Below are 60,948 nucleotides of genomic sequence, written 5' to 3' on the forward strand. Positions count from 1 at the left end.
GAACCCATTAAGGATTGCCCCACCCACCACCCTCTAAAATGAGTTGGTATATGGACCCTCCAGACATGAAAGTCATGTGTCCCTTTATATCCCTGCAATACGTTGACATAACTCAAGTTGGCATTTTTGGAAGTTTCGCCCTCTTTGTAGTACGGTAAGTTAATACATTAAATTATTAATACTTTTATGTAGTACCCCGCATTGCCCACAAGGCCGTGAAAATGTTTTTGACCAATATCCGAGGTGTATTAGAAGATTAAGTGAAATTAATAATGCCCCCATATCCTGCTAAATATGGTGATATATACCCTATGTGCTTACTGCCCTCTATATTCAACCCTAGAGGGTACTTAAGTTAGGTTTTGGTAGGGCTGTGCGGTTGTGTTGCTGAGAATTTGAAAATGGACCAATATACCATCTATAGTCAAGCCTAGGAGGTACTTAAGTTAGGTTTTGGTAGGGATGTGCGGTTGTGTCGCTGAGAATTGTCAAAATGGACCCAATGTACCAACTTTTCAAGAATAATGCAGGGGAATAATGAAACCATAGCTATATAACAAAAGTCCAAATCTTAACCGAAATTTAAAAATAAAAAAAAAAGTTGGGTCCCACAGCGGAAAATCAGGGTCACAGATATAACAAATGCCTGAAAATTTAACGCATCTTCGGTCATTTACTGAGACCCCCAACTCCCCCACCCCTCCCCGCGGTAGTCAAGTCCACTCAATGGCCAATATCTTATGACTTTCCCAATCTCCCAAAATGTTTTACATGTAGGCCTACTATGCCTACACCAAATTCACCTATGGTAGTACCATCATGGAAATGAAATAAACTGGCAACATGAGAGTAAACAAGAAAAATATATATACAGTATATGGTTTCAAAAATCATTGGAAGTTGATGAAAACTTGATGTAATATAAAGGTATTGTTTATGTGTAGTAATAGTCCTAGCTCTACGTGTATGATCTCTGGTATGATGTATATACTAAACTCTTTGTGCAAATATTAACATAAGTATTAAAATATAGAACTCTTGTCAGAGATAGTCCTCCAATAAAACACAATGCATGTGAACTATGTATGTAAGCCTCAGGGAATGCTTTTAAAATAGCATAGCTAGATCCTGTTTAGCTACATCACTTCCCTATCTACATGTACAAATGTACATCACATGATATAATATAATATGAGGTTATTGATCCTAATGCTACTAGGAAGTGCTCTACCTCTTATATGATATGCACATGATAATAATCAATTGAAGACTTGATGTGCATGATTTTTGTGCAATTACAGGTAGATCATGTGTATAGAATTGCCATGTTTACAAATTTCAGTGCATACCTGATTGAGATTTCAAATCCCATGAGCCCAAGTCCTAATACATGATAAATTTTAATACATTTTTATTTCATGGGTATGTAGTATTGTTTCATTAGTAAATCTGGTTTTGAATAATGGAAATTGTGTAATTACAAAAATAGGCACCCAGAGTAATTTTCAAACTTCACTTTAACCATTCTATATGTTATGTAATGTTCACCATCACTCCCTTTCACTGTTGATATAAATTGTCAACAATGTTATGCAACAGATCCCTTCCACACAAACAAGACAACAAATAAAATTGCTGTACCAAGTGATCTAGACCCTATTCGCCCTTTGCACAGATCCGCCATCTTGCTACCAAAACAAGGTTCTACCTACTATAATGCATGGGCAAAAAGAGCATTTTTATTGTGTGACCCTTAAGGGTATCCGTAGGGAGAACACTTTGTTTTACGGCCAGGTCTGGCCAGATGCATGTTTGTTCGCAGTCTACAGGTGTAACTAGGTTGTTGTATATTCTATAATTTTCCTGGTGTGTTAACTGTGATTACATCTAGACACCAGTTTATTTTTTATTTGAACGGGACCCTAATTTAATGAGAAAAACGCCAAAAAGAGAGGCCCGGCAAAAGCCGATTTGCAGACAATTTTGTAGCTACAGACAGCTCGTATTCCATATAACAACTACGGAAACCAATCAGTGCCAGAAGTGTTGATTTATATTTCATCCACTTAGGTTTGGCTTAACCCACTAAAAGGTAAAACTTTAAGGCTGATCATTTTAATTATAAATGTAGTGTGTGTAAAAGTATATTTCTCAAAATGGAGGAGAGCGCCTATGACTATTGTCCGTTCTGTCTACATGGTCTATGATAATTATTTTCTTACCGAAATATATTCACTTAACACAGACCACGGTTGCCAAACAAATGAGGGCAAACCGCGGGTCAAATCATTGAAAAGTCGCCTAATATTTTTTTTTATCAACCGTTGGTTTCTATGAGATAAAAACTACCAGAAGTCGCGTAAGCCAATGTTGAGAAGTCATGCAATATTTTTCTTAACCATCAATTGGTGTCTATAGGACAGGAAATTGTCGCGAGGAAAATCTTCAAAACTCATCCTATTGACCTAGGCCTATTACATCGCGGGTTTGGCAACCCTGCAATATATACAGTTATATAACATCGCACCGCATTGTGAGGTGAACGAACTGAATGTTGACATTGTATTCAGTATTTAAAACAAGAACTGTCTTTAACCAGACAATGCGGTTGGTATAAAACATAGCGTGTGATATCATGATATCAACTTCAAAATCTAAAAACAAAAGTAAAGAAATAATTTAGGCTTAAATAAATAAACAGCGACAGCAGGTGCTATCTTGTCAATAATGATAAGAGGAACATGAAAAAAACCAGCAGAGAGCATGCACCCCAGTAAAGAGTTAAATAAAGCAAGGAAAAATCATAATGTGCAGAAGGCCTACTTTTCGGATGATATTCACAGAAACAAAAATAAAGAACTAAAGATCTAAAAACAAAAGTAAAGAAAATGAGGGCGAAATAAATAAACAGCGTACAGCATGTGATGACTTGTCAATAACGATAAGAGGAGCATGTACCTCAATAAAGAGTTTAAATAAAACAAGGAAAATCATAATGTGTAGAGGCCTACTTTTCGGATGATATTCACTGAAACAGAAAAAAGAAATAAGTTTAAAGAATTATATATGTTAAGATTAGATAATGAACAATCATACATAAAAATGTGACAGGTGTCTGATGATATTTATACACTTCGAGCAAAAAATAAAGAACTACTTAACACGCGACATAAATAAATAGCCATATTTTATGAACGAACTGAATGTTGACATTGCGGACCAGGATTTGAAACAAGAACTGTTTTCAAAAAGAAAACGCGGTTGGTATAAAAACATAGCGTGTGCTATCATGATATAAACTTCAAAATCTAAAAACACAAGTAAAGAAATAATTCAGGGCGAAATAAATAAACAGCGGACAGCAGGTGCTATCTTGTCAATAATGATAAGAGGAACATGAAAAAACCCAGCAGAGAGCATGCACCCCAGTAAAGAGTTAAATAAAGCAAGGCAAAATCATAATGTGCAGGAGGCCTACTTTTCGGATGATATTCACAGAAACAAAAATAAAGAACTACGTTAGTACGCTTAAAAAATTATATAATTTGAAATTAAATAATGCAAAATCATACATAAAAATGTGACATGTGTCTGATGATAATTATACACTTCGACCAAAAATTAAAAAAATACTTAACACGCGACATAAATAAACAGCCATCTATCAAGAATGACAAGAGGAACATGAAAAAAAAAAAACCTAATATATGAGAGCATGCACCCCAATAAAGAATTGCTTTAAAATAAAACAATGAAAAATCATGACATGTGAAATGTATGTTGATACACTTATAAATAATACTCAAGGGTGAAATAAAAACACCTTATCTACCGATATTTCCACAGTTAAACATACTCAGTGATCACTTGTACTAAAACAAAAATAAAGAAATACTTCACAAATGATAAGAGGAACACATAAAAAATAAATAAGCGAGCATGTCAAAAAAAAAATTAGTAAAAGATAAAATAATGATAAAACGTACAAGAAGGGGCAAAATATTTGTCGCAAAAACTTATTAAATGCTCATTTGCTCTAAGATATTTAATGTTTGCAATTTACTCCTAGTTTATCATTTATTTATTATTTATCTAGGCTTATATATCTTTTATTTATTTAGCGTAAGTGAAAAACTGTCAGGAGAAAGTGCTCAATTCTTTATTGAATAGCGTTCTAGTAGTTGTACAGAAAATAACAGTTAAATGTTACATGTTTTTAGTAGTAACTGGCAGTTTCATGCTGCACACGCCCATATAGGATGGCAACAATCATCAGACTGATAAAACAAGTTCATTTTACAACAAAAAACATTATTGATCAAGAGAATACATAAAATCAATTATTGATTACAACAAATCAGTTCTGTGCTGGAGGTGTTGTCAGGTGAAAAGTTGCTAGGTGATGCTGAATTGTTCCAGTTTGTGCTTATTTCTGTGCCTGCAATTGGAGATGAGTTCGGAGCGCTTGTTAAGAGTTAAGTTTCTTTTATTTATTTATCTATTAATTTATCTATTTATCAATTTATTTCAATATCATTATTATTAAGTGCCTATTTATAATGATATTTAAATCTATCAACATTATGCTTACGTCATCCAGGAGTTATTATCCCACTTGAAATCGCCATATAAACACAAATTAATAAAGAAATACCCAATGGGTGAAATAAAAGCATGATCTATCTTTTCAAGAATGAAAAGAGGATATAAAAATATAACAGAGCATGTCCTATAAACATGATAAAGAATTATTTAAAATCGCATAAATGTGAAACATGTAATATGACATATACTTAAGGGATCTGAATGAATAAGCGTTTCGACAGTATTTTTGTGGGAAATGAGAGCACATCAGACATATCGAATTGCATTCTGAATACTGAAGAATGTCTTTCTCATATCAAATAATTTTTGATATATAACAGTCCTCGAAGTAAATTTTATAAATCTAATGACATATTCTTAAAGTGTATGTAGCTGGGAGGAAAAGACGAAGATCAATTGAAAATTTTGACCTTTCATATTGAAGATATGGATTTTATTTCCCAAAAAAGACCTTTTGGGGAAATCCATATCTTCAATACGAAAAGGTCAAAATTTTCAATTGATCGTCGGCCTTTCCTCCCAGCTACATATACTTAAAGAATGTATCATTAAATTTATAAAATTTACTTCGAGGACTGTTATATATCAAAAATATCAATTTTAATGATTTGTCATAAAATGTGTATTACATTGCGTAATTTCAAAAATCAAAATTATTTGATATCAGGACATTCTTAGTATTCAGAATGCAATTCGATATGTCTGATGTGCTCTAATGTCCCACAATAAATACTGTCCAAACGTTCATACCCCAGCCCTTAACATAAAACAAAATAAAACGGTCATGATAATATGACATTAAGGGCGTAACACCACTAATGAAGCGCCTTGGTTGAAATGCACGTGAAAATTAATGTCTTTCTTTGCTCAATTTGAGGCCTTTTTGGCTCTCATAGTTGCCTGATGTACCCGTTACATTTTATTAAGAAACAAGGTAGTATAGTTTCTTCCATTGATTTTGCAATAGCGCTCCAGGAGGGGGGCTCAGAGGGCTTTCAGATTTATGCGGTGGGGGGCTTAATGGCTAAAATCGCCAAAAACCGCCTGATTTTACATATCCCTCTAGCGTTGGTTGTCAGTAGATTGCAGTCACTCCTCATCAAGTGTTGACAAAGACAACAGTGGTTGTTGAAACGCATACAGTAAGTGCATTTTCTTGGATCAGATACTACGAACTCTGGTTTACTAGTTTACTCTACCGATCCTGATGAATTTGTTCAATCAATAACGATATCTGGGGACCAATCACAAGCCAGATTCATTTAAAGATGCATTACATCATGACCAATTTTAGTTAGGCCAGAAATTGGCCTAACTCTCCATAGAATCCCGTGTTAAAAAGTTATCCCAATCCAAAGTCAGTAGTCCACTTGGGAAGCTAACAAACAGAGGGCGACGGTGACTGAAAAGATTAGATGTGAAAATCTATCAATTGTGCACAAATAAGTTTCAAGCTTAAATGCAATAGCCAGAAGCACAATTGGCAAGTGGAGTAATGGAGAAGTCTAGCTACACCCTGGAAGGAAAAAAACAGTATTTGAAACGAGGAAATGTGCAATATGACTTAATGTAATACATTAGAAAAGGCTTAAAAGGCAACTATTAGGCCCTGATTCATATTTAATCATCATTTAGGCCTGTAAATTAGATTGTCTGTGTAAATTTAGCAGGATCCGACTTTTTATGACGACTTTCAAAATGTGTTACATTTCAGAAACACCAAGCTGTTTGTGAGGTGGCATTAGCTGTATGGGTTATAGGTTGAACTTTTTACAATATTTCTGGAAAAAAAATCCTGAAATCCATATATTAATTTTTACAATGGATGTCGTCATCTGACCTTCTGCTTGCAGACAGGGGAAGTTTTGAAGAACTGAGTTGTTTTCCGGCCCCTGTCTGTACAGAAAGTCAGTGGGGGTTATTTACTGGTGTGCACCCTAAAAGGCCCTTGTCATAACCAACGGCGGCGGCAGGATTTTTCCTGTGCATGAGGGTTTAGGGAAAATTAAATTATATGTCTAAACTTGAGGTTGCATGTGTAAAACATGGTCTTTTTTTAACGCATGTTTGGGGTATTGAAATGATATTTTTTTGGCTTGCACAATCATGGTAAAGATCCATGTCATACATAAGAGATTATAGGACATACAATACTTGGTAGGCCTAATGATAATGCGTAAACTTTGTACCTGTGTTAGGGAACTGAAATCAGACTGAAAACACAAACGCTATTCGAGGCTCTGTCTCACCAGTTGCATTTACAAGGCCCTTGTTATAACCAGTGGTGGCGGATGATTTTTTCTGGGGGAAGGGTCACACAAGGTTCTGAACAGAAACGCCACATACGGACCAACCCACACTACCGAGAACCGCGAATGCCGAGAACCGCGAAAGCCGAGAACCGCTCTAGTTTTTCTTGCTTTTCTAGCAACACGCCAGAAGGCCTTTGCCAAGCATTCGCAATAATTAAAGCACGCGTACATACACACAACACACACTTTGCGGGTAAAACCTCATTTTGAGATGACCATGCAAGGGGTCAATACCGGGGGTCAATAGTGTACATGTATAGTATACTGTCTTTCAAGTTTCATTATTTTCATCCTCAAAACATTCTTTCCAATGAAACAGGTATTGCTCTTGTTAACGTTACAGTGAAAATGTGCATTTTGTTTTGTTTTGATCAAAATGTTTTAAAAAACATTGAAATGTCAAGTTATACCGTAGAAAGGTCATGAAATTAATAAAAAAAAAATTCCAAATTCTTTCTTTGTATAAAAGAAAACCATTTAACAAATGTTCTCAAAATGTTTTTAAAATGTTATTGTAAAATAGTTTTTGCAAATTAAATGTTTTACCAAAACATTTAAAAGCAACCTTTTCTGACTAAAACATTTAGTGTTTACTGGGTTAAGTTTACATCCCAGGTCCCCGGTGCGTGGCGTCGGTCATCTGTTGGGGGGGGGGGGGCACTGACCATCCGACTGATTGGGGCCCAATTTTTCTTATGGGATTTTCTAAATTTTCAGATCGATTGCCCTATGACGCTACGCCACTGCCATGTCCGATGAGAGCTAAATTTTTTAATTTTTATACAATGTTTTAGTACTGTTGCATTCAAAACTGCACAAAAGTAGTTTCTGTAAACTTGCCAACTACTAACAAAAAACATGTTGTTTCGAATTGGTACATATATGTAAAACTTGTCACCCAGTTGTTTTGTGTACTAATCATCATTTTACAAATTTTTAGTTGGGAAAGAACAAATGGAGAACAACTGAGCACACAAATCTCCACAATCTTAACTACCTTTTTTATGGATTTTTACCAACAATGTACAAAATAAATAAATTACCGAAATGAGAATCATTAACACCTCACGGTGTGCAACTCATTTCACTACCAGCCAGTTTCAACTGCACTTTTTACATATTCCTGTATCAGACTAAACCATATTATGCATAAATTGGGACTCAGCACGGCTGGAAAAAATGCAATTCTTCCCGGGAACATCATCAAAATTTCCCTCCAAAGTTTGCAAAATTTCCCTCCAGTATTGAAAATGTTCCCATTATTTCTTATGTATTTCTTTGTTTAGAAGACAAAAATTTCCCTCCAAATAGCAAAATTTCCTGGGAACATGGTTCCCAAGTTCCACACTTTTTCCAGGCATGATTGGGAGAGCCGGATTAGTTTAGCCTGGTTTGTAAGAACATTAAGATTTTCTAATTTTGCTGATTAATTTGATTATTAATTGATGAAATACCACCTAGGGGTTGGTATTAGCACTTATTTTTATGAAATTAATAACTGCATCAGAATTGCTTTTCATAAAATTAATATCTGCATCAGAAAATCTCATTGTTTCAACAAACCTGCCAAGCCAACTAACCAAACTCATTCTCATGAAATTTGTATTTATTTTATTTATTCAAAGAAAAAAAAATGGAACAAAACCAAAACTGAACCTAACAGGTAAGGAGCCATAGCCTTGGGTCCATGCAGGAAACAAGTTAGCCCAAATATAATGTCAAATGTTAGACCTGGTCTAACTTATTTTGTGCATACCAACCAAGTGAGCTCTAGTGTACACCGTAACTTAAACCATACTGAGGATCTTACTTCAAAATGAGAGTTAAGATTCACACAAATCTTTTTACAATCTTTACAAGAATCGATTTGTGGATTTGCCACAAATTCTAGCCCTACTATTTCAAACATGGATTTCAATATTTTTGAGCACTATTTTTAAAGGTCATGATTAATTTCCTTTTTTTTTTACTACATGTACATGTTTTGAAAAAGAATATAATTTTTTTATAATCTTAAAATCTCTTTGCAGGCACTGCATATCAATCTTGGCGTAACATTTCCTCTGTTGGTGTACTATGTCCATTAGTGCAGCATGTCTGATTGTCCACAGCTAATCCTCCAATGATTTTATTGCCATTCATAAGAGCCGCCATCTTCAAATGTCTCTTCTTCCTCCATGCAAGGAACATTTTCCTATACTTATGTACGGCAAATTGAAATATATTAACTAGAAACACCCAGCTGACAAGATACAACCCAATAGCACCGATCTTAAACCCCAATCGCGGTCTTGGATGAGTCAACTCACAGTACAGAAAATATGATCCGATGCAAGCACGGCACACAAAAAATGTCAGCATAAAAACCAAATCGTTGACTTCGTAGAGGTATGAGTCTTTCCATCCACTTTCTTTCATAAAATACCTCAACTGCAGCATTGGGTTGCTCATCTCGCTGCCGAAGATGGTAGCACCGACTTCAGTTCCTGACACACCAAAACCTAGTGCCATTAGGAGCATTCCAATGGAGAGAACGTGATGGGCCAGCATGGTAGCACTTTCACTATTAAAATACCACACGCACCAGCCAAAGTCAAAAAGGAAGTATCCTAGACATATAACGATGGTTAGCGTTTCATACAGTGTTGATTTACCACCTGTAAGAGAAGAACACAATGTTTAATTCAATGAGATTACAATGTACAATGCACCTAAAAAGAACACAATGTCAAATATGTCAATTTCATTGAGTTGAAAAGGAGTAAAATAATTTTACTGATTTGCTCTGACAACAGAAAGCATAGCACTTTGCTCTAAAGTTAAGTAAAATCATCTGTTTTCTGTCAAGAATTATGTTGATAGGGATTACTTCTGCCAGTTTGGAAGTACTGCACCCTGTGTTCCATTTAACTTGTTCAATTTCGATGATAATTCTATAAATATAAAGTGGAACTCTTTGACACTTGAAACTGAACATCTGATTTAGCAAACTTCCTATTTATTTATTTAATCTTTCTTTAACCAGGGTAGCCCCTTCCATAACTGGTGCTGATCTCCAAGGGGCCCTGAGTGACAATTCACAATATACATAAACTAGCGAAGTGATTACTAAATCGGGTACAACTCTACTAGTCTCATTTCAAGACTGCCCTACCTCAACCATAAACCCTAGCTCTAAACTCTGTAAACAAAACTGGATTCAACTTCAAGTCTAGCAAGTTGTATTCAGTCCAGCAATTGTACCCAACTAGCTAACTTATATTACTGTAATTAGTATCTTCAGATGGCCTTTAGTATCAAAATATTGTCTTTTTTCTTTTTGAAAATTGGCAATTGTTTGCTGTAATATTGGAAATCATACTTCCCGGGAGTAAGTGGCGTGTAGCAAACCTCAAGATTGGGGTGGGGAATGGTTATCTTACCTGGGTGAGTAAATGGCCATGGATTATAATGGAACCCAAAGACGTATGACATAATAACAATGGCTGTGGCGTGCACAAATGTCACCATACGGCAATTCCATTCAGGGCTCTTCTGAGGCCAAGCAATGCTCATTACATTATACAGGGTGAACCAAAAGAATAGCATGGATGTTACTGCTGCAGTGATCATGGTTGTTGTCAACTCCATGGCGACAAGTGTGGAATATGGTCCCCTAAAAAAAGAAAAGAAAAAAATGCATATGTGACGTGTCATGTCAAAAGGCAGGTTATCAATTTTGAGGTTTTTCCATATCTTTAATATAGAGAAATTTTGCTCCACAACGCCGTTTTCCCCAATTAAATGGGGCATTCCTAAGCGAAGATATTGAGTGCGTAAGTTATGGTATTAGAAAATTGCAAATTGAGATATCGGCCTTTAAAAATATTATTGACAATGTTGAGAGTAGGAATTACCTCAAATTATGGATTTTTACCAACAATGTACAAATTATGTCTCAAAAAATACAAGATGCCAGTTATATTCCAGTCTTAAACTATCAGACATTATTTTGAACATTAATAACATCACAAATTCACAACAAACCCAAATTGTGAAAAAATCACACCCGGGCAGATTTGTGGCTATTTCTCCATTTACGATCCTGCCCAAAAGTGTCTCCTTTTGACATGACACGTCACATATTTAATTGTTGCAAAATTTAAAAAGACACCCAAATTTGCATTTGAATTCGCCTTTTAAACCTATTGCATGACACGGTCACGGAAAACATAACTGACTGGGTGAAAGACTTCTTGACAGCTGACTGGGTGAAAGACTTCTTGACAGGAAGAACACAGCGGGTCATCATTGATGGAGTGGCATCTGATCCAGCCAAGGTGATGTTTGGAGTACCCCAGGGTACAGTGTTTGGGCCAATAGGCTTCTTATTCTACATAAACGATCTGCCAGCGAAGCTGTCTGCGGAAGTTCGATTGTTTGCAGATGATTGTCTGCTGTATGCTCCGGTTAAGAATGGGAATAAATCCTCCATCCTTCAAGAAGATCTTCATACACTGGAAGAGTGGTAGAATACCTGGTTAATGTCTTTCAACCCAAAGAAATGTGTTACCATGACCATTGGGATGAGAAACCCCCCACAACAGAGCTACAGTAACTGAGAGTGTAATTCTACACATCCATACCTTGGTGTTACCTAGAGGATTGTATGTTATTGTATAGTATGTTACAGTTAGTTATATATCATTATACCATTATATCATTCCAGATCTTGGTCATTGTTAAAGTCCACAATAAAGAACAAGACAAGACAGGACAAGACAACAAATACTAGTAGTAGTTATTAATGACCAAGACATATTCCAGCTTGCTCAAGTCAAGACCCTCAACGCCTTCAGTATCAAAATGCCAGGCATAGCATGCCCGATTACTTCGTGTGACTACGTCACACCAGATGACGCCACACCTGAACTCACTATTGCGCTACTCAATCTTCATGGCAAACAACACGACACGCCACCCCAACCAGGTGGTGCAAAAACTGAAAAGGTTAAACGCCCTACAGTGTCTCTCGGGGGCACATCAGAGGAATGGACATATTTCCTCTCCAGATGGAATGACTACAAAACTGCAACCAAAATAACTGGTGCAAACATTGTAATCCAGCTCCTTGAATGCTGCGATGACCCCCTCCGCAAGGATTTAACACGCACAAATGGGGGCATCACACTCACTAGGAAACCTGAAGAGGATGTCTTGAAAGCCATGAAAACACTCGCTGTTCGTCAAGAAAATATCATGGTTTCACGTGTCCAGCTACATGACATGCGACAAGACAGAGATGAGCCGATACGGGACATTGCCGCCCGTCTTGGGGGCCAGGCAGGGGTGTGCGATTTCATGGTGCCCTGCCCAAATTGAAACCAGAACGTTGACTATAGTGAGCATGTACTACAGGACGCCATCTCTCGTGGCATCAGCAACGAGGAAATTCAACTGGAGCTCCTTGGGGAGCAGAAACAGAACATGACTTTAGAAGAAACTGTCAGCTACATAGAGGCAAAAGAGAGCGGGAAACGATCCGCCACCCGCCTACAAGGTAACATAGCCTCCACTGCTGCCACAAGTAGCTACCGCTCAATGAAGAAGGCAGATAACACTCATCAAAGACACATTTGCAACTATTGTGGTCGTAAAGAGTCACATGGCACACGTCACAAGGACCGTGAGCAGTCATGCCCTGCATTTGGCCATGTGTGTGGAAAATGCAGTGTTCGGGGCCACTTTGACGCAGTTTGCCGCGGTGGCGGCCGCAAAGGACATTCCAAAGAACCTACTAATCAGAGAAAAGGCACGACAGACACAGAAAGCGCCATATTTGACACACTTTGCAGCATTGACAATGACTCTAATGTGTTTAATGACTCTAATCTGAGTACCTTTCCTGATAACCTATGTAGTTTAGATGCAGGAGGTAGTCCTGTGATCAATCTTGACCATCATGTCAATGATCAGGTTATCGCAACCAACACTTTGACCTGGGGAAATCACATCTTGGAAACCTGCATGAAAGCGCAACGTGTCTTGGGGCTAGTGAGGCGCAACCTATGGGGGTGTACAGAGGAAGTTAAGGATGCACACAGGATCACTGAAGTGTTACATGGCCAAAATTGAGTTTTCATCATTAATGTCATCTTCAAACCGTATTTTATCTTGTCATTAATAGATTTTAAAGAAATCTTAAAATTTGAACCATAAGAAAAGCTATTTTAAAGACCCTTTTTCATTAAAAATTCGTCAAAATGCAAAAGCAAATAAATCATTGTTTTCCCATAATATATCGCGTTCTCGAAACGCTGTACTGCGGCGTACAGCTAGCAAAGACACGCATTACATGATAAACTGGATGGGCGAGGTGATTGCTGATTGAGGCGCTGGAGTCGCCAATCGCGATAACTACCGTATTTTATCGTATTGATCTCTTCCAAGGTAGGTAAAGCTTGCACCATTGCATTATGTAAACTGCGGGCCGACAGACCACCACCGTCCCCATCCTAGAATCAGTAGGCCTACTCGATAAATTTCGCCAAAAAAAGTGCTGATATAGTGGTATAAATTATAGGTTTTTTATATGAACATAATTCAGTGAATCTTTTGTTTGTTTTTATTTTGTTTTTCAAGTTTCATTCTGAACTTGAAAAGATGAAATTTATCTGTAAGAAGTAGTTACCCGTAAGAAGCCCTGTAATGATGACGCAATCTGGTAGATACGATAGAAAACATAGGCCCTAAATATTTTGCTAGTAGGCTAGACTTAGCCCGTACATCATTAGGCTTATTGTTTTATGTTTAAAAATTTGTTTTATTTCATTCATTCATTCATTCATTCATTCATTCATTCATTCATTCATTCATTCATCATTCATTTCATTGTTATTATTTGATTTACCAAGTTGGTGTAGTTGGACAAGAATATATAGGCCTATTATATTAGCTTATATTTATGCAGTCCCAGCCTTGGTTCTGGGGCCTCTCGGTCGTTCAGTCTCGTCTTAATTTTGAAGACCATAAAAATAGGCAAGCAGTTACTACCGCGCCCTGAATAATGTTTCAAAGTGTTATTAAAACACGGATTTAAGATTTGTTTTCAAACGTTCTCTCTCCTGATTGATTATGATTGCGATAAAAGCTTTTGGTTTTACAACACTTTTTATGTAATGTTTTGGCGAATGCCTTTTTATTTGCAATGTTTGCCTGGTTTTCAACTTTCACGCTTATAATGTTTTCTGCATACTTTAAAAGGTAAACTGCTTTAAAGCATTTTTTCGTGAATGTTTTCATGCAGTGTTTTAAAACGCTCTTTACAGCATGATGCCTATACGGTAGGCCTACTGCCGCTGCATAAACCACAATCTAATTTAAAGCCACAAGTGTTCCGTTTTCTACTTTTGAAATTCGGTTTTGTTAGGCTATGTCAATTTCCGTGTTTTTCAGTTTTCTTGTGACCTCTCCGTGTTTTGCCCGCTTAACATAATATATAGGCCTCCTTTTTGTCCGTTTTACAAGAAGTTTATTCAAGACATATTACAACTTTTACCCCAATTTTTACACGTTTATTTGATTGAAAACAACAACAGACACACTTTTTTTAAAATTTTTGTTGTTGTATTTTATTCACTTTTTATGCGGTACAAAATATTTTACAACTTTATTGTAGCTTTAGGCCTAATAGGCCTATGACCTTTGTATGTGTTTGACATTCCGTAAAAAGTTAAAAATAAAATATGATAACTACAAACAATTACAATAACAAAAACGGAATATTGAGTAATGCGACACATCAGAATCTTTTCAAATTTTACTTGGGATTCCTGTGGTGTAGGCCTAGCTATAACGGGCGTTAAAATCTCATTGGCGCGGACGGGCCGTTGTGGTGCCTCTCAAGCACTAACTAAAAAGAAAAAGCAACGAGTAGTAACAACATCATGTTTGCGGTTCAGAAAAGGACAATGAACATAAAATGCAATATTTGTCAACACCAAAAAAAAAAAAAAAGGAAAGAAAATAACCAAAAGCGATAAATTAAAAAACATTGCATTTTTAAAGCAAAATTAAGAAAATTAGGACAAAACAGAAATCACAATTATAATATGTCTCAATTTATTCTTCATTTCATAAAACTTCCTGATTATCTGCTAAAATAATTGCTTGTCAGTTATTCTATGCTACTTTTAATGTTCTGATGTCCGCAAATTTTAATACAGAGCATGATCTTTTTTTGTACGAAACAGGACAAAATTGTGCTTAAATAATCATGGCAGGCCTCCAAAAACCGCGGGAACGCGGGAACGGCGTTCCCAGAAAGGTCACAGAGGTCACAGAAAAGGATGTAAATTTTTATAGAAAACTGTTCCAAAATAAGGCTCAGATTGCACGAGAGAGTATCTAAACCCTGAGAGCTTCCAGGGCCCTTAAGCGGGCCCTGGACCCCGGCCGTTAGGATTTCGCGCTTCGCGCTCATGATGTCCGCTACGTGCACATAGGCCTATTTCAGTTATTTCACAGAAAATTTTCAGCAATTGTCATTAAGTTCCCAGACAACAGAAAATTTTCTGGAGGCCTGAATCATGGTTTCATTCGCGGCAACACTACCATGCACTGTGCAACTTATTCGCGTAACCTGTCTGTCTGTCCGCGTGCCCTGTCGCTCCTCAAACGCTGACGCTGACGCCTTGCTGGCGCCCAGCGGCCTTGCCGGAAGCTCTGCTGCACCATGGAAACAAGACTGCAGTAAATAAAATGATTACACCATGTGGATAAATATCTGCCGAATGTGCACGGATAATTTAGTAAAATTGTATATTTTACCTTCTAAATCACCAAAAAAATGCCAATCTGCTGCAGTTGGACGCCCCTTCTCATTTTCTAACTTGACCAAACGTCACAAGTCACCGGATTATATATTTATGGAATAATCTTCAAAAATGGACCTAAAATCCGCTGTATTTTTCTAAATCGCGATTTTCGGCAAGTTCACTTTTGACCACTTTTAACCATTTTTGGTCCGCCATAGCGTCTAAATGAAGCATCACTGAGGTAAGTTTTTAAGTCAAACGTTTAGATATGGCCAAAATCTAGATAGTGTTTTTTCATTTTTTAAATTAGGGCCTAGAACTTTTTTTTTATCACCCATGATTCAAAAATTTGAACACGGGTCATACGTTTTTACTGATTTTTTGCCTACATTTTTGTATATGGTCATTTTCACGGTAAAGGGTGTAACTTTGGATTTTTAACATTTTGATCCGTAGTTTTCTAATAAAGCCACAGAATTCCATGATTTTTGGCCACATAAGTCATCTAGTTAGCAGCTACCTTGGGTAGCATAATCATCTTCGGGAGTTACTGCGTTCAGTTTTAGCAGGCTTAAATGTACCTAATATTGCCATTTTGAAAAACTGTAAAAATAGTAACATTTTTGTAAAACCCTGTGTTTTCTTCAGTTAGTTCATGGATAATTTTTCTTATCCTGAAAGTACGGTCATATGTTCAGTAAACACTGCCACATTAGATTTAATTGTGAACAGCCTTGTATTTTTGAGAACCGGACTTCGATATTTGTCGTTTCGGAGGCTTCATTTTCCGTTAACAATTGTTAACAAACTTAATGGGTAGGGGCCTATAGCTTTGGTTCATAATTCTTGGTTATTTCTTCACTTCTTCTTGATTCATAACAGTTGATATCTTAACTTGAAATGGGTAACAAAAATTAGTTGATTTGCAAGCTTTTAAAATTTTTATAAAATCTTGACTTCAAAGAGCCGATTTTCCGTTAACTTTTTGAAGCCTCGAAACAAACTGTTCAGCAAGCTTGGGCAAATATAAATAAGAGAGCTCATCCAATCTATTTATCAAAATGTAGCAAAGTAGATCCTCAAGTCACTTGTTTTTAAATCATGGAGATATATATCACCGTTTGAAAATGGGACCCAATACAAACTTTCCGTTAACAATTGAAGCCTCCGAAACAAATGAAGCCTCCGAAACAACAGTAAGCTTAATTATCATCTATGCATATCTAAATTGATATGTTCCATATTGATATCTGCATTGTAATTGTTGCATGATATGTGCAGAATGTCATAAATTTAAAAAAAAATTGATATTATGGTTAACAGGTTAATGCTTGAAAAATATACTGATATCCAAGAAAGCCTGTTTCGGAGGCTTCACATGCAAATAACACCATACTTAACAAATGGGTGAAAAAATTACCATGTTATAAATCTACAATATCTGACGAATAGAATAATTGATTCAATAAAAAAAAAAAAAAAAAAGCTTAGATGATCCCAACAGTGTTGTTTAAAAAAAAACCACTTCTGCAATGTTTAACCATTGTTAACATGAAGCCTCGAAACAAAAAAAAATGACTTGCTGTGATAATTTAATTTTGTCACAACTGAAATTCAATACTTAGAAGCAAAGCATGAAAATTGGTAATTGTGATATTTTTTACCTATTTTTTCATGTCAACTTCTAGTAGTTAGCCAAATATTTTACTTTTATGATCACCTGTGTTGTTAACTGAAGCCTCCGAAACACAAATCGCTTGAATTGCCAATTCTAAAAAATAACTCCAATTTCTGTGAAACTTGGCTGGGAGGTTCCTTTCATCAAGTAGTATTTGTACATGAAGTTAGACATTTAAATTATTTTAGGAACCCAATTAAAACTTAAAAAATATGTTTAAGGTTGGGAAATTTCCATTGCAAATGACCCTTGATGTTAAAATTTTTCAAAATTGCAATTACAAACATAGCAAAACATGGTATAAAATTTAACTTATATCTGTTGACTTACTTTGGAATGGGATTTCACATGTATTCCAGCTTTCATGTCATAATTTTCTGAGCTTATGTAAAATAAATTGTTTCTTAGATTTTAACCAAAATGTTATGGAAATGTCAAATTTTTTATCAGAAATCAAAAGGTTTAAGCCTTGAAACACTATTTTACTGGAATTTAAGTTGCTTCTATGCATGATTACAGTAAACAGAAACATATTTAAGTGGTTTGAAATTTTGACCCTAAAAATCAAAAGTTACACCCTTTACTGTGAAAATGACCATATTTTAAAAACTAAGCAAAATTTCGAAAAAATAAAAAAATACTTTCTAGATTTATTTGTCTAAATTAATAAAATTCATGTTTTACAGTTTTTGATTTTCAAATAATTTTTTTATGGCGGACCAAACATTTTTGGTAAAAAAAACCCGTTTTTTGGGATTTTCTCGAAAATTGTACTTTTTGACCCAAAACTGACATTTTAAATGGATTGATGAGCTCATTTCCGTTCAAAAAATGTATACTTTTATATACTTTACATAAATAGTTTTCGAGTTATGAGGTGAATAATAATGGATAATTAGTGATCCTGTGTGCCTCCTTCAAACAACTGCTTATTCAACGCTCGTGCTGCCATTGTTAGAATACGCCGCATCTGCATGGGACACAAAGATTCAAACAAACTCCAACAGACTAGAAAGAGTGCAAAAGCAAGCTGCTACATTTTGCAAGAGGGAGTACAGTCAGGGTACCCTGAGTAAAGATAGTCACTTGTGCTGAGCATCAAATTGGTGACTTATCGCTCACTGTTCAAAATGTGACATCTACACCAATTACAGTCCCCGAAACTGTCTACTTTTTAGCCGACCTCAATTCCGAAACATTTAGTGATAGTTAAAAATGCGATCCCCAACCCTTTGGTTACCTTTGGACGAATTTGGCGAAATCTCCGCGGAATCTCCGTGTCTGAAATTCCCCGGTACAAACATTGAAAATGTCGCAATTCTCAGTTCCGGTGAGGATACTATATCCGCATCGCTGTTTTCATACATGAATATATGCATATCTCTGGCGTTGATTTCAACCAATCCGATCCACCGTTTAATAAGCAGCTTGATACTGACGTCATATCTGAGGTGACCAGGAAGCAGGAGCTACCATTTTGGTAAACTGAACTCGACTCGTGCGTTCTTTTGGTTCACATAAATCGAACAAAATTTTCAATAACGGGTATTAGTATGATTTCATTTTTTATTAATGAAGTTACTTGTAGTTTTGAGGAATGATAAACTTGTTTTTGGAAACTTATATGTTTGTTTCAACTGATGATGTAGGATCACAAGGTGAGTGAATTCGTGAAGAGATTTGCTTGTTTGAGTGATAGTAGGATACGGGATGTAGGCTAGTCCTCTGTGTTTGACCGGCTCCGACGCCGTCTCAATTCACGACGTCTCAATTGTACCTGCTTACCAGACAGCAATACTGCGTATTGCTGTATGGAACCAGATATACAGTCAGGGAAGAGGGTACAATGACTAGAATTCTCACAGAACTGGAATGGAAGTCCTTGCAGACTAGGCGTCAAATCCAACGTAACATCATTTTCTACAATCAAGAATGGCCTGGTAGATATAGATTCATCATACCACATCAAGCACCAGACTAGGGCAACGAGAGGGCACAAAGAGAAATACAAAACCAGATGGTACAGGACACCTTCTGAGTCAGCAATCATACCTGATGGAATAGTTGACCAGAAAAAGTTGTTGAGGCACCAATTGCGATTCCATGATTCAGCTCCAGATAAATGAATCTTGTAGCCGCGTCCATCCACTTAGCAGCAAGAAGTTGGTGATGTTGCCTTTTATAGGAGGTGTTCTACCGCCCGGGGGTGCCACTCATATACCATTGCATGTTGTCATCACTGACCAGACACTTTTATTTTTCACCCAAAACACTGACATGCCCAAGGGCTGAAAGGTAACCTTACCACTGACCTGCTATGAAAAAAAGGATACCCAAATCACTGACCACAGCCATGGTGCAAACAAAGGTACCCATATCACTGACCTTACATGTCCCAATGACCCTTTTCACTGGCGAAGGTAGAAAGCAATATTTACCTAGTGTATTTCCAATCCCTTTACATACAATTTCTGTTATAATATGAAATAGCCTGGAATATCATCCTTAACACAAAATTGTGGTCATACACAACAAACAAGCTGCAATCATTTCATTGGTATCCAATTAGTACAAGTACATCCTGGGAAGATCATACACCAACAGGTTATTTGTAGTGGAAAAGTTTTATTTCCTATTCTTGGCAATAAATACATGAACCATATTAAATTCACAATACTTTTGCATGATGTATAATCCATCTTGGTCATTTGTGGTGTATGATCCCTTGGGATGATCACAGTTTTCAATGACTAAAGTACACACAAGGCATGGTTCCTGTCATATCTGTTTCAGCAGTCAAGCGTATGTCGTAATCCATTCCGATTACACAGTATCTGTACCTTGTACAAAATTCGTAGTCTCTACGCCCGTCTCTCACGCAGCCCGCTTCGCAGCATGCACAAACATCACCGATTTTTAATCATGGTACAAGCCCGGGTATAAGACTAATATATTACACTTACAGACCCGGAAGTAAGAAGTTGTTTACAATCAGGAGCGAAAACAGCGGCTGACGTCAAATGCTGGACTTTGATTTTCATGAACCCAAAACGCCGACATATCTATTGTAAAAAGGTACCCTTTTTCCAGAAAACACCAAAATTGAGACCCTTTTCAAGGCCCCGCTGGACGTAGCCTATGCTTAAAAAGATACCCTTTTACCGCGAAATTTTGGTCGGTGATGACTTCATTGACGGTTCAACTGGCACCCCCGGGTTCTACCGACATAAATATCTAGATCCAGATCTAGTCTTGCCAGCAAGACTTCAGTCTTTATCATAAACATATTGACATATACAGACCTGAGGATGCTGAGTTTACAGTTTAGGGAACTAGTATGGCCATGTGTTTTGAGTTGGTAGATTTTTCGGTACTCAAAATTTCCAATTTTTTTCCTCTTTGAAAATGCACGCTTTTATATAATTGTTTGTTAACTAAACCCGTAAGTATAAGAAAAGTATACATTTCCATTTCCAGGAAATTAAACAGGGAATCCAAAAATGATATTATAGTAAGAATTCCAATTAAATGAACGCAGCTTTCAATAGCGTGATGATTTTTTGCGTACACTGCGCGATAGGGTGCATCTATAGCCCCCCTATTTTTAAAATGTTAACCCTGATTTTTGTCCATAGTATAAATGTGTTCCACTATTAAAATAAATACCTCACACAAAATTTCATTGAAATCGGACCTCGTCCTATGGGGCCACCGCCATCAGAACATTTATGATAAGCTATATCACAATTTCATAAGGCAGCTATTTTGCTTCATATACTTTGTGTGGCTAATTATAGCTGCCATATTCTCAATACTGCTAAGTGCATCAATTTAAAGATTTTAGACCATTTCCAAAACATTTGCATATTTTGTTTGTAAATGGCAGCTATGTTTGCAGTCTTGATTGCTGTATCAAGTAATAGCTGCCTTATGTAAAAGAGTTTTACAATCCTAAAATGCTATTTTCAGCACTCACTATTACATTCATTAAGAAGTTCAGTGCTTCTTGAGGAGTCTGGTTTTAATCATCAGTGTTAGATTTGCGCTTTCGGAGATTTGGTTCGTTCTTGCGGCTTAGTTCAACAACTTGTAGTGTATTTTGGGAGTGCTTTTCCGTTCTTGCTGCATCCAAGAAGTCCGCGCTAAGCTTTAAACCGCGTTCTGCACAGCCGTTGATAACATTGATGGCTCCAATGTTGGCAAAGGATTCTTGATATGCTGGAGAATTTGCCATGTATTAACATCTTCAGTGAGAAAGTGTTTATTTGCAGGATGTGGATAGTGAACCAAGAGTCCTCATTGACCAAGTCTCCAAGAGATGTTGCAGCGATGATGTTGGTTGGACACTCAGGCTTTCCAAAGGCTAATCCAATCCGCTTCTAATCTTAGGTGCTAAGATGTCTATTGCAGGTTTAACTGCAAGGAGTTTATCAGCGAGTGCACATCGCTCATCTGTGGGCACTCTATCACTAAACAGTGCAAGGGGCATCATCTCTCCTGTCAAGTACCATAAGTGACGCTTCAAAGCTTTAATTGCACTTGAAGAAATGACTGGATTCACAGCCTCATAGTCATACATGAGCAACTTGTGAAACAGATTGAGGTCATGCCATATGGGGCATCAGCAGCTGAAGTGCAGGTCAACCACCATAAACTTTAGATCAGAGTGGCGAAGATAACAAATTCTCTCACTTTCGGCACTTGATGGGTGGCTGTTATGGTACCTTGTGGCAGCTGTGAAATCTGGGCTTCTAGCAAACAGATCTTTACTGAGTAAAATAGCTTTGCCATCCACCTGGCTTTGTGGAGATCTCCAGGTTGCTTGGATTTATTTGACATTGCTGCATCATCGCTTCCTAAGAGGATGCACAGCTCGACAAACTCAAGATAACCATCTCTCTGCTCTGAATGTCATTTATATGTTTGTTGACCTTTGACCTTATTTGGCTGACCTTTGACCTTTGCTGACATTGAACTCTGTTGACCTTTGACCCTCATCTGAATATCCAAGAAACAAATCCCACAGCAGAGTGTTAAAGTAATGTTTCATATGGCCCTCTTCTTTCCATTTATACATTAGGCAAAATAAAAAAATAAACATGTTTCGCGTCCCCTCCCGCTTCCTTTTTTGAGGTTTCCTCAAATATATTTTTATTTTTTGAAATTCATTTATAACTTTTCAAAAAATATGTCTAGGAAGTTGGAATGCTTTCTATAGCCTTGTTAAGATACAAGAAACATTTTAGGAAGGTTTGTGATCATTGGAGGGGGTGTAACTCTCAGAACAACAAATAAAAAAGGGCCTCCTTCTTTTTACAGGCATTATTGTTTACGCTAAAACAGCTCCAAAGTATGGGTATTTACACCAATTTTGCGATAAAAAATAGAAAATAAAAAGCCCCCTCCTCCTCCTTTTTTTCAAAAATCCGGACGTGAAACATGTTTTATTTTTTACTTGGCCTTACATGCATTATATAGGGTGTTTTTAGAGTGCAAAGTTCACTTTACTACACGTTTCAATGGACAAGCCCATTTTCGGACTTCAAGTCTGTGGTGGCCCCATAAGACAAACTCGAATTAAATAAAATTTTGTAGGGATTAGTTTTAGGACAAGTGGAACATGTTAAGGCTATGGACAAAAATAATGCAAACTATGGGGCTATAGATGCACCCTACTGCGCGATGTACGCCAGCGTGTGCGACTCTGCGTGAGTAACGCGGTACCGTAGTGAATCCAACCATGCCAACGCACTTGTGATTGGTTAGCATTGTATCCAAGGTCGTGCTTCGCGTTGTAGTTTGAAATACGCGATATACATGATATACGATCACGGTTGTAATGGTATCGAGTCGAGTACAGCTGTTGAAAGCTGCGTTCATTCAATTGGAATTCGGAAGTTTGGTTTTAGAAATTGAAAAAATGTTCTCTCTTCAGTGGGATATATTTTTTACATATTATACCCTATGCTGAAAAGAACATCATATTTGAGTTCCTTGGCTCAAGAGCTTTAAAAAAATGTATACTTTTATTGGGATAGATCCAGATGATCAGATCCAGATTATAATATAAAAATCAAAATAAGCTTAGTTTCGTTTTGTTCATGCGTTGACAATTTCATGATAAAGTACACGTTCTCGCAAAAAGCAATAAGAACCTCACTCCTCTCGAAGCACTTAAAGACACAAATTATTAACAGATACTTACAAGCCTCAAATCGAGTGCAAATATTCCGCATAGAATCATGAGAATCCCAATACGATCACACCCTCTCCTATCAGTTTTGTTTATAAATTGCCATAGTTAAGCAATACACTTGTTTACATCTCGTTGAGGTCACATACAGACGATTAAGCTAGTCTGGTATTCAGCTTTAAGTCTCAAAATGATCCTCCCTGTCTACATAGATCATAATTATGTAATTTTGAAGAAATAATATGTGTATCATAATCAAATCTCCTGTTTTATTTTAGGATATAACCTCTTTGGCTTGAAATGAATGCAAACAAGCTTTAACATTAATTGATAGATTAGGGTTGGGCAATTCGTTCGTTTCATATGCACTCAATTCCTTTACAGTTTAGGGAGGGGTCATAATTGACGCCAGGGGAATAGAGGATTTCAGGGGAACACGAAAAAATCAGTCTGTTAAGACAGGGGAGGGGGACATGAATAACTGAAGAGTGGCACAAGAATGTTTTTTCCACTAAAGGCCCCTTTCATGATTTTAATTAGCTATACACGTAGGGGAAACATTTTCATACCCCGGTACCGTGGCTGCTGAATGGGACTTTTAATAGAAAGTAAATCTATGATATTTTTAGTGCTGTAAAAAATTTGACTAGATAATGTGAGAACCACTACAAATGTCAACCGAAAGCATGTCGCGACGTCGGTAGGTCTCTGAAATGAACTTGGGGCTGTGCAATAATTATGAGCCCCCCCTCCGGGGGTAAAATTTGAACGGCTCGCCAAAAATTGCTTACCCCCCCCTCGGCCTGCAAAAATCGCTTGCCCCGCCTCTCGGCCCACCAAAAATTCTTTGCCCTGGGCCCCCCTTGAACATGCCAAATTTTTGGGATCCCAAATTGCAAACCTTAGGTCTAGATGTATGTAGGCCTATGTTGCGAGCGCAGCGAGCAGGAACTTGCATAAGCGTTTCCGTACTGTTTTCCTAAGCCTTTTTAGAGCGTTTTATTAAAAAGGCGCCCCATGAATGCGTGTAAAAATCGCTTGGCCCCCTCTCGGCTTGCCAAAATTGCTTCCCCCCCTTTGGCTCGTCAAGTGCCCCCCCAATTTTACCCTCCCCCAGGGCTCATAATTATTGCACAGCCCCTTAGTGGAGGGGAGAGAGGACATTAATATCGGTATATTAATATACCGGATTGGTGGGGGGGGGGGGGGCTGAAATTTTCTCCGATGCCATTAAGGGGGAATGTAAAAAAAAGTGGAGAAAAATATGCAAATCCTCCAATCCCCATGGTGTAGATAATGACCGCTCCCTTAATTGTCAAACATGGAATCTTGCTGTTTTAGTGTTAACCCAAGCAAAACAAAAAGTTGTAATTTTCTCGTGGGAAGATCAGAAGATAACTAATATTCCATTGTAGATGAACTTGTGTGTGATGATTATAATTATCTCGGGTTGTTCAATTACATTATTGACCAAGTCAATCAGATTTCACTTACCCATGATGATTGATAGTATACTTGCAATTATTGACTGTGTGGTATTCAGGGTAAGGGCCAGGGAAGCGAAATTTGGGGTATGGAAAATACCAAATTGAGATATTTTATCGAAATTGTCTCAGAAGGCTTCTCAAAGTAAATAAGAAAACTGCAAATTGTATGTCATATAGCGAAACTGTTAAATATAAACTGCAACTGAAGCATAATTGATAAAAAAAAAACCTTCTGGAGTAGACTTGTAGGTAACTGGTAAAAAGGGTAAATTTTCATTCAACACATTGGGCGTGAGTCTCACGCATTCAGGCACTTTCTAGGCTCTTTCCCCCCGGGGGGGGGTCACTCCCATCGGCCTGTACACCATCCGCGATAATGAAAACGCGTAAAAAGGGTACCGGTAGTTCATAGGGCCTGCACTTTGGCTCGTTTTTGCAGGTTTACATGGTCCAATAATCACAAGATGACTGACATGTGGTAACAAAGGAAGCAGTCACTGCAATTTGATTATGCCCCATATGATTGGCCATTCAAGACACCCCTGTGAATATACTATAGCGGCCTTTTCAAAATATAATACCTGTTTGCTTGACTGAATTGACAATACCCGGGAACAATACACACAGTATATGCATTGGACAAACTTTTTACAATAAGCATGATAAGTGATGATGTGACCTCCAGATTTATACATCGTTCGTCTCGCACACTGACAACATTTGACTGAATGGACTGTAGGCTACTGCGCCGTGATTACGGTGAAGGACACCGGGTCAAATCCTTTGTTTGAAGCCAATCGATAAAAGCATGCAGGGCCTCTATACGCCGTAGAAGTGACGTCATAATCGGATTAACTGCCATAGCAATAGATGAATACAATTTTTGAATAGACCGCCCTGCACTACAAGCAGATTGCACTATCACCTGTGTATGTCAGCAAACATAGATTGAATACAATACCGCTCTTTTCAAAGATACTTATCTTACAGGTGCGAGTGATTAGCCTTTCTTTGGCATATATGGTTCAATGCATCAGTACCGCGTGAACGTTGTAGTGCAGAGCGGTATAGTCAAAATTGTATTCATCTATTGCTATGGTAGTTAATCCGATTAACTACATCACTTCTTCTGCGTATACCCATGTACAGTTAATCCCTACATAACCTATGTCTTGAATACGCTGGCAAAGTTATGTAATAATCGGATTAATACTATAGCAGTAGGTAAAAACAAGTTTTGAATAATCCGCGCTATAAAGTCCCATTCAGTGATCCCAGCGAAAGTGAAAAAAAAATCAAATTGTTACGTTTATAAATTTTTTTAATGAAAAACAAATAGCAAAAAAACAAAACAGGAAAACGACAGTATTGACGAAGTTGAAGCCCCATTCAAATACATGTAGCTAATTTATATACTGTCAGTACCGGTATATAAATTACAGACTCACGTAAATGCATTATTTTTTGTCTTAGACACACGGCGCGGCTTTCGGCTGAACCACTGCACTAGCAAGCTATGTTAGCACATCTATGACAATGACGAAAGGTACAAAATCAGCCATAGGCCTTTAGATAGCAGAAGACACAAAAGTGGTGTTTTATGACCTTTGACATTCTTTTGTGGCGAGTGACATGGTCTTTCAATTCACGCCGAGTGTCCTTGACAGGTTTGACTATGCTTCAGTGGTCATGAAAGAATTCAAATGATAACCTCTGCCCCAATAATCCCAAGCAATTGTCTGAAACTGCTCATCGGATCATAAGAACTCAGTCCTCAAATGATAGTCATAATAATGTCCAAAATATAAAAATTACTGACTATCATTGAAGACTGAGTTCCGCAGTCTAGTATCCAAAAATCTGAATTTTTATGATTTTTACGATCGTCGGGATGAAAAAAAATCAAAAAATCACTGAATGGGCCTTTAGTTCCCTCCTCTCCTTACCCTGGCAATATAAATCAAAGAAAAATAAAGAAAAAAATAAAGAAAATAAGAAAAGAAAATTAACCAAATTAAGGGACCTGTTTTGAGCGTTTCGATAGTATTTTTTGTGGGACATGAGAGCACATCAGACATATCGAATTGCATTCTGAATACGAAGAATGTCTTTCTGATATCAAATAAATTTCATTGTTTGAAATTCACGATATAATACAAATTTTATGACAAATTATTAAAACTAGGCGGTTACCCGTATTTCGCGGTTTTTGGCCATCATGGTTATTGGCTTTTGCAGATCTCAAAATCATGGTGTGTCCTTTGTATGGGATCACTTTCCTCACAGCTGAGCTCAATTGCAGCTTTTTGTAATTTCGCCCTCAATTTGAAATTTGACCTGACCTGTGACCACGGATGACCTAACAAACGCAAACCTGAGCTTTCTTGGCCAAAGCTCCATAGAGGTAATTTGCAATGTCTACCTATTTTGACCTATGACCTCCTAACCGTAGGTGTGACAAAAGGTCACCGTGGAAACTTTTGTTTGTTAGTCCAAGATCCACCCACCCACCACGTTTGAGCTCCATAGAGGCAATTTGAAATTTCTACCTTTTTTGACCTATGACCTCTTAACCGTAGGTCTGACGAAAAGGTCACCGTGGAAACTTTTATTTATTAGTCCAAGGTCAGCACACCCACCAAGTTTGAGTTCCATAGGAGCAATTTGAAATTAGAATTCAATTGGACTTGACCCGGTCGTTGACCTTTGACCTTAAAAAATATAAACTGGTTCTTTCTCATATCAAGCTGCACCCACCCACCAAGTTTGAGGAACGTGCGACCCCTAGTCTCCGAGAAAAGCTGCGGACAAACACAGACAGACAGACAGAGATCCGGTGAATTATAGTAAGATTTGATATTTGACATTTTTGATAAATAACAGTCCTCGAAGTAAATATCATAAATCTAATGTTATATTCTTAAACAGTCCCTGACATACAGATACCATACATGTATAGGCCTATGTATAGTAAATTTGTCTGCTTTATCTGTTTTGTGCTGTTTAAGAGCTTGTAAGGGGACTCGATCTTTTGTGCGTAATTATAGAGGGCCAGGGGATTCACTCTATCATTAAAAAAATCATTTGAAGAAGTCAAAGAGCCCTAAGAATAAAAACTGTAGTGTAATTCACGCCAGACACAATTTCTTTATATGACAAAAATTAATTTTTGTAATCGATCAAAAAACAAACGTTTTATATCAATTTTAAATTTAGCCTGAATCCGTAAATATGGTACCTCTCGCCCTTTTTTAGGTCAAGGCTGTTTTTACCATTATGCAGCGAACCATTGTTGAAGCTATTTCACATACATGTATAAAACATTCTAGTGAAAGAATGATGCCATATACTGTTGAAATATCTTTTGTTGATTTCGAGTGATAATGTCATGAAGTCGTAAATTAAAAAAAACAACTAAACTTTGCGACGCATGTATTCCCCGACTTACGCAATTTCATCATCACATCAGTGTCTTTATTATTTGTTTGAAACCTTTCCCAAACGTTCGTGCTCTTTATGCATAAAACGGGTAATCTATCTTTACAAAACGCGTCTTTTTTTAGTAAACAAAAGGCTAAAGATGGCATTATGAGATTTATCATTTATCATTACACTCCTCCACTCAACTGCCACCGTGGCCGAACGGTAAAGCGCTAGACGCGTAATCGAAGGAAGTTTCGAATCGCTGGTTCGAATCCCAACGAAGCCTGTGGAAACTTTTTTTCTTCTTCAAAATTCATGATCGCATTCCGAAATGAGTCACTTGTCGGTAAATCATGTATCGTATCCTTAAGCAAATAGTTAAACATAATTTCCATAAAATGTAAGCTTTTACTGTCAGATATGTCCCCTTGTAATTTTGAGCAGAACAAGTGAGGTAAAGCAAAGAAAATTTACTACTACTAGCGCCAATGAATGTTATACGATTGTAAAACGGTACGATCCTCTGGGTGTGTGGGGGTGTGTGCGTATGTGTGTCCTGCACGCGTATTTTTTTCTGCAACTATAACGGGACGCAATACGATACCGGTATGTTATAAGAATCAAACTTACAAGAAAGATGGCTCTTGTCAAATCCTACAATTCTGTCAGAGAAAATATGCATATTTGCATTAAATTTTTAATTAATTGACATAATTGATTAATTATTAAATATTTTATTTAATGATTTACCATAATTCCAAATATGTCAAACAATATGTCAAATAAAGGCTAATGAAATGCTTTATAAATTGGTCAGAGCGCATTTTGCAAAATGCATTTAGTACTTTAGTTACATGATTCCAAACATTCTATTCCAATTTTTGCTATACACGCATAGGAGCTGTACTTTTAAAATCCGCGCCTAATCAATAATAATAGTCTTTCACTCCATTGTCAAAGTACTGTGCTCCCTGTAGCATTATGGAGTGACCAGGTCCTAGAGCACACCACTCCACGCCATACATAAATTCTCCCAGTCACATTTCCCCAATATGAAATTTAAAAAAGTTAAATTTTAATTTTACTTCTTTTAAAGTTTGGCAGAGGCGGGTTCGAACTCACGGCGCACCACGCCGCTTTGGAGATGCATATGCTCTATGAGCCTAGCGCCTTAGACCACTCGGCCACTTGTCTTGATGGAATCTTTTATGAAACGTATTTGAAGATATAATCGCAACTTCAATATATGCCTACCACGTGACAAGCAAAAGCAGAAAACGTACCATATTTTGGACAACATGATAAATGCGCGTCTATATGGACAATACATTATATCGATTTTGACATGTGCTCGCACGTTGTCAGTACATTTCCATGGTCAGTAAAATACTATAGAGGAACCTACCATTTTTCTTGTATACACGTTCGATGTTTTTATCAATTACATAAAAATCCATTTTAGACCCCAAATGTTTCTTCAGGAAATAAAAGATTAGATTACCATAAAAACGAAACAGTAATCTTTTGCCGGGTCTAATGTTATTTATACATAGAATTTTCAACGTTTTTTCTATCCTTATTCTTGCTCAATTAAAACAATATTTTGGCGTATATAAAATTGAAATAAAATTCTCTGCCTCATAAACGACCTCAAATGTGCCACAATTGGGTATCACGAATCGTTATATATGATGTGCAGTTAATATTCATATTTTCTTTTATACAGAGGATGCTTCAGTTTTGACAGGAAAAATATTTTCTTGAAAACCCTCTCACTCGGTTATTTCAAAATGGTAACCACGCTTCCCTAGAATGTGCAATAATTTAGCATTAAATTTTTTCTTATTTTAACAGCAAGCGTTTCTAGAATGCAGTATGTCGAAATGTGGTGTAGTCCTAGAGTGTGATGGTTTTGTAGCAGATGACAGTGCTCATTCAAGCCTGTCAAGGTCAGTTAGTAGCCACTTGCTGAATGGATGGCCATGATCAGCTATCAAAGAGATGCCTTGTGCAGCTGCCAATCACAGTAGAGGTTTGATAACATTTTGTTTAAAACCCAAATGTGATATAAGGACAAAGCTGTGCATGTTGGTACTTAATTGTTTGGATTCTTACGTTGAAATTCCCTTGTATTAGTATTTTATGTGTAGTGTATAGTGGTCATAAATTATATAGCTCTTAAATTTTGGGCATTTTTGCTCTGTTGCACTGTACCATTATGGAATTTGAGCAAATCAATTACCGACACAAGCAGGTATACAGTGTATTATTTTATTTCGTATCTCAGGAGCACAGCTCACTTGGTAAGGCATCAGAATTTGGTACACTAGCGCTTCGAACTTTAAATCGGAAGGTGGTGAGTTCGAGCCTCATCACGGTCACATTAATTTTATAAACCAAATATTGTTCGAACTTTTCATATTTGTTTTTCTTTTATTGTTTCTTTTCTTTGTCTTTTTTTTTATTGTTTTCTTTATTGTTTTCTTTATTTTTCTTTGATCCATATTGCCAGTGTAAGGAGAGGAGGGAACTAACGGCCCATTCAGTGATTTTTTTTCATCCGGACGATCGTAAAAATCATCAAAATTTAGATTTTGTACACGACTGCGGAACTCAGTCTTCAATGATATAGTCAGTAATAATCTTTTGGTCATTTATGACTATCATCATTTGACGACTGAGTTCTTATGATACATCATCCGAAAAGCAGTTTCGGACAATTGCTTGGGATTGTTGGGGCAGAGGTTTTTCTTTCATGACCACCGAAGCAGAGTTAAACCTGTCAAGGACACTCGGCGTGAATTGAACTGACCATGTCACTCGCCACAAAAGAATGTCAAAGGTCATAAAACATCAACTTGGTGTCTTCTGCTAGTGGTTCAGCCCTAAGCCGTGTAGGCCTATTTAAGACAAAAATAATGCATTTACGTGAATCTGTAATTTATATACTGACAGTATAATATAAATTAGCTACATGTATTTGAATGGGGCTTCAACTTCGTCAATACTGCCGTTTTCTTGGGTTTTGTGCCAATTTTTTTCATTAAATTTTTTTATAAAAGTAACAATTTGATTTTGTTTTTCACTTTCGCTGGGATCACTGAATGGGGCTTTGCAACGCGATATACATGTATTCAAAACTTGTATTCACCTACTGTTATAGCATTAATCCGATTATTACAAAACCTCGCCAGCGTATTCAAGACATCCAATGCAAATAATCACCTAGATTATGACGTATCATACCGTAAATATGGCGGAGTACTCAAATTCATTCAACAAAAGCATGATTACAAGCTATTGCAATCTACCGCGACAGCTCGTCTCACACACATAACAAATGCACAAATACGATCAAATAGGTTGACGACAACGTTTGATTGAATGCACTGCATTGTGCCATGATTACGGTGAAGGACACCGGTTCAATTCCTTTGTATGGAGCCAATCAATAATTTCACGCACATCCTCTATTATTGCCCAATTATTGCCCGGGATGATTGCACACTGTAAAAGCGCTATTGTTATAATGTTTGATGAAATCGTGTTTAACTACAGTATTTGCTTAAGAACGGCACAATACAGATAAAGCAGACTGATTTACTACATGTGGTACATGTATATACATATAGGGAATGTGTGTGAGTCGAGTATTACCTAATTATAATAGGGGCGTATCCAAAAATGAATTCACGCCCCTTTCAAATGTCGAGCCAAAGTGCAGGCCCTATGTTTCGTGGGTAAGCACGATACGCGCGTTACGGCGCGTTTAGGGTGTCAAAAACATGAAATATTGGAAAAAGGGTAGCAAAATTGCAATTGCTAATAGGCCTACGCGGAAATGAAATTTAGGGTATGAAATTTGATGCAAGGAATAAAATCCCTGTTTAGGGTGTGAAAACACCTGTTTAGGGTATTGTTTTAGCCAAGGGTTAAATCCTTGCTTAGGGTGCTTTTCAAAAGTTGATTATCGCGGATGGTGTAGGCCTACAGGCCCGGGAGTGACCCCCCCCCCCCCGGGGCTCTCTGACGCCAAGGTAGCATAATCTCACGTACGCCAAGACTGCAAAATTATTAAAATATCACGCATTGTAAAAATAAACGGTCCCTACCCCCCCCCACCCCCCACCCCCACACACACACACAAACACACACACTTTTTAGATTATCGAGCGCCATGATGACTCAAATAATCGGGGTCAAAATGAACATTAGGTCGGCAAACCCTGGGTAGGCCTATGGATATGGGGAAAACGCTCTAAAAATGCTCAGGAAAACGGCTCACAACATGTAACTATAGACAGATTTGGCATGTGCAAAGGGGTTGGCAGGCCCTGGGGGGCAATACAAGCGATTTTCGGAAATTTTACCCCCCCGCACTCAGAATTATTGCACAGCCCCTTAAGGCCGAAGAAAAATAACTTAGGCCTAATAACAAGTATAGGCCTATTATCCGCCTATAGACTATGAACTACTATGCCATAGTCGAATTTTGATAAATAAAAATATGTTATTATCATGATGAACGCATTCCGTTTAACTCAAAATTTTACTGATGTTTTCCCAAGATTTGCTAAAAATAGGCCTACTAATCATTTTTCAAGTCACTCATTTTCCAAAAACCCGAAGTTTTCACTAAAATCAGAGAATCCATCATGATCTGCAACAAAATTTATGTTAAAAAGGAATAATAAAAAGACCATCGCAAATTTTTTTAAACCCAAAATATAGAAGAAAAAAATAAAAATCACACATTTTGGAAAAAAAAAATGTGCATTTTCGAAAACTGGCGCGCGCATTTTGCTCTAAAAAATTGCGCATTTTACCTATGCTTAGACCATAGAGCTGTATAATAAAGTCCTGTGGCTGACTAAAGTAGGCTATACCGGTACATCGGGACCTCTCGGGCTCCCCGGGCTCCCATATTCATTGATATTTATTATTTAACGCGGCTGTGTACTCTAGCCATTGTTTCTTTCTCAAAATTGAGTTTTTATGATATGTTTGTACCTTGTTATGTTTTTTATAAATACAAGGAATGAAAATCCAGATTTGTAAACTCCAACTGCAATATTTTAAGGATTTTATTTCACTATTCCACTCGTGTTTGAAATTGAAAAGGAAAGAAAATCTTTGTTGTACCACCAAGGTACACGCGCGCAACAACTCATCGCGTTGCGTATCGCGCAATTTGTTAACGCACAAATACGCGACGCATACGCGACGCTTATCTCCATGCGTGGCGCATCTTATGGAAACACCACGGAAGCACTGATTTCACAAAAACCTAGTGGTCAAATGGCTCCGTTTTAGCTGATAAAATGTGGGTTTTTTCAAGTTCTTTCCCCCGATTTAAACGTCAGGTTATGAATGGATTTCGATCAATCTTCTCAAGGGGCTGTGGGTTTACCCGATGTTCACGTAATATAAGTTACAAAAACGAAAACTGTCGCATTCTCCTGTGAGATTCAATGAAAGTGCAAAATGTGACCACTTTAAACTTCAACGGCCATTATTTCAATGTTCATTTTCTCGGTAAAATGACGATTTAGGTACACGATAACTCAATAAATACATCATCTATAGGTAAGCAAATATGATCATCGTAAAAAGCATGATCGACTCAAGAAACGGTTTTCTCATTTTTTTATATTTTGGTCTATTTCCGATTTTGGGCATCATTTTGTGAAATATAGGCGTTTTTGAATTTTAAAAAGTTAATTTTGATGCCTTATATGGTCAATATCTCAAAAAATAAGGCCAATATCAAAAAAATAAAAAACCGTTTTTGGAATGGAGCCTCAAGATTGAGCTAAAAACAAAATAAAATATTTTGGAAAGAGTGTTTTTTTGTTATGATGTACCTAACAAATATTGCCAAAAACTAACTTTTTGTGATTTTCTTCAAAATTGTTGTTTTTACCCCAAATCTGTATTTATATTAAGATTTATTGATGTCTTGCCTTCATAAAAATGTGTACTTTTATATGTTTTGCGCGAATAATTACAAAGTTATTGCACTTTTACTACATGCATGTCTGAGAGTACACAGCCACCTTAATAAGAACCGTGGCCGCGGCCGAGGGGCCTGAATTGGGGATGTCCCAAAAACAATATCGCCCAACCCTAAATCATTATGTTGTTTTTTGGTTGTTTTTGTTGTGTTGCAGGCAGCGGCTTATTTTAAGCTTACTTAAAACGTCAAATTTAGCCTAAAATCATGCCTGAAATTAAACTTCAACACGTTGTCTCTTGCAGCAGTGAAGATCTAGTAAGATTACATATTTATTTTGTAGTTGATAGTGTCATCGCATCTCGTCTAGTCTTGGAATGTCACTCATGTGTTGTCTTTTGTGACAAAACAAAAGCGGTGCACGGTGCAGAATTCGGAAGCATATCCGTGTGCATGCGTTGTGGCCCAGATCGGCTTGGTTCTGCACTGTATGATTATTTATGTTTTTTGTTAGTCCAAGAAAAATTGAAAAACAGTTTTTCCTTGAAAATTAAATTTGAATTTTTGAAAGTTTAAGGGGTACTACACCCATTGATTTTTTTTGCATTTTTTTGCATTTTGTGAAGAAATTACAAAAACAAATTGGACAAAGTGGTATGCAAAATGAAGGGCAAATCTTCTGCGTTTTATTGGTGGCATCGGTATCAACGTAGCTTACATGCTTTTAAAAGTAGAAGCCAAAAGGTGGTACATCACTGATGATTCAAATTCACTTCATTTTGGAAAGCTTACTATCAACGGATTTCGTTAAAATTTTGGATATGTGTTGCTAACACGTTAGGGAAATAAAGTTGATATGTAAAATGGGAATAAGTGGTTCCTGATTTCTTTTATGACTTCATGAACTTGGTGCTCCACAACTATCAAAAAAGGAACTGGTTAAAATGCTTCTATTTTCAATGTTGAGCTATATTTTGTATTTTTAACTTGCGACATTATTTCACTGAAACTTAATTAAGCCACAGGTAACAGGTTACCACAACCATACTACAGCAATGTTGAAAAAAATTGTATTTCTTGTCACCTATACCACCATATTGGGTAGTTTTCCGTAAGCTTAACGTTTGTGATTTTGGTAACTATTTTATATTTATTTGTGAAATCCGTCTCAACTAGGCATTCTAAATTGTACTCACCATTTACATCCCAAGGTATATTAGTATATCCACCTTGCACTTCTCGATATATATCCAGTTAAAGACAGAATATCAAAATTATTCCTCATTATGATATCACAAACTCTCACATGTGTATTCAAAATTGATGCTTAAATTTGACCTGAACCAATTGACCTATAACCTGACATACGGTGACCTAATAGCCTTTTCTTCTCCTAACAACACATTATAATATTATTGACTAATGACTATACATCCATTGTGTAAGTGTTTATATATTTTGCATGCACCACTAGATTTTCTATAGAGAGTATAACAAAGGATTTAATGTATTCTATTCATGTACCCTACTTGAACATGCTGAATAGAATAAATCATGGTTTGTTATGAAACACGCATCTGAGTAACTAGGATACAGTAAACAAAATATATATAGGGCTAAAATGACTTACTACAATTGTTTAAAAGCACTTTTTTTCTTCTTTTTTTTTCATATTTTTTTTATTTCACATGAACCGTGCATATATCGCCTAGCTATAAATGAAAAAATATTTATTTAGACCAATCAAACCAGTATATGGGTGTAGTACGCCCTTAAGTTATTCGTATAACAAACTGACTTGCACCGGTAGTGGCGCCCAGGGGGGCCAGTGGGCCACTCATATAAAAAGTTGTAAGCATGCGTGTGAACAAAAACGCTGAATATGGGTGGTTTTTTCTATTGCAACACGGCACCATGCACGGGCCCGTGTTAAGGGTCTCAAAATCATTGATTATAGCAAATAAGGGTGTCATTTTTTGACACCATGTGTCCGTGCTAAGCCTAAGCCAGGGTAGTTAAATCTAATCACATTCCTACCCCTACAATCGTCATAATAAAATATACTGCCCTAATAATGCAGGCGATAATTATGTTGAATAATGATAACTGAGTAGGCCTAAGCCTACCAAATCCAGTTAGGAAGTATCCAATTAGAGTATAATAATAAAGGAAATTTAGAAACCTTGAAAGTTGATGTCTTTAACTTTTTTCTTCAAAATTGATCATGCACCTTGCTAAGGTGATAATTATGTTGAATAATGATAACTGAGTAGGCCTAAGCCTACCAAATCCAGTTAGGAAGTATCCAATTAGAGTATAATAATAAAGGAAATAAGAAACCTTGAAAGTTGATGTCTTTCACTTTTTTCTTCAAAATTGATCATGCACCTTGCTAAGGGTTGGATTTAATCCACTTGTAACTTTGTCCTTGTTAAGGGTATGGTTAACAAACTATTATCCTTGTTAAGGGTCATTTTGAAGACACAATGGTTGCCCTTGTTAAGGGTGCTTTTCTGAAGTGCATTCACACGCATGCTTACAACTTTTATATGAGTGGCCCCCCTGGGTAGTGGCGGTACGGTCATTTATGACGGTACGTCGTATAGGGATGATCATCAAATTTCCAAGTAGGATATTTCACATGGAAATTGTTTTGATTAGAAAGGTGATTATTTAACTTAAAAAATGAAGGGTCAACCATGATGTCTGTAGATAACAAAAATTAGCAAAGTTATGGGCAAATGCCTTTTTCCAAATTCTTTGACCATATAAATTGACGGTACTCGGTACTGGTACCTTACCGGTACTTATTTATTTATTCTTTCTTTACAATGAATTACTGTACAAAAAATCAAGTAATACAACATTTTTCAACATTTTTAAGAGATTATAAAGTGATAGTTGACCAAAACTCTAACTAGAATGGATACCGACACCATTGTGTTTTATGGGGTTATGTACTATGGCTATGCAATGTTTCCCAAATATGGAAAAGGAGGAGTACTTTAGCTGCCTGCAAGACTAACTTGACATACCGGTATTCAAGAATGTGCACAGAAATTCATTAGTTTGGTCCCTATGTAATTTCTTGTGATTTGAATTCCAGACCCATAAAGCAGACAATCTGTTGACAGGTGAGACCTACAGGAAATGGAGAGGAAGCACCGCCGGTGAAAGACAGACTTCAGTAATACTACAGGTAAGTATTCTATGATGGTGTGTGTAGGTAGGGTATGTGTTGCAGGGGTGTGAAATCTCCTCTTTTATTTTATAAAGCTGAATTCCTCTTTTTTCGAAATTTCTTTGAGGCAAAATTTCAGCTTTTTCTTTCATTTTCAGCCCATTTTGAGCATATTTTAGTGCTTTTCCTCTTTTTTCCTCTTTTTTGAACAAAGTTCCTCTTTTTTCTATAGAGGTCACTCACACCCCTGGTGTTGTGTGGAGTGGGTGTATTTCTATCCAACATGTTCAAAGTGATAGAGGACACACACAGGCAGCAAACTGAACAAACATAGACACACAAGAACTGAGGTCCTCGGTGAAATAACAATATTTAGAATATTACATTTACAAATAAGGTACAAATTTGTATGCGGTTTTGTTCAAAGTCTGTAAATCTTTAGATGTAGTTTCATACAGGTTTAAAGTGTTATTTTTTGTTTATACAGGTCCAAGTTTTCAATTTATATTTCTGCTGCTTCTCTAGTTACAAGCATTGAAGGAAAAATATTATTGTTATATTATTGCATTAATTCGAGCAAAGTAATTGGGAAAAACCTTGTATATATAATGCTTTGATGCCATTGGCTTTCTTGATATCTCAGTTGATGAGAGCATTGGCTAAAAAGTCTGGCTTGATACCCAGGGCTCCTAGGTTTGAAGCCTCATCAAGGATGAACAATTTCCTGTCTGATTCGGGGGACAGAAACAATTTACGATCAACGTTTTAACCTTTTAGAACTAACTTTAATAAAGTAACTATCTTTTTCTCAACAATTTTTTATAAACACTTTTCTCTTTTTCCCATTTAGTTTGAGAAAGCAAGTTTGATCCACTCCATCGATGTAGGAAATGAGGGGTCAGCTTTTATTGAGATCTTGGTAGGATTGTCCAGTGCTGGCAGTGCAGATGATTATCAAGTAAGTTGGACAGCAATGGCTGCCTTATGCATAGTGTGCTGAGGTTTGTTCCTGGATCAACATCTAGGCGTTTTGCCTGTGTGTAATGCACTATAAATCACTGCACTAATTATGTCAAAATGGTTCATTTTCTGTTGACTTTTTGTGTCATATATAGAAGTGCCATTTGTTCAGTTTGGTAGCACATTTTAAATATTTTTAATGCAATGTAATCAATGTACAATCATTCATACTTTGAGATATAAAATCTGTATCATATTTAGGCTAGATTGGTGTAGAAAGTTAATGTTTTATTTTTTATTAAGGGGGTACTACACCCCTGGCCAATTTTGTGCCTATTATTGCATTTTTCTCAAAAATTATAGTGCATTGGTGACAAGTAAGATATGTATATTATAGGGGCAAGGGCTACGACTACTGCACTGAAAATTCAGCAACTCACGGCAAGTAGTTATTGATTTATTGATCAAATATTGGTTTTCCCTCATTTTTGACTGTAATTCCACAACTGTTGTCTGTGTTGAAATAAAATTTCCAGTGCAGTAGTTGTAGTCCTTGCCCCTATAGTATAATATACATATCTTACTTGTCACTAATGCGCTATAAATTTTGAGAAAATGCAAAAATAGGCAAAAAATTGGCCAGGGGTGTAGTACCCCCTTAACCTAGCTGGTGTAGACGCAGTTGAAAATAAAATATAGGTCTTTGTTTTTATGTCAGCGCAGTCAGCGTAAATGCAATTGGAAATTTACAGCATTGCTTTTAGAGCGTGGATACGTTGGTCAATTAATGATTTGATGAAATAATTCAGCGCCCTCTGATCTAAAAATGTTAATTTTTAACAACAGTGAAGTAATCAAGGATGGAAGACAATACATGGGTACTTGCGTAATAATTGTATACATACATACATACGCCGTCATTTATATAGCGCAATTTCAAAGAAATGATCATTGCACTTTACAGAAAACTTACCCTACTACTAAAGACGACAAGAAAAGACAAAAATATGCAAAAGAAACAACATAAAATCAGCAATGGTTAAAAAGATGGGTTTTCAGGCTATGTTTGAAAGTAGTAACTGTGGGAGATGACCTAATGGATGAAGGAAGATTGTTCCAGCTTTGGATTTAATTCATAGAATACACATGAATTGTTTACTTCAATTAGGTAATACTTGTGACGTCATCCTTTATGTCTCCTGTTGAGAGCAAAAGTGGCACCAATACCAACCGTGTACGTATGTTTGGACCTGATAAGCTTACCAAGGGAGTTACCAGCAAAAAATGGGACAGGGTGAAAATTGTCTGCAGTCAGCCATTTAACAAGGTAAAAAAAATATATATTGTCGTAGCTTTTTCACACATACACCTAATCAACATCTTTAAACATGCGAGTAGAGCAATCCCTCATGTTTGCAACATGCGCCATCTGAAATGCTCACTGATTGTACTACAGAAAAAGCAGTATACATATAATTTTATACTGCATACTTTGTGGCAACATGTTGTGTGCCATCCTTTTGGAGACCCCATTGCAGGTTATTAGCACCCAAAGTACAGTGCAAATTTGTGCTAATTTATATAAGTATTAACAGAATAAAACTAAATAATCATGTTGTACTTTTTTCCATTAAAATCAAAGTATGTAAAGCATCATTTACTATTATAAATGTTTTTGGTGTCACAAGAGTTGGACCAAAATAACACCAAACCCTGATGATTGAAAAATGAAAGAAATGAGCGGTAGACTTATTTCATTTTCCTTGCCGCCTTTATTTTTCAGCCTTTTCCTCCATAACATGTTTGTATGCTTTGTAATTCGCTGACGTAGTGCACGTTTAATAGTATCCATTAGTTACTGGTTCAAGCCTAGGCTCATACAACTATTCCGAATTATGATATGCCATAGGCTTTGTGTTGTGATCATTTCGATCAGTGGTTCGTAAAAAAGGTGTGAGCCAGTTGACCTAGCAACGGTCACATTCTAATGTGCACTACGCCAGGGAATAACTAGACCTATTTTTTACATGTTTTGCAGTTCCTTGTTATGATTTTTTATGGAAATAAAATATGAATATGACTCTATTATGTGTGTAGGTGCATATGTATTATGTGTATGTGCATGCCTGTATGTGTAGACTATTGTGTGTGACGCAATAATTTCAATTATAAAATGATGATGAGGGAAAAAATGCAAAGAACATGTCGAAAGTGTTTGAGTGAAAATCAACTTATAGATAGATGTCATTTAACTGTGAGAATCTATTTTGTCTACCACACAGCACAACACATATGGTTTGTCTTTCATAAAATTCCATTCACCACCTGAGCCTGGACAAGAGAGCACCCCTCCTAAAGCTGAAGTAAGTTGATTTTTGTTTCCGTGAAACAAAGTTTGGAAAGGGGACAATAAAACAAGCTCCGATTTATGGCTGTATGTATTTTGGTTTAACCATTTTGTAAAAAAAGGCTTCAAATGTTGATTTTATCCACATCCACATTTTGTCACTACTTTTGAAGAATAAGGTTAATGTTGGAATAACGACCCATCAAATTAATCGCATTCAAAATATCAGTTCTTTCACATGTGACATGATCAAGGGGAATGAGTCACATGTCGGCAGTTTTCAATTAGAAGGTTTTTACATCTTTTTCTGGCAGTTTACGAATGCTATATTTTGATGCAAACCCCATCAAAATTGGACATCTAGTTACAGAGTTATGGGCAATTTATCAATGGCTGAAAACAATATAAAACAAAAGAATTTGAACACTGTTTTGGCTAATATCTCAAAGACAATTAGCCGCATCCGACTCATTCCCTTGATCATGTCACATATTAATTTTAGGGATTAATGACATGTTGGAAAGAATCGTTTCCCATGTTCTCATTTATTTATTTATTATTTATTTTATTTATTTCTTATTTAACCTGGGTGACCAATCAATGCACTGGCACTGTTCTCCCTTGGTTCCCATTTATTGTAAATGGGAAATGTCCCTTGAGTACAGCATCTGATGTCAGTAGTATTTTCTTGTCATTTTGTCCAATAGGGCAGCTCCAGCAAGCTTGGTCATTTCCGCTTGAAGGAAGAAGGGAAGAGTACTAGCATTGGTCCAGGGTCTTATTTCAAGAACAGAGACAAAGAAAAAGAAGCACAACCACTCACAGGTATGGTATCCACATAGTCCATGTTCATCAAGTGTTTTGGTAGCTCAGAATTCCAATTGATGCTTTTGTAGAAACATTAACCATCCAGCATATATTATTTTGAACAAGGTCCTGTGCATGTCACACATGTAAGGCGCAAGGTCTAGCTTAAAAAGAAGGAGAGTCTGTTTTTCAAATTAGCAGGTGAAAAATTTGAATTGTTATTCATGCTACAGCACATCTTTCAACTTCGCATTTAGCATTGGATATTGGATTATTTACAAATGCAATTAGTTCTAAATGAAGAGCTTCATTACCATACATTTCTTTTTTAACAATAGGTACAATAGGTACAAAGGGCAGCACCAGGTAACCTTTAAGTTAGGGATTCTGGATCTTTTTGGAACAATCTCAATTTCTTGATTCCAGATCTTTTTGGAAGATGGAACAGTCTCATTTCAGTGAATAGATTCATCAGGTTTGTAAGACATATCAATTAGAAATTTTCGCTTGACAAAACCAGTAAGTTTTTACTTACTCTAATATTTCATCCTACACGTCGGAGGACTTCTTCAGATGTGAAACATCTGATCCACTTTCCGGAAACTGACTTCCGGTTGTGATTGGTCTTGTATCCAGTCTTTAAAAGTGGGTCATATACGTGACTTAGGAAATAAGTGCCTTCCTCTCTATTCATGGTCTTTGTCAAATTTCCCGGGAAAGTGGATCAGATGTTTCACATCTGACGAAGTCCTCCGACGTGTAGGACGAAATATTAGAGTAAGTAAAAACTTGCTGGTTTTGTCAAGCGAAAATTTCAAATTGGAACAGTCTCAGTTCCTTGAAAGTCTGGCCACTTGCAAGCCCATGTCATAACTGTATTGCATGTTCCACTTTATCCTTGAGTATTCTTGCGACCTAACATTTTGAGCTGGTAGCTCTAGGCATGGTCTCAACTTACATGTTGGGACCCTTTTTGTGGGAACCTGTTTTGCCACAGGTATGATACTTATGATTAATTATATTTATTAATTGTGACATTTGCAGGTGCAGCAGCAGTGAGGGCTGCCTCCACACTGGCTGCAGCATCCATGACATCATCAGTGACTTCATCACAAGCAAAACAATCTCCAAGTCCTGCCAGGACAAAGCAAGTAAGTCACTTTGATAATACCAAGTACAAGTGGCGTTATGCTCACTTGGTTTTCCTGGTTTGAATAAGCATGAAACACCACAAATAAAACAAACAAGACCTTTTCACAGTCTGAACTTGAGTGTACTTAAACTATAATTTGTCTAAGTGGAAGCGGTGTTATCTTCCCTTGGCTTTGGATATCTCAATACAACCAAATTAAAGCAGACAATCTCTTTGTCAGGCCAGGACAAAGCAAGGCAGTCACGTTTCACTTTGATTGTAACATGCATAATGAGAAGCTGTTTTCTTCAAAACAACACAAGCAAACCAAAGCTGAAAATCTACAGGTCTTACTAGAACAAAATCACACTCACTGTGCATTGGAAGGATATCCAACTGGTATAAGTGTGAGTGAGCTTTAAATCAACTCCATACTCTGATTTGAACATACTCGCATTAGGTTTGTGTGTGGGATTAAAGGGATAGTAAGTTGATTGGATTGAAGACCCTTCACTTCACTTATTTGTGACTTATAATGTTAATTGTGACTTATAATGTTTTGTGATGCAGCCAACACCAAAGAGGAAATTATCAGAGGAGGAATCATCAGGAAGGAAGGAACCAGAAAAAGGAAGAGGTGAAGTAAAGAAAGAAGTGAAGGAGCAGCAGGTTAAGCCACCTCCAGTCAAGAAACAAAGATGTAAGGAAAATTGTATTATATAGGTTGAAATCCATATACCCATATGGAAGACATGGCCTGGATCTTCCACACACACAGTGTGAATTTCAAATGGGGTTACCTGAATGGTTTAATCCATTTGAAATCTATACTCTGTGTGTGGGAGATTAAGGTCGTGCCTCCCATGGGGGTGTATGGATTTCAAATGGAATAGGTCAATCTACTTAAGACTGGGGGTCTGGATCAATTCAGCAATGTGCGGACAAAGCCAAAAATAAAGGTTCATGGAATTTGCCTAAATCTTGTGATAGGAAAGGTATTTGGGTCTAATGATTTTGTAACTTGATCAAAAATTCGAAAATCCCTTGTTGCCATGGTAACGGTTCTTTGAAGATTGCCACAGGAAAGTTCATTTTTCAATTTTACAGTTCGAAAAAGACACATTTTTCTAGCTAGCACTAATGAAATTGCTAGAAGTATGGAACAATTTAAATTGCTGCTGATAAATACCTATGTATTAGACATTACAAAAATAGTATTGCCAGTTTTCTCACCCACCTAGAATATTGTGTAATATGCAATGCAAAATCCTCTTTTTTGCAATTTTTTCATTAGTAAAAGTGGTATAACTTTGAAATTCAATAACTCTCAAGAAGAAGTTTGCTGATTAAAGTCAGGGGTTGGATGAGAATGACTATGAATGGGGATGATCAACCAACCAATAAAAAAATTGGGGTCTTTACCCCATAACGAAGTTTTACTTTGAAGAAAGTTCGCTATTTTCAATAAAAATGAGCTAATTACATAGCACTTTCACAGTATAAAAAATCCTTTATTGGCTTGTGATTTGCAAATAACATACCCAGAATAGTTCATTGACCCATCATAACCATTGGTTATCATTTATTTAAGTAATTTTCACTTAGTAAACTGCCAGTGACCCCTCCCCCAGCCATATGGTTTAATGTATGAAACATGTGCAAAGTTGGGCACAAAATGGTTACCATGGGCATTAATTTCTTGGTGGTGGTTATCTGTCTTTTATAATCTCTACTCTTCCTAAACAATGGATAAATCGATTATAACTATTGAAACCAAATAAAACACATTATATTTCAGTTGGTCACTACTCTGGAGTAGGCTAGGGTTTTCCATGTATAATAATCATTTCTACTTCTTATTTAGGCCTATATTCACTACTGGACTCATTGATTGACTTTATCTGAAATACCTCACCAATAATCTAAATATGGTTTAAACATAATGAGAATGTGATAATTTTGTGGATTTATAATATTAAAGTCCTTTTTACCAGTTGTTTCTACCTTATCTGGGGTTTATAGCAACAACAGCAACTGACATATTAAGTAACATTTTTCTTTGTTTTATACAATGTTATCTATAAATTTAGTTCTAAGACTGCATGATACTGAAAACAAATCTCAAATGTAAGAAAGATCAAACATTGTACAAAACAATAGAAAAATGTTTATAAAACATGGGGACTGGACAATGCACTTGAATTATTGTTTTTAAAATGCAATGTCACAGTTTTTTTTTAAAAGTTAAATGTGGACATGGTGAAGCCATTGCCAACCCATCATAAAGTGATGCTCAAGTCTATACTTTGTGTAGATTGTTAGAATTATAAACGGAGTCGCTCATGTGTGGGATTTTTTAATGAGATCATGAACAGTGCCTGACAGATGTCTGTGAGAGTTTTGATGCTGACACTGCTAAGTTTGTCATCTTGTACTCTAAATAATCTATTTGTCCCCAAAGTAATAGGAGTAATGGGATGATAAAGTTCTGGTTTCTGCACCGCTTCCTTTAGGCACTCTTGATATACCATTGTATATGCAGGATCTGCAAGTTCATCATTGATCTCGGAAAAAAAAAACTACTTGTGTGTTGTGGGGTCAGATACTGCCTCAGATGTAGGCCTGCTAAACATGCTAAATGCCCTCTTGTTGCTATGTTACATCCGCCAAAAAATGCATTTGCTTAGCAACAGCAGAAGGGTCTCTCTATTCCCAGCCCGGATTCCCAGTGACCTCTCCATGCTCATACCCATCAATAATAAATTCTTTCTGCTTCTTGGAAATTGGGTTTGTTTGTTTCTTGCTGACTATAGGTTAAATACCACTAATTATGTATTACACGGGTTTCAATGGCAAAATGGCTAATTTCGGGTGGACGCTTCTCATATTCAGAACTCTCACAGTTAAATGCCACTAATATCAGGTGAAACTATGTGATTTAGATGCCAAATGATCAAAAACTCAACATAGGTTGACCTGAGACTTTTCTTGTTTTAACGCACTGAACCGTAAACACCTCAAAATGGCAGTGCGCACTCGAAGCTGAAAGTTACAATATGGTAGGGCAAATATTTACTAAAAACCGTAGCCGTGCATGTATGAATTTTGGTACTATTACAACAAAAATGTCATATAATGAGAGAAAATATACCATTTTGAAGCATCAAACCCTAAAAAGTACTTTTTTGGCTATATTACATGGTCAATTTCAGCGATTTTAAAGCAGTCTTTTCAGATGCCATGCAAACAAATAGTTACTCGTCGTATTTCCATGTATCGCCCAGGCCTATTAGTGGTATATAACCTTTAGGGCCAATTCATGACCTAATCATATCTCTGATTCAGAAAGAATGCATTGCTGTCTGTTTGTATTTCCTCTTATCTTGGCTAGAAGGCTTTTTAATTTTGATGTTTGTAATTTTGTCATATTTTCCTGACTGAATGTGAGCTACTAGCGCCAATGCTTCAATGCTTTATGTATGTCGATGTACATGTTTCCTTGGGTAACTGAATAGCGTTTGCAATACCTCTTGAATCCACCGTAGCTAGTAGATTCATCTACTGAAGATAAAGCTTCACATACTTCATATTGCTGATTGGTGTTCTCGTATAATTGTTGAACACTGTTGATTGTACTGGGTTAGTACTAGTAGCTGCCTGATGTTAAAAGCAGCACATAGTTCATGATGTTGATGATTTTCAAATGTTTCTTGGTTACATTTTCTGATGTTGAATTCCCTGAAGATCCATCTGCTGGAGATGAAACTTTACATGCGTCCTGATGTTGAGGGCTAGGCTTAAAACTTCCAAACGGCGTGCCAAAAAGAATTGCTTGCCCCTTCCGCCTGCCAACAAATCTTTGCCCCCCGCAAGACATGACATATGCTTGAGTTCCCAATTTGCAAACCTTATAATAATGGTCTAGATGTACATGTATAATGCAAGTGTAGTGAGCAAAGAATTTGGCATATTTGAACATTTCTGCACTGTTTTTCTAAGCCCTTATCAGAGTGTGTCTGTAGTATAGTCTGCCCCGTAAATGTGCTCCAATGTCCATTGCCACCACCTAGCTTGCAGTGGCAAACAAAAATCTGGGCAAATCATTATTGCACAGCCCCTGATTGGTGTTCTCAGAGAGTTGGTGAACTCTGTTGTTTGTACCGGTATCTAGCTGTCTGATGCTAAAAGCAGTGGCAAACTTACAAAAACCTGGGCAAATCAGATATGTCGTTTACGGTATATTGACACTACCCTATGAGCTCCTCTCATGACTAGGAACCATGGTATAGGTTCATGTACTAGACCCCTGACCCCTTTGACCTGCCAAAATTGCTCCCCCTTTTGGGGGTTGCCAAAAGTCTTGGACACCCCCCACCCATATTCACCCTTCCTACAGGGCTTATCATTATTGCACAGCCCCTAATTGGTGTTCTCGTAAAGTTGGTGAACTCTGTTGTTTGTACTGGGTAGCTAGCTGTCTGATGCTAAAAGCAACATGTCTTCCAAGCGCTGCCATCTGTATTTGAATAGCGCTGCGATCTGTCTAATCTGCTTAACATGCTTAAAAGGCCTGTATGTATAATATAGCTTGTTTGTACCATTTAAAACTGAGACTCAAATTTAAGAAGTCACTTAATCTTTTCATCAATAGAAATATATTCAATAATTATTTCATTACGGTTATTTAAACACAATCCTTTTAAGCTTAAACTTGTCTTTTTTGCCATAAATTCCCCTTAAAAATACACATTTTTTCAAAAACTTGGTACTTTTAAAAGCCAGAACTTCTTTAGAAGTTGAGACCCCAATTTTTGAAACTATATATCTGTCAGCAAGGGTTCACTCTAGCTATGCCACCATACAATTACAAAATATCAACTTCTTCTTTACAGTTACACCCCTTCAATGTTGGGGTAAAATGACATTTACAATTTTGCCCAAAAATGTGTTTTTTCTACTTAAAATTAAAGGATCTTTTAAAAGAGTGACAAGCTCTTTCTTCATTTGCAAGGACTACCAAAGCATGCTCCTATCTGAAGAAAAAAATAAAAAATTATATCACATCTTATATATTTGTGGCATTCGACCAAACTTTGCCCTTTTTCAAAAATGAAAATTGTAAATTTTGGTCATTTTCGACTAATATTTGTTTTGTCCGTTACCATGCCAACAGGCCAAATGCAACTTTTTAAATGTCATTTTTAAAATGTCCCCCCTAAACCCTTTCCATGCTAAAAGAATCAAGGATTTCTATTTTTTTGAGTTTGTCCACATATTTAAAATTTTGCTTGACGGTAACAGACCCCTAGTCTTAAATACTGGATATACATAAATAATCGGTCCTAGTCAATCTGTAATGAATAATCAGTTAATATTTTGTGATTAGGCAATTATTTGATTCACACATTTAAAAAAAAACCAGCTTACCTGTGAGTAGCTTTCAACTCGTGACCGATGATTTGTAAAACTGCAGTAAAATTGCACTCAGCTGGTCACTGAGGGCAGCACTATTAATATAATATTTTGTTTCTCCTTTGATTGATACATCACAGCTGAAGCAGAAGCTGCACCTAAACAGTCAGTTCCCTTCAAGAAGTTGATGCAAGGTGTGACATTTGTCCTGAGTGGATATCAGAACCCATTCCGTGCGGAATTACGAGATAAAGCTCTGGATATGGGAGCCAAGTACAAACCAGACTGGGGCCCAGGATGTACTCATCTCATGTAAGTCATTTATTTGAACAGTAGGAAAGAATTGGGTAAACTGTTTAATTACAAGTAGAATTTCTCACATTTGTAGATTGAACCTTTTATCAGTACAAATGTTTGATATTTTGCCTGTACATCAGAACATAATTCACACCCAAATGCCCCCACACACACAGCAGAACAAGTTATTCCTACCTCAGGTTTTTTGCAACAAGAGACTATTTACATCAGATTTGTGTCCTAGTTTGTGGAAAAGCTACAGGTGACTCAATGTAGTCATCATTTGATGAGTACAGAGCAAATCATGATTACTGCTTTTGGATATTCATCATACTGGGTTACACACCAACCAAAAAAGAAGCATTTCTCTGCAAAGACAGAAATGTAATTATACTACAATGCACATCTTAAAATGTTTGGGCGAATGTGCATAAATGCTTAGCTAACTATCAGTAAAATTGCACTGCACAAATAACTTTCACAAAGAACGTATTGTTTGAAGCAGCTCTAGATAAGCATGCACTTCAAATATTATTTCTCTCACCAGAGACAATGTAAACAGATGCTAGAATATAATATGTATCCTCCTGTTCAGACAAAGTTTCACTAGAGATGCTTTATTTTCCTTTACAGCTGTGCATTTGCAAATACTCCAAAGTACAATCAAGTGAAAGGGAAAGGTAAAATAGTGACAAAACATTGGATCATGGACTCACACAGGAAGAAAACACTTATGCCATGGAAAAAGTAAGTTGTAAATAATAGTTAAGGCCTGTGGGACACTCAATTGTTTGAGTAGGTCTGTGCCACACAGATTTTCAAAGATAGGGTCTTGGGAACTGATTTTGTTCTTTGGAGCCTAAATTTGGTCAAATTTGGATCAAATAGAGTAAGCCTCTGGGTTTTGCATGATTTTTAATGGCAAAATGTGCCACCCGTATTTAAATTTTTCAATACCTCTAGGCTTAAAATAGAGCCTTTAAATGCAAAAATACATGGCATAAGAACTGAAGTTAACTGAAAACAGGGGTCTTAGGAGTGAACTCTTTAAAAACACATCATAAAATTTCTGCTTTTTGCAAATATTAAATATAACAAAACAACAAACATCATTAACTTTGCAGTGACCTATTGCCTTGAATGTGTAGAAGTATAAATGTCCAATTCTGTTGCTTGATGTTATCAGCTTGAGTGGAGGTTAACATAACTCAAACAGGTCACTTTGAGAAAAACTAAAAGGTCGGATAATTGTTCTATTTTGCTTGTGGTAGGATTAAAAAGTAATTATCTGCTTGAATTCTTACAAAACAGTTTTGTGGACTTGACAAAATTTCTATAAATTGATTCAAATGATTCAAATATGCAAGTAGAAATGCATGGCTTCAAATCACTACTTTTTAAAGATTTTATTCTTAACAGGTATCAGCTTCACTCTGGTGAAAGTTCTGATGAGGATGAAAGTGATGAGGATGAAAGTGACACAGAGGAAGAGGAAGAAGAATGGGACCCACCCAAAAAGAAACCACCTACAAAACCTGAAGCCAAAGGAAGTCCAAGAGGAGGAAAGGGGAGAGCTTCATCTCCATCTAAGGTATTAAACTTAACAAAGATGACAGACGTAAAGTAACAAGGTTGTCAATAGGTACACAGATTGAAACAAGTTGTCCAGCTGATGATGATGGAAATTAAATCATTACTCAAAGCAGAGTTTTGTGAATGGAACAATCTTTCATGAAGTGTGGCTCTGTACAGATGAAAGTTTGATATCTTATTTTCAATCGAGGGCATACATGTTGAAACCTTTTTGCTTGTTATGGATTCTCAACTAGAATAACTCTCTACTCAGCTGATATATGTTTTGGTGAACCTGGTTTGTAGGATTATTAGTTACAAATTCCATGAAGTAAATTTTAACTAAATTGATTGAATAAGGAAATTTTCATCAATAGCTTCTAGTTGTATTGTTTATTCCAGGGCTGTCAACTGTTTGGAATTGCTTGGTGTGAGACACTGTTGAACAGTGGTGTATTGGGACGGAGTTATTGTCTGCCGACTACATATATTCATTTTGATCCATGATTATTTAAGCCAGGGTGCTTGAGAATCTAAAAAAGTGGGGGGGGATGTAGGAAGAACTATTTATTTAGACGATGCATGAAATTTTGTGACTTGAGATTTTACATCCTTGGTATGACATTTACTACTTTGGCGTAAGAGAATGCATGGTTGTCACGCTCAATGCATGACAGTTGACAGCCCTGATTATCCTATATATATTCTATATATCTCTATATTCTATTATCTCTCACACATTTTTGGAACCAGATTGACAAATATACTTAGTAAATGATTCAATAAATCTGCACAAATGGTTGAAGCGCATTTTATAAGATTTGCAATGATGTTAAATGGCAACATCTGTAAATGATGTGAAATACATATCAGATATGGCCTTGGATGATTGGCAAAATGTTAAAGGGCAATTATTTGGCAAAAAAGATTTCTGCAAAGTTGTTGTTGATGGACAACATATTAATTGGATTGGCAACACGTTCCTATTTGAAATTTATGTCGTTTATAAAATTAGTCTCACTTTGTCAACATATTGATTTGCTGTATTGTCACAGGGTAAATCCCCCATGAAAAAGGCTATGCCAAAGAAACCTGATGACGATGATGATTACGGTGGCTCTACAGAAGGAGAAAGTGATAGTGAGGAACCACAGGTTACCAAGGCAACCAGGAGACGGATAGAAGAGGATGAGGACTCATCTGGAGGAGATACCGAGGATGAATTGAGAAGGTGAGAAGGATGATCAATGACAGAATTGTATCGTACTTTACAAAATAAACATCCTGTGCCATCATTATGTTTGATGTATCAGCAACAATGTACAAACATGTTATTCTAGATCAGTGACCACATGCTATATGCTATGCTATTTGGTTGAAAATGTTTGATACCTATGAAAGATATGACTGTGTTTAAACTTATTTGGACAATTTCAACTGCTCAGTGCCAGAAGTGCGTAAGTACAATAGCTGCCATGTGTAGCTGCCATGTGTAGATGAGTACAATGTACTGTGTGTAAATCGCCAAATGTTCACAGGAGCTATTGCTCTTACCCACTTCTGGCACTGAGCAGTCGAGTTGGTGATTTACTATAAAAGAACAAGCTAAAAACTATGTTGAACGATATTAACACTTACAGAATAAGTCATTTGGTGGAGTAATGCAAACATTTTGCACAGAAAATCTTTTATTGTACCTTTACAGAAAACAACGTTGAAAAATGTAACATATTCAAGTTGTATTTTGTCTTTGCAGGATTCAAGGTAAACCAGCCAAAGATGATGATGAGTATTCCGGTTCTACAGAAGAGGAAACATCAGACAAGGAGATGAATGGCAAAACCAAAAATAATAGCGATGGCATACCTGAGCTGCCAAACTTCTTCAGCGGTAAAAACTTCTTTGTGTATGGTAGTTTTGACAAGGAGGAGAAGCGACAAGTGAAGAGGTTTATTATTGCCTTTGGAGGGTAAGCATGAGAGCAGTTTAGCATGTGAAGCAAAACCAATACCGTATTTCCTCAAATAAGGGGGGGGGGGGCGTTTATTCAAGGTCAATTTTAGAACGATAATTCCCGTTAAAATCATTAGGTAAACTAAAAACACACGCTAAAATGACGAACTATGAACTTGAAACACTGACTTCTGGCTCACTTCCGGGTTTCTGATCCAGATTTTTGCCAATTATTGACGCTATTATCGACCATGTGCGCAACTTGGTAAGCTTACTACACAAGATAGCATGGAAATATCGGCATTTTGAAACATCTTGGTTGAAAAAAGTGGTGGGGGCGTTTATTTGAGGGAGGGCGACTATTTGACGAAATACGGTATATTGGAGTGCTAAAAATTGTGCAAAGTTTCTGTCACAATACTCTTTGATATTTTGCTTATGTACCACATAAATGTAAATAGGGAAGCAAGATCCTGTTTACCGTTAGCCCATAGTCTATTTATCTACCTCCAGTCAGCGGCACTGGCTTTGAAGTTCAGCATGTTCTGTGTTAGCTGGACATTAGTTGGTACATACTTTTACGCACATGATCAAAGCATAATGTACACGCAAGAAACAACGCTAAGCTAATGCAGCACAAGCTGGACTTCAAAGTTAATGCTGCAGACTGGAGGTAGAGATATAGACTATAGGGCCTTTTCCCTATTAATAACCATGCCAAACCATGAAATAAAAACCAGTGACATGTGTACATCAATGCAAAATAATTTTGATCTGTGGTGCAAAGAATGGACTTAACCAAATTTGCTATCATTCCATGATATGTATTGTGAATTATATAACTGAATTATTGAAAAACTATTTGTAAGTTAACCATGTTTTTGAATGTTTTTTCCTCAGGCTGTTGCAGGATTATATGAAAGATAATGTGCAGTATGTGATAACCAACTCTACCTGGGATGACAACTTTGATCAGGTATGTGTCCATCTGGAATATTGAGGGTTAAAGCAAGTGATAACCAGTATCATGAAAAACAAACGTATAACAGTGTGCAATGCGATGCATAAAATTTGTTACGCTTCATAGCATTTCAAACGCAATGATGGCACACTAATGCGAATTAGGTGTTTGCCCATGACATGTTTGGACAAATCAGTGTGATTTTTAATAATGGGCAGTGAAGGTAATAGAATAAAATATTTGGTGACAACTTAGTCAACAGTGCCTTTTCTTTGTTACATTTCAAATCATAAATCTCCCGCACAGGGGTTTAGTTTCAAATCATGGATTTCAATTGGAATAGCATAATGTAAAATAATTATACCAATCAATTGAAACGGAAGTCTTTAATAAACGTGTCTGACCACAATATGATGCTGTGTACAAGCTTTATTTTTTTTGCAGATTGTTTTTGTTGCAACTTTATTAATCATGTTAGTTTGCTGTTTCTAATTATTTGTCTATTTCTCCCTCTCTCTATTAATAGGCCCTGACTGAGAATGCAAGTCTTGCGTTTGTGAGACCAAAGTGGCTGTATACATGCAATGAGAAATCAAAGTTTGTGCCATATCAACCATATGTCATTGTACCCAAATGATTGACAACATATCTGAACACTGATACATAATGCAAATAAACATACGACATAGAGAGGGACACACATCAACAAGTAGCTTGAATGTTGCCATTCTGTGTCATGTAATACAATAATAGCCTTGATAGTCAAAGAACTGTGAGGTAAAATAATAATAATTATACTGTACAAACTTGATAGTTAGCATATGTGCTTACTATCGAGTGCTTATAAAAACATGAAATTGTACCAAAGTCTGGTGCTTTACCAATTGAGCTAATGGTGTTGAGACACACATTTGCAGGTTTACTTGTTCGTATATAACTATGTGTATCGATGATTTGCTCAAAACCCTTTACACTTTTGTGGATGGGGCTCTTCATGTTTGCATGTTTTAAAAGGGCTCGATAGTAGGCACATATGCTAAAAATCAAGTTGTTACGGTAGTAAACTAGCTTGAAGAGAATGGCATAGAGCACACAAGAGACAATCATGGGAGAGTATAGGGAGAAACCATCCCTAGAGGAATTTGCCAATATTAGGGGACATAAATGTTGTTGGATCAGAGGTCTACATTACATATGTGGCATTTCTAATTTGTGGTTTTTCTTTAAAAAAATCAGCATATTTAAGAAGAGATACATCATGTTTCACCGTTACCAGGTGGGTGGATATCATGCTACTTTGTCCTGAACCACAATAAAACAATAATCTCAAAATGCAAAGTCTATGCCATAGTAATACATTCCAATTGAAGTGTGTCAAATATTCATGGAATTACATAATACTTTGATAGCCAGAGACTTTCATCAAGATAAATGAGACTTATTTGAAATTATGCCAAGTGTCATTGATATCCTCTGTCAGCGTAATAAAAATTTATGATATAAAGAGGAATTTGTTTCCGGAATCATTGGCAATGATTTTGTCACCCCAAACCCAAAAGATAAGTGTGAGGCTTGTAGAGCCCAAATTGTGAGGACACATTTACCATATTTTCTGATATAAACAATGTAGTATTTCATTTTGTGAGATAGTGTTACCAATCACTTGTACTCAGAAATTCAACTGAATGAATACATGACACGTTGCATGCCTGTGTTCCCACAGCTCAACCATGCAAATTGCCAACACGCCCACAGGACGTTGATGCGACTCAGCAGATGCATGGAATTTTGTGTGCAAGTGCAAGTGCAACCAAACATTGTGTTCATTCAAGTTAATTCCTCGAGTATAGCTGATATTATACATGTATTTGCATATTCCACCTTATATTTTTGTAGGCATATTCAAAATAATAAATATTCAAATTAAGTGGCTGAAATTTGGATTTTGTAGGCATATTTTAAATATGCCTAATACTTGGAATGGAATTGCACCTCAAATCCGCAAAGAATTAAATAATATGTCTTTGTATCAATTTAAAGTGCAAACAAATATTTCTGCTAAATAACTTGTATTTCTATTCCCTTATAAATTGTACTTTTATAAGAACATCTTAACTTTAGTTTGTATTTTATATAATCTTTGCCATATGTAACCAATATTATGCTTTTGATTTATCATGTGTATTTCCCGTTTATCAATTTATGTACTTTACATTATTTATAATTGTATGAGGGCCTGCTTGGAAAGCAGTGCTTGACACTGAAGTGGAATTACCCTCAATAAAGAAAGATTATTATTATATTATTATTATTATAATGAATATTCAAATTAAGTGGCCGATGTTTGGCTTCAGTGATCAGGTTATAAACATTGTAGTCAAATAGTATAAATATTTTAATAAGTGCAGCCTCACATGTTTGAAATATGGTGGGCCAAAATTGATGAGTAACCATAATAATTATATGCTATGTGAAGTGTTAACAAACTTGCATCAATTAAAAATGTGTCTTTGAGCCCGTAAATTTTCAGACCCAAAATCTTGATTGGCCCTTGCAACTTTCGACTTATTTCTAATTCTGTGTCATACACGACTGACTACAAACAATTTGTACCATTATGTATGTGTATCAACAATTGTTATTAAAACAGACAAACAAGTAAGTATATTGATAATAATTCTGATAAAAATAAGTGTCTTTATTCTTGATTCTTTGGTTAATATAATCTTATTTAACAAAAATACACATCACAATGAGTTATGGTTTAGTACTGTAAAACACCGTTTATCCAAAGATGATTGGAATTTGTGTGATACCTTCCAAACATGTTGGATGTTGTGATCAACTTGCCCCTAAGGTGTCGGACACTTTGGCTACCTTTTCCCAATTGTGAGGAGGTAGCATTACAGTTACTAAGTATTGGCAAGAAGTTTTTAAAAGCAGGTTTTTGTTGATGATAATTGACTATGGGTGATCAATCCACCAAGAATGAACTTAAAGATGACACCAGTCTAAATGAATTTTATTCCTAAAATTAAGATTGACTTTTGAGATGCAACAATATGACATGCTCAATGCATTTTGTATACCGTTTTCAGCAACATGGAAAATATTTCAACGCAAGATATTAATGAAAAAGAATTTGCTTGATAAATGACTTGTTTTGCTTGATTGTATCACATGTATTCTTACAACATTACTAGCTGCTTTGAAGCACCATGTGAAAAATTTAGATTTTGTTCATCCCCACTACCAACTCCTGATTTCCAACTTTGTTTGCACAAATACCCTTTTCATCGGTATTGAAATCTTCAAAAACGTGTGATGAAGGCAAAAATTATGGTTACAATATTTGGACTCTTCAACCAAACAAAGCAAAAACAAAATTTCCAAACTTGTTTAATTACTCTTAGTTTGTTTCTTTCTTTTTTCTCAAGTATCAAGAAGCAGTATATGACACAACCTGATTCAGATGCAGCAAATGTGATATGAGGTCAAGGCAAAAATGGGCTATTCCATTTGAAATCTATACACTGACCCTGTATGGAAGACATGACCTTAATCTCCCACACAGGGAGTGTGAATTTCAAATGGGGTTACCTGTATGGGTGACTCTATTTGAAATCTATACCCCCTGTGTGGGAGATTAAAGTCATGTCTTCCATAGGGGGTGTATGGATTTTAACCAAAATAGTCCAATAGGAAGCAATGGGCAATTTTCTTGGCAAGTTGCTATATGTGACCCCTCGGCACAACTGAGCCCGGATGTCGCCAGTGCCACTATTGAGATATGCTCCATCGAACTTAACAATAAACAGTAGGAAACAAAGGATTTATTGACTGTTTTATTGATTTTTCACTACTTAAATGTCAAGTACTATAGACATGATATACATCATTTTAAAGCTAATTTCAAGCAGAATATTTTGGTTGAATATCTCAAAAATGATGATTGGCGACTTCAGGGCTCAGTTGTGCCGGGGGGTCACATATGATAACTCAATTTTCAAATTGACCTTACCTCTGACCCCGATTGGGCCAGATTGTGTCATTATGTAAGCATAAATATCGTCATAAGATTGACAGAGCCAAATCCAGATTTGTCTTTTGTAAAATTCATGTTATGCATGAATTATTTTTGAATTAGCGAACAAGGGATCAGAGCTTAAGCTCCAGAGGGCAGTATATATGATCAGCTTTGACTGTATTGCTCTACACCATTACATAGCCCTCTATGCTGCCCTTTTTTGCTTACTTTATATCATTAGCCTCTTTCAAGATATGGTGGACACAATAGGATGGCACTGCACGATACGGGTTAAGTCTTTTGAATTTGCCGGGTTTTACCCATATTGAAGACTGCCCTCATATTGTGGATGCCATATTTTGAAAAGGCTAATGCTGATCACTGAAAAAAATTGATATGGAGCATAAGTGTTGATCCCTTGTTCGCTATAATATATGCGGGAGTGATTACCGAATAGGGTGCAACTCTACTAGTCTTATTACAAGACTGCCCAACCCCAACCCTAACCCTTAACTCCATAAAGGAGGACTGGACTCAAGTCTAGCAAGTTGCATCCTATTCGGTAATTGTGCATTTATGCGTAACATGAATTTAACCCAGATTTGGCTGTCTGTCTGTCTCACAACAATGTGTTTCAGTTATAAAATAAATGAACCGGCAGCATCTTTTTAAATATGTAAGCACAGATAAGACAAAGCTTTTTAGAGTTGGTTGTAACTTCAATGCAGAGAATTCTATCATTGCCATCAGGGAGTTCTTTTATCCTATCATCTAAGGTCTTTCTCCAAACAAAAGCTGTCCCACCATACCCTCTGGGCTTCTGAAAAGGACTAATAGGCTGCAGGTCGTCCACGGAGCGGGCAGAAGAGTTGAAGAGTAGATCAATTTCATCCAAGACCCTCTGCTCATAATTAAAGAGCCAATGCTCCTGTATTGCAATGATATCCGATTTCTTCATGAGGGATTGGAGTGCAATCATATTTGCATTCACATTCTTGATATTGAAGGTAGCTAAACAAAGTTTGTTGGCTTTATCTTCATTTTCACCTGTGGCTGTGTGAGATGGGCATCTATAGCTGTCTTTCTTGAGGCTCGGCAAAAAAAAAAAAAAAAGACTTGGTTTCGTCTAATCTAGTGATAACATTGCTGTTCATTGGGATGCTAGAGTTATCATCACTTTCTCCTTGGTGTATCTGTATATTCCCTTTGATGTCCAATGTGGGAGGAAGTCTTATTAGTTCAGTGCTCTGCTGGACTGGAGCATATATTTCAACATGCTTTTCTGCATTGCGAGCTTGGTCTCTAACAGCTGCGATCACATTAATAGGTGCAGGTGCATTTTCCAGAGTGTAGCATGACACATCTTGTAGTGGAGTATCTCTGCTCCTAAGGCCATCCCTGACCAAAGCGCCATTACTTGGATGTTCGGTATAGTGAGGGTAGCGGGTAGAGTCTTCCCTTCATGGAAGGGCTCTTTGCATAAACCAGATAGAACAGTCTTACTATCTACAGATGGATGTCCTTGAAGCTGCGTCACTGTCACAGGAAGCTGCAACATCTGTGCCACGGGTGCTCGAGGCCTCCTGTGTAAATGAGTGCAATGTACTGTGTGTAAATCGCCAAATGTTCACAGGAGCTATTGCTCTTACCCACTTCTGGTACTGAGCAGGCGAGTTGGTGATTTACTATAAAAGAACAAGTTAAAAACTATGTTGAACGATATTAACACTTACAGAATAAGTCATTTGGTGGAGCAGTAATGCAAACATTTTGCACAGAAAATCTTTTATTGTACCTTTACAGAAAACAACGTTGAAAAATGTAACATATTCAAGTTGTATTTTGCCTTTGCAGGATTCAAGGTAAACCAGCCAAAGATGATGATGAGTATTCCGGCTCTACAGAAGATGAAATGTCAGACAAGGAGATGAATGGCAAAACCAAAAATAATAGCGATGGCATACCAGAGCTGCCAAACTTCTTCAGCGGTAAAAACTTCTTTGTGTATGGCAGTTTTGATAAGGAGGAGAAGCGACAAGTGAAGAGGTTTATTATTGCTTTCGGAGGGTAAGCATGAGATGTTATACTCTGTGCAGTTTAGCATGTGAAGCAAAATCATGATGTTTAAAATATGTCGGAGTGCTAAAAATTGCACAAAGTCTCTGTCACAATAATTGTTGAAATTATTTTGCTTATGTGCCACATAAATGTAAATAGGGAAGCGGGTTCCAGTTTACCTTTAGCCTATAGTCTATTTATCTACCTCCAGTCAGCGGCACTAGCTTTGAAGTTCAGCATGTTCTGTGTTAGCTGGACATTAGTTGGTATATACTTTTACACACATGAACAAAGCATAATGTACGCGCAAGAAACAACGCTAAGCTAATGCAGCACATGCTGGACTTCAAAGTTAATGCTGCAGACTGGAGGTAGTGATATAGACTATAGGGCCTTTTCCCTATTAATAACCATGCCAAACCATGAAATAAAAACCAGTGACATGTGTACATCAATGCAAAATGATTTTGATCTGTGGTGCAAAGAATGGACTTAACCAAAATTGCAATCATTCCATGATATGTATTGTGAATTATATAACTGAATTATTGAAAAACTATTTGTAAGTTAACCATGTTTTTTGAATGTTTTTTCCTCAGGCTGTTGCAGGATTATATGAAAGATAATGTGCAGTATGTGATAACCAACTCTACCTGGGATGACAACTTTGATCAGGTATGTGTCCATCTGGAATATTGAGGGTTGAAGCACAAGTGATAACCAGTATCGTGAAAACAAACGCATAACAGCGTGCAATGCGATGCATAAAATTCATAGCATTTCAAACGCAATGATGGCACACTAATGCAAATTAGGTGTCTGCCCATGACATGTTTGGACAAATCACAGTGCGATTTTTAATAATGGGCAGTGAAGGTAATAGAATGACTGCCAAAATATTTGGTGACAACAGTGCCTTTTCTGTGTTGCATTTCACATCTTAATGGGCCATTACATTTGAAATCTATACACCCCTGTTACCTTAATCTCCCACACAGAGATTTCAATTGGAATAGCCCAATGTATTCTTACAATAATAATACCAATCAATTGAAACAAATGTCTTTTGTAAAGTGTAAACCATGTCTGATCACAATATGATGCTGTGTACGAGCTGTGATTTGTTTGTTGCACTTTATTAATCATCGAGTATAATTATTTGTCTATTTCTCACTCTCTCTATTAATAGGCCCTGACTGAGAATGCAAGTCTTGCGTTTGTGAGACCAAAGTGGCTGTATACATGCAATGAGAAATCCAAGTTTGTGCCATACCAACCATATGTCATTGTACCCAAATGATTGATAACATATCTGAACACTGATGCACAATACAAATAAAGAGGGCCACAAACCAACAAGTAGCTTGAATGTTGCCATTCTGTGTCATGTAATGCAACAATAGCCTTGATAGTCAAAGAACTGTGAAGTAAAATAATATGCTGTAAAAAATGATAGTTAGCATATGTGCTTACTATTGAGTGCTTCTGAGAACATGAAATTGTTCCAAAGTCTGGCGCTTTACCAACTGAGCTAATGGTGTTGAGACACACATTTGCAGGTTTACTTGTTCGTATATAACTATGTGTATCGATGATTTGCTCAAAACCCTTTACACTTTTGTGGATGGGGCTCTTCATATATGCATGTTTTAAAAGGGCTTGATAGTAGGCACATATGCTAAGAAAAGTTTTTACGGTAGTAAACTAGCTTGAAGAGAATGGCATAGAGCACACAACACACAATCATGGGAGAGTATAGGGAGAAACCCCCGGGGAGAAACCATCCCTAGAGGAA

General features: G+C 36.7%; 2 protein-coding genes across 3 annotated transcripts; one reads left to right on the forward strand and one right to left on the reverse strand.

The window, feature by feature from the left end:
* Nucleotides 1–8,285: 8,285 nt before the first annotated feature.
* Nucleotides 8,286–23,687, reverse strand: LOC140156048 (TLC domain-containing protein 5-like). Its single transcript, XM_072179160.1, has 3 exons — nt 23,596–23,687; nt 10,340–10,572; nt 8,286–9,574 (listed from the first exon to the last, which is right to left on the reverse strand). The coding sequence occupies exons 2-3, from the start codon at nt 10,545–10,547 to the stop codon at nt 8,958–8,960; spliced, it is 825 nt and encodes a 274-aa protein (XP_072035261.1). The 5' UTR covers nt 10,548–10,572; nt 23,596–23,687; the 3' UTR covers nt 8,286–8,957.
* Nucleotides 23,688–34,646: 10,959 nt separating this feature from the next.
* LOC140156049 (DNA repair protein XRCC1-like) lies at nt 34,647–60,489 on the forward strand. 2 transcript variants are annotated; one of them, XM_072179162.1, is made up of 15 exons: nt 34,647–34,764; nt 37,553–37,645; nt 38,478–38,585; nt 39,756–39,914; nt 40,870–40,950; nt 41,642–41,759; nt 42,786–42,892; nt 43,444–43,573; nt 48,426–48,597; nt 49,216–49,329; nt 50,002–50,173; nt 51,210–51,385; nt 58,950–59,162; nt 59,753–59,828; nt 60,343–60,489. In XM_072179162.1, the coding sequence occupies exons 1-15, from the start codon at nt 34,714–34,716 to the stop codon at nt 60,451–60,453; spliced, it is 1,881 nt and encodes a 626-aa protein (XP_072035263.1). In that variant the 5' UTR covers nt 34,647–34,713; the 3' UTR covers nt 60,454–60,489. The 2 variants fall into 2 exon arrangements, with proteins under 2 accessions (XP_072035263.1, XP_072035262.1); XM_072179161.1 differs by lacking the exons at nt 58,950–59,162; nt 59,753–59,828; nt 60,343–60,489 and adding exons at nt 51,911–52,123; nt 53,008–53,083; nt 53,595–54,860.
* The last annotated feature ends 459 nt before the right edge of the window (nt 60,490–60,948 follow it).

Source organism: Amphiura filiformis, chromosome 6 (genome assembly GCF_039555335.1).
Source record: "Amphiura filiformis chromosome 6, Afil_fr2py, whole genome shotgun sequence".
Lineage (NCBI taxonomy): Eukaryota > Metazoa > Echinodermata > Ophiuroidea > Amphilepidida > Amphiuridae > Amphiura > Amphiura filiformis.

Coding starts and splice junctions, on each gene's coding strand:
- LOC140156048 (XM_072179160.1), bottom strand. CDS start 10,547: ATGGAGTTGACAACAACCATGATCACTGCAGCAGTAACATCCATGCTA. Junction 9,575..10,339: donor ATGGCCATTTACTCACCCAG/GTAAGATAACCA, acceptor CTTCTCTTACAG/GTGGTAAATCAACACTGTAT.
- LOC140156049 (XM_072179162.1), top strand. CDS start 34,714: ATGCCTGAAATTAAACTTCAACACGTTGTCTCTTGCAGCAGTGAAGAT. Junction 41,760..42,785: donor AGAAGCACAACCACTCACAG/GTATGGTATCCA, acceptor TGACATTTGCAG/GTGCAGCAGCAGTGAGGGCT. Junction 59,163..59,752: donor TTTATTATTGCTTTCGGAGG/GTAAGCATGAGA, acceptor TTTTTTCCTCAG/GCTGTTGCAGGATTATATGA.